We start from the raw sequence: 72,089 nt of genomic DNA on the forward strand, positions 1-72,089 counted from the left end.
TACAGCTATTCTTTTCTGCTTCACCTAAAACTCTGTCTCTGAGATTTAACTCCAGTGTCAGAGTACAGAGGCTGGATTTGGCTTCAGTTCCAATCCAACTTCTTCCCCTTGGCTTTGGACCATAAATTCTAGCTGCTTGGAACCCAGTACTATATATATCGCTGGTTGGTGAAGAATATACAACCAACAGTGGAGCAGAGGGCTCAACCCTGCTGGGGGTTGTTTTTAAATTGTCACTTCAGCTGAGCTTTTAACAAAGCATTCATTGTTCCATCAAGCAGGAGTAAGATAAATAGACCTCAGGGCAGGCACCGAATGTTATAACTCCTTTGTTTTAAAATGAGTTCCTTAATCTGAGGCAATATGGTGGAAAATACAATGATAATAAATCAGATATTCTGTAAACACTCAGATGAGGATACTGGTGGGGGCATTAGGGGAAGAAAAGACAAACCGTAATTAGATTGATTTCTACTGTGGATAAATAGCCACCCCATACAGAGTGAAGTGTTCTGAAATAATCTACATGCCATAATGTGACTCTGGACTTCTTCAGGAGTTCATCTTTCTGAGGGCTCACAATCAGTCTTTGCTACTAGCAGACTGGACTTCAGTAGTGGCAGGTGAGAAGGAGCACAGTTGTTGGGTCCATAAGTTGATTCTTATTCCTATGCCTTCTCCATCTTTTGGCTATTGCATCAGCTCTGGGATGACTGAAGAGAAAGACTGGCTGTATTCCTGTCCATCTCATTGTTCAGTAATGTTTTTGTGTGTGATGGATGCTCTCTGATGAGTGTTAACATGGTAAAAAAATATCTGTATGCTCTGTGTCCACTCCCATGCATCCATCCTCATATCTCTTCCCAAGATTTCCTTGTGACCTGTCTTCTTGGAAATGTGGGCCACCTTTTCAGGTAATCAATTTGTGCCTTCTGGGTAGGTTGAGGTCCAATCCCAAATGTACCTTTTCTTCTACAAAATGGATGCCTTCTGTGACTACTTTTATGATTTTATGGTTCATGTTGGGAAGCTCTAATCATGTAGTTTGTGGTATCTTGTAGATCAGATGCTTAGTAACATTCCAGGAAATGTCTTGCATATGGAAAGTAATTAAGGTCTTGTTCCAGAATCTCAGGAGTCTGTCCTGTGACTCAGAGGTTTATTTCCAAGTACAATATATGCAGTCACCAATATCAGAAGAGGCCCCCAAAGTGCAACAACACTTTATTAGTTGTAGGGGATGCAAGTTGAAGCAATTTGTCCTTTCCTTTGTGTGTATGCCCTGGCATTCTCCAGATCACTGAACACCTACAACCTCCACAGATGTGGCATTACTCTGAATTGTCAGGGAGTTTATCTCCAACCTTCTGGAACATATGTATCTCATTGTCTGTTCTTTAAGAGCCCTTCTAACTTGAGAAACAGGATGGCATTTTGAATTTTCTGTTATTAATATCACTTTAGGCCCCATATCTAACAGGCTTCAACAAATCCTGAGTATTCTCCTTTCTCCAGTGCACGACTGTGGAAGAAAATGGATTTAGGTCTCTTGGAGAAATGATCACAATTTTATTTGTTGTATATATGTATACACATTGTATGTACAATATATACATCAGCCAAGGGGACCAGGTCTCTCTTTCAATCATTAGTTTTTGGTGAATGACTGACATCAGAAACTGAGTGATGAACTCTAATTTTTCAATGGGGCAGCTAATATCTGCCTTCTGCTCACCAACTTTCCACTTCTAAGTCCAGGATTTGAGCCACAGTTTAGGCATATGTCCAATGAGCTCATCATAGGGGCAAACTAGGAATGTATTACACCTTGTGGTAATTATATTCTGTGATATTATAAAACATAAATATTTGGTGTTTGTCCCTGGTTCCTGGCAAACAGCTCCTAAAACCTCTGGGAATTGCTGAAGTGACAAGAATGTCTTTGTATGTTAGGAAAATGACTGGGGCTCCCTAGGTAGTTCAGGTTGGGGGCTGGATACAAGAAAGACTGAGGAGTGATTAGAAAGTTGGAACTTTCACTCCCACCCCCTGACCTGTGGTGAGGGGAGAGGCTAGAGATTGAGTCAGTCACCAATGGCCAATAATTTAATCAATTATGCCTACCTAATGAAACTTCCATAAAAAGCCCTAAAGAAAGGGACTCAGGGTGCTTCTGGGTTGGTAATCACAGTGAGGTACAGGGAAGGGGTGCACCCAGAGAGGGCTGGAATGTGTGTACATGCCCCATACTTTCCCTGTGCATCTCTTCCATTTGGCTGCTCCCGAGTTATGTCCTTTATAATGAACCAGTAAGAGCAAGTAAGTGCTTTTCTTGGTTCCATGAGACATTCTAGCAAATTATTGAGCCTGACCGGTTGTGGGACAGGAGGGTGGGTACCTTGGGTACCCAGTACTTGTGACTGATGTTTAAGTAAGGACAGTCCTATGGGTCTGAGCCTTAAAACTGTGGAGTCTGAAGCTAACTCTCTGGGTAGTTAGTGTCAGAATTCAGTTTAGGACACCAAGTTGGTGTCCAGAGAGTTAGAAAATTTGTTGTTGGTGTGGGAAAATGCCTACATACAGGACTGTTGTGAATAAAAATAGCTCATATTCACACTGTCTTTGAAGGTAAGGGACTGCCATGTGACTCCAGCCCTTGCAGAATTCCGTGATTCCTCTTAATACTGGGGAGCATATTCTGTGGTGATATTTCCCTCAGTCAACCTGGTTTATGAAGGGTAGTCACAAAAAAGGATAGCTTCCTAAAGATACTGGGGCTCCTTTCATTAGTGTATTCCATATAGCATTAGTTAAGGAATTGTCCTATTAGATTTTTTCTGGGAAACATACATGGTGAGTGTCTCTGATCTCATGTGATAATCAGTGCTAATTTCCCACTTACTGGAGCCTCCAGTTTTCATCAATAACAGGCTAATGAAGTTCCAATATAAACCCATAATTTATTGCAGGCTGTGTCTTAGGAAGCCATGTAACCCTTGTACTGGTCTACTTGTACTGCTCTAACAGACTGGGTGGCTTAAACAGCAGAAGCTTTATTCCCCTCACACTTCTGGGGGCTGTAAGTCCAAGCTCAAGGAGTTGGAAGGGGCTGGGTTCTGATGAGAGCTCACTTACTGGCTTGTGGAAGTGAGAAGCTGCCTTCTCACTGTGCCCTCTTATGGCTTTCCTCTGTGTGTGTATAGAAGAGAGAGGGTGGGGGGTAGGTGCGGAGAGAGGGAGAGAGGAAGAGCAAGAGAGAGATAGAGAAATAGAGACAGAGAGAGGGAAAAAGAGAGCTCTGGTGTCTCATTTCTCTTCTTAAAATGACAGGACTTCTACTGGGTTAGGGCCCCACATTTATGACCTCATTGAACCTTAATTGCCTCCCTAAAGGGAGGCAATCTCCAAACAGCATCACATCGGGAGTTAGGGCTTCAATAGATGAATTTTGGGGGACACAATTCAATCCATAAAAACCTCAAATAGGGACTAGATCTAGATGTCCTTCTCAGAACTTTGAATTGTAAATCAGGGGTGAGTGCCTTCATGTCAATAAATTCTCCTCCACGTAGCTCTTTGTACCAAAACCAATACTCACTCCCTGTCCAACACACAAAATATTCACTCTTGCCTTCCTCCTCCCCCTGCCAGTAAGTATACAGTGATGAACAGAGATAGAATAAATAGAAAATAATACTGAATAATCAGAGGAACATCTACCCCCCAAATCAATAAAACAACAAAATCTTATAAAATGATGTATATATTGTGAGTGGCTTCAAGATGATCAATCGTTCTGAGCTGCCATAAAGCATGGTACCAAAGAAGACTAAGTCCTAGAAAATATGAATGGAAAATGAACATGAATGGAATCAAAGTGGAAATGAAGACCCAAAGGGTGCAACATTTGAATTTATTAGTCCTTTACTCTTTTTAACTTAAAAAATCAAAATACTGGCTTATTGCAACAAATTGATCAATATGAAGGACAGTTAATTAAGACAGTGAATAGTTTCACCTCATTTGCCCATCCATCTTCTCCTTTGAATGATTATATTAACATGTTGATGTAATATTACCTTTCACTAATTCCATGATACATTTGTATATAAACATATATATTTATAGTTGTGTATATTTATTCACAATCCCCCTCACTTTTTAACAAAATAGAATCAATGCACAGTAACTTACATTTTAAATATTTTACTTAGAGTTCATGCTTTTAAAATAGTTTCATGATATTTCATATTTTGGAATACGATGTACTGGATTACTTTTGGGTTGTTATTTTTTTAATAACCATATCTCCAGTGAACTCCTTTGTTTAAACAATTTGCTTTGTTTAAAAAAAATGTACTACACATACTTGGTTATGGTAAATTGTATATTATAACTTCATGATAATTTAAGGTAATTGAAATTAAACCTATAATATATGACATCATCTATCTGCAAAAACAATAACCAACAATTCCATGCTAAGACACAGTTCATAGCCATGGGAAAATACTTCCCTAAGTGAAATCAAAATGAGAAAGGCATTGTTGGACTTTAGTCAAGGAATTTAGGTATAAACTTCAGAAGACATTACTGAAATGCAATTGATATACAAAGAAGGCAATCTAATCTGGGTTATTGGAACATTTTGAAAGAGAATATGTTAAGTGAAGGTAGTTCTGTATGGAGTCCACAAAAAAAGATAATAAAAGAGCAAGAATACATCAGAGTGATTTCAGGACCGTCCAAGGAGAGGGACATGTATCTGATGGCTGCCTCAGACAATCACAGCCTGATGGCCCTGACCATTATGATCATCTTCCTAATTGCCCTGCTCACCAGCAGTATTCTGATGATACCTGCTCTCCATAAAGGCTTTATTACTGTGATCAGGATGTACTGACCAGCTGACAAGAATATTCTTGACCTTTGAAAGTTCTATTTCACTTGAATGAATACATCAGCAATCTGTTTTATAGATTAGTCTTTCACGAGCTTGATTAAATTGAGCTTGTCACTGAGGCTGATACATTGTGGAGGTCCTGAAAAAATCAGTTTTCTCTTTGATTTGGACCTGAACATAGACTCTTTTCACAGTGCTTCCAGCTTTGGGAGTCTTCACTTTTGTAGCCAGACAGCGATCTACTTAGGCTTCTCTCTTCTCTTAAATGTAATAGTCTCTAGACTAAAATTATGTCTCACTCTAACGTTCATCATGGGAAATAAAAAATTGGGGGGTAAATGGATAATTCATGCATTCATCAAGAAAAAAAAATTATTGAGCTTCTACAATAAGTCTGACACTATATTAGGTATTGAAGTATGGTAGAAAAAAAGAAACAAGAGTTACTCTTTTGTCATTGGGTTTTGAAACATGATCAAAGTTCCAGACTGAAGCTTTGTTATTAAATTTGAAACTGTTGATTGATTGATTCTGTTGGTTAAATGAAACATCGAATAAGGACCTAGCATGGTCCCTCGCAGATAATGAGTGCTCAATATTGGTTAATTTTCTTCCTTCTCATCTTTACATTTCTTCTTATTTTGCAAATAATTAAATATTGAGGCTTTTTGTATAATTTTTTGAAATTCAGTCATTTGTTTACCTGAAAGAGAATAGTATAATATATTGCATGTCTATTGGGTAATTTTTAAGAAAAAATATTGAATACACTAGTATATTTTGGTTAATATTTTAATTATCTGTGGATTTTCTCTCACCTCAACTGAGGTAAAATTGACATATAACAAACTGCATATAATACCATCTTATTTAACTTACCTTCACCTAAATATATAATTATCATTTTTTTCATATATTTTTGTGAAACTGTATGAAGGCTGATGTCTACTAAAATGTTAATCCTTTACTTCAGGATTCTGTGTTTAATTTGCTAATTATTCTAAATAAGTCAGGAGATCTAAGAAATAAACCAAGAACATTTGTCACTAAAGCATTTGGAAATTATTTTCGATATTAGTACTATTTTATACTTCAGTAGTTTATTAGCAACTTACAGAAAAAATCACAAAACTCAAGGGTGTATAGGAAATAATCTTCGTAAAAATTAGGCCTAAGATGTCAGTTCAGTTGCTGATTGAGAATATACAGCAAAGAATAACAGAAAATTGAGAGTTAATATAGCATTAAAGATGTGTCAATTTGGGGCTTCCCTGGCGGTGCAGTGGTTGAGAGTCCGCCTGCCGATGCAGGGGACACGGGTTCGTGCCCTGGTCCGGGAAGATCCCACATGTCGTGGAGCGGCTAGGCCCGTGAGCCATGGCCGCTGAGCCTGCGCGTCCGGAGCCTGTGCTCCGCAACAGGAGAGGCCACAAAAAAAAAAAAAAAGATGTGTCAATTTATGAGACAAAATTAATTTCTCTCTGTTTGTCTGTCTCTCTCTGGTTAGTATCACCTTAACTGAGGTGAAATTGACATACAACAAACTGCAAATAAAGTGTAAACTTTGATAAGTCTCGGCATATGTGTACACACCTATGAGAGAATCACCACAATCAAGATAAATATATCCTTCACTCCCAAAAGTTTCCTGGGGCACCTTTGAAACCTTTCTCATTCCCTTCACTGCAACCACCTCTATCTCCAGGCAACCACTGACCTGCTTTATGTCACTATACATTAGCTTGCATATTATAGAATTTAATATAAATAAAATAATGTATTATGTAATATTTTCCCTGGTTTCTTTCACTCAGCATAATTGTTTTAAGCTGTATCTTTGTTGTTGGGTATATCAATAATTTATTATTTTTATGGCTAAGTAGTATTCCATTCCATACCATGGTTCCTTTACCATTCACATATTCATGTATATTGGGTTGTTTTTAGTTTGGGGCTATTGCAAATAAAAATGCTATGAATATTCAGAAAAAAATCTGTGCAAATATATGCCTTTTTTTTCTATTGGGTAATACCCTGTTGTGAAATGGCTGGGTCATATGATGTATATCTGGTCAACTTTTTTTTTTTTTTTAACATCTTTATTGTAGTATAATTGCTTTACAGTTAACTTTCAAGAAACAATCAAACTTTTTCTAAAGAGGATATACCATTTTACATTCTCATTTGCCATCCATGTGGGTTTCAATCTTATAAAGCCAATATTTGATATGATTGACTTTTTAAATTTTAGACTTTGTGGATTTAATTTTCACTTCCCCAATGACTAATGATGTTGATCATCTTTTCATATGCTTACATGCTATCCATATAATATTACTGGTGAAATGTCTGTTCAAAGTTTTTGGCTGTTTTCTTACCTTTTTGGTTTTTTTTTTGGAAGGGTGTTCATATTCTTGTTATTGAAGTTGCTTGTTCTAGATACAAATCTTTTGATAGACAAATGATTATTAGATATGTTCTCAAGGTTCTGGCTTGTGTTTTTCTTTTTTTTTAACATCTTTATTGGAGTATAATTGCTTTACAATGGTGTGTTAGTTTCTGCTTTGTAACAAAGGGAATCAGTTATACATATACATATGTTCCCATATCTCTTCCCTCTTGCATCTCCCTCCCTCCTACCCTCCCTATCCCACCCCTCTAGGTGGTCACAAACCACCGAGCTGATCTCCCTGTGCTATGCAGCTGCCCCCCACTAGCTATCTATTTTACGTTTGGTAGTGTATATATGTCCATGCCACTCTCTCTCACTTTGTCACAGCTTACCCTTCCCCCTCCACATGTCCTCAAGTCCATTTTCTAGCAGGTCTGTGTCTTTATTCCCATCTTATCCCTAGGTTCTTCATGACTTTTTTTTTTCCTTAGATTTTATTGAGGAATAATTGCCACACAGTAAACTATACATATTTAAAGTGTCAAATTTGGAAAGATTTGAAGCTTGTCTTTTCATTCTTTTAACAATGTCTTTCAAAGAGCTTAATGCTTAACTTTGAAAAAGTCAAATTTATCAATTTTTTTAAATGAATGCACTTTTTATATTGCAGCTAAGAAATTTTGGCAAATCAAGGGATCCTGAGCATTTCCCCTTTGTTTCCTTTAAGAAGTCATAATTCTGGGTTTTACATTTAGAACTGGATATATTTTGACTTAATTTTTTAAATGTGGTATAAAGTCATGGTCAAGCTTTATATTTTCTTTTTCATATAGCTATCCAATTTTTCTAGCACCATTTTAAATCAGTTGTCCATATATGTGTGGGTTTAATAAGATAAAAATATCTTATTTTGTATATTTACAGAATACACCACTGTCTTAATTATTGGTTTATAGTAATCCTTGAAATGAGGTAGTTTCAGTCTTCCAACTTTGTTATTCTTTTAAAGAGCTGTTTTGGCTATTCTAGGTTCTTTGTATTTCCATACAATTGTCAATTGCTACCGAAAGTCTACTGAGATTTTCACAGGATTGTGTGGAGTTTATTGATCAGCCTGGGAAGAGTTGACCCCATGACCACAGTATATCTATACATTTAGTTAATTTTTAAATTTATCTCAGCAATTGTTTTTAGTTTTCAGTTTACAAAACTTGCATATACTTTTGTAAAATGTATAACTTTGTAAAATGTACAACTGCACATTTTATATACTTAAATCCTCTTATTAATATCATTGTTTTTAAATTTCAATCTCCATTTGTCACAATTAATACATGGAAATATAATTAAATTTTGATATTAAGTTTGTTTATTACAAATTTGCTAAACTCATTTATGAATTCTAGGACCATTTTTGCAGATTCCATAGTGTTTTTTTTTGTTTTTGTTTTTGTTTGCGGTATGCAGGCCTCTCACTGTTGTGGTCTCTCCCATTGCGGAGCACAGGCTCCGGACGCGCAGGCTCAGCGGCCATGGCTCACGGGCCCAGCTGCTCCGCGGCACGTGGGATCCTCCCGGACCGGGGCACGAACCCGCGTCCCCTACATCGGCAGGTGGACTCTCAACCACTGCGCCACCAGGGAAGCCCCATAGTGGTTTTTTTTTTAATTGATGATCATGAATCTTTGAACAAAGGCAATTTTGTTTTCTTTCTGATCTGGGTTCATTTTATTATTTTCTATTGTTTTTTCCCCTTTTTCCATGGCTAGAACTTCCAGTATAATGTTGAATAATAGTGCTGAGAGCAGGCATCTTAAACTTGATCCTGATCCTGATGTCAGAGTATTCAGTCTTTCATTATTAATATGATATTAAATGTAAGCTGCCTTTCAAGATGCCTTTTATAAAGCTGAGAATATTCAGTTCTATTTCTCATTTGCTAAGTGTGTTTATCAGGAATGGATGTTGAATTTTGTGAAATGCTTTTTCTGCCTATTGAGATGATGATTTGTTGTTCTTGAATCTGTTAAATGGTGCTACATTGTTTTTCAAATGTTAAATCAATGTTGATAATCCCCCTCTTGGTCATGATGTATTGCCCATTGAATTGGTTTGCTAAAAATTTGTTAAATATGTTTATAAGGGATATTGGTCTATAGTTTTCTTTTTTTTTTTTTTGTAATGTCTGTATGGTTTTGCTATTAGTTTAATAATAGCCTCATAAAATCATCTGAGGAGTGTCTTCTTCAATTTTTCTGTAAGAGTTTATGAAAATTTGGTATTATTTCTTCCATAAATATTGGATAAATTTTGCCATCAAAGCTATCCATGCCAGAAGTTTTTATTTATTTATCTTTTGGTAAACTTCAAATTTACTTCCTTTAATAGAATAGAATTATTTAGATTATCTATTTTAGGAGGTTTTTTAATAGTTTACTCTTTCAAAAAGATTATCTATATAATCTAAGTTGAATATATTATCATAAAGTTATTAATATTCCTTTATTATTCTTTTAATATTTGTAGAATCTGTAGTAATGTTACTGCTCTCATTTCTAATATTGGTAATTTGTTTCTTCTCTTATTCTTAAGCAGTTTGTCTTAGAGCTTGTGATTTTTAAAAATTTCTTGGAAATATGGCTTTTTATTTCATTGCTTTACATATTATTTTTGGCTTTCTATTTCATTAATAACTGCCTTCATAATTATTATTTCCCATCTTCTGCTAACTATGGGTTTTGTTTGCGCCTTATTTTCTAGTTTTCTGTGTTGGAAGCTGAGCTTTTTAAATTGAGACATTTTCTGTTCTAAAATCAGCTTGTAATACTAACACTTTCCCTCTAAATACTGCTTTGGCTTCATCTCACCAAATTTGCTAGTGTGTGTTTAATTTTGTTCAATGCAGTTTCTAATTTCTCTTTTGTTTGTTCTTCGAAACATAAGCTACTTAATTTCCAAATATTTAGGATTTTCCAGATATAGTTCTCTTATTGACTTTTTTTTCTAATTTAATTCCACTGTCATGAGAAAAATTTATTAATTTAATCCTGGTAAATATATTAAGTCATGTTTTATAGCCCAGAATATGGTTGATCTTGGTAAATGTTCTATGTGCATTTGAAAACAATATGTATTCTGCCATGGTGTGAAATGTTTTATAAATGTTAATTGTCATTTGGGTTATAGCATTTTTCAAGTTTTCTATATTCTTATGGATATGTTCTCTACCTGTCCTATCAATTATTGAGAGAGAGGTGTTGAAATTTTCAACTAAAGTTTTTGGATTTGTCTGTTTCTTCTTGCTGTTCTATAAATTTTCCCTTCTCATATTTTGAAGCTCTGTAATCAGAGGTAGAACTTAAGATTGTGATGTCTTCTTGATAAATCAGCACTTTATCATCAATGTAGTGATTCTGTTTATATCTGATAATATTTGTTGCTCTGAAATCTACTTTTTCTGGTCATACATACCACCTTTTTTTTTTTTTTTTTTTTGCTGTATGCAGGCCTCTCATTGTTGTGGCCACTCCCATTGTGGAGCACAGGCTCCGGATGCGCAGGCTCAGCGGCCATGGCTCACAGACCTAGCTGCCCCACAGCACGTGGGATCTTCCCGGACTGGGGCACAAACCTGTGTCCCCTGCATCGGCAGGTGGACTCTCAACCACTGCGCCACCAGGGAAGCCCTTTTTTTCTTTTTTTTTTAATTTAGTTTGGCTGCATTGGGTCTTTGTTGCTGTGTGCAGGCTTCCTCTAGCTGCAGCGAGTGGGGGCTACTCTTCATTGCAGTGCACAGGCTTCTCATTGTGGTGGCTTCTCTTGTTGCAGAGCACGGGCTCTAGGTGCACAAGCTTCAGTAGTTGTGGCTCATGAATTCTAGAGCGCAGGCTCAGTAGTTGTGGTGCACAGGCTTAGTTGCTCCTTGGCATGTAGGATCTTCCCGAACCAGGGCTCGAACCTGCGTCCCCTGCATTGGCAGATGGATTTTTTTTTTTTTTTTTTTGCAGTATGTGGACCTCTCACCGTTGTAGCCTCTCCTGTTGCAGAGCACAGGCTCCGGACATGCAGGCTCAATGGCCATGGCTCACAGGCCCAGCCACTCCACGGCATGTGGGATCTTCCCAGACCGGGGAATGAACCCGTGTCCCCTGCATCGGCAGGCAGACTCTCAACCACTGCACCACCAGGGAAGCCCTGGCAGGTGGATTCTTAACCACTGCACCACCAGGGAAGTCCCTTCCTGTTCTTTTCTGAGTTTAGATCAGCTTCCAACATTTTACCCTTTCGGTGTCTAAAGTTGTGAAATATCTCCAAGAGTTTCTTCAACGTGAAACTTTTTGTGGATGTCACTTCCTCAAGGAAGACTTTGTCCCTCCTTTCACACCACTCTCCTTGTCTATGCTGTAACTTAGCCTTCACTGAGGTCCTCTGGCTTCACCTCTAGAGTCTGTGCAATAGCAGCAGAGACCATGTTCCCACTGTCAGCTATTTCTTTTAAAATTCTTTTATATTTAACTTGCATTTCACTTGCAACATTATCACTTTTCCTTTCTTTGCTTCCCTTTAGCTTTGTTGGCCAATTTCCTTTTTTGATAATCCATTTTTATAATACCACGTGGGTATATCACTGAGAGACGCATTTACTCTGTGTGAGAACTGAATAATGGACATGCCGTGAACAATCTCAGACGTGCTTTAGAAAAAGTGCGGTCACCAATCCTAATGCACATTTGTTGTTCACACAGGGATTTGTGGGCTGAAGAAGCAGCAGTGAAATTTGCCTCTTATGCGATTACTGGCAGCTAATGTGCCATTGCAACCGAAATTTCAGCCATGTCGTTGGGCACTGGTGTTATTTGACTAAACTGTGCAACTGAAATCTGCATACAAAGCAAAGACTGCCTGGTCCCTGCTTCAGACCAACGAAATTAGAATCTCTGAGATGGGACTCAGGCCATGATATTATTTTAAATTCTCTCCCAGGTGATATTTACATACAACCAGATTTGAAACCACTACTCTGGAACAGTGCTTCTCAAAATTTAGTGTTTATTAAAATCATTTGGAGGTTTTGTTAAGACAGATTTTGGGGCCCAATCCCAGAAATTCTTACTCAGAGATCTGATAAATTGTAAAGTTTCCTGTTCTAATTACCTGACAAATGACCTAGAATTTAAATTTTTCACAAGTTAGTGGGTGATGCTGATGATGCTGGTTGTGGGCCGCAATTGGAGCCATTATCTCAAGGTAAAGACTATGTGTCATCTGAAAACAAAGCCTGTAACAGAGGCATCTATTTTGTTATAATGTAGAGAGACATAAGGGGATGTATTTGGCACGTGAAGGAAAACAGGGCTGAGAGAATTACTGTGAACTTGAGATAGAAATCTGGCAATTTAGGGACCCTCAGAATCAAACCATGCTTAAGTTCCTTCCCTAGACTTTTTAGTTATATAAACCAATAAATCCTCATGAATTTAAAGCAATTATCAGTTAGATGTTGATATGTTCAACACCAAAAATTCAATCTCATAAAAGGCTTGATTCACTGTTTTGTAAAATTTCCCCTCATTTTACTAGTTCTGTGTTATTTTTCATTACATATTTAAGAAATCTTTTAAGTATAAAAGATCTTTGGGTTTTTCAGGTGAGGTTCAAGTAGGAAGTGAGATCCATCAGTTCTTCAATATGGTAAAGACCTCTCTCAAGACAGGCTGTTATGTCTTTAAGGGTGATTTTCAAAATCAGGACTGAAAACATTGTCCATAAATTTGCTCAGTGATGTCACTTGATTGATTGATTTTTGAATGGAGGCTGTATTTTGGGTTTTTTTTTTTGTCTATGAAGTTGATATCAACACTTTCATTAATGAAAAATTATAATGAATATTTTAATCTAATGTATTGCAATAACCTAACAGTTGACTTAACAAAATGATGGAAAAGTCCAATTATTTGCCCTGTTCCTTTCACCTAATTATGTATCCAATACATTTAATGAAAACTATCCATTAAGTGAATCTTCTAATTAAACACATATATTAAATTGATACACAGTATTCTTTCCATCACCCACTGTTTCAGTTTGGTGGGCTGCTACAACAATGTATCTGAGACTGAGTGTGACTTAAACAACAAAAATGTATTTTCTCACAGATTTGGAGGCTAGAAGTCTGAGATCAAGGTGTGGGCAAGGTTGGTTTCTCCTGAGGCCTCTCTCCTTGGCTTACATACAGCCATCTTCTCCCTGTGTCTTCACATGGTCTTCCCTCCCTGTGTGTCTGTGTCCTAACCTCCTTTTTATAAAGACATGTTATATTTGATTAGCGCCTGCCCTAATGACCTAATTTAATTTAATTACCTTTTAAAGACCAAATCTACAAAAAAAGTTACATTCTAAGGTACTAGGGGTTAGAATCTCAATATACGAATCTTGGGGGCACACACATCTCCTGATCTACCATTTTAGGTTCTATTTTTATAACTCCTTCCCTTCCTCCCTCCTTCCTTCCTTCTTTTCTTCCTTTCATTGTACTGAAGTTGTCTTCAGTTTCTATGCTTCCTTCTTAAAATGTGGAAGCAGAGGTGGGGTCATCATCTGATGCTCACCAGTGATGGTTGTGCTATGCAAACTACAGAAACATTTACTTCTTCACAAATGACTCTGTGCTTGGTGAGGTCTCAGTAAAGATTAAAAATTTATGGTAGCAAGGAATCAACCTCCAAAAGCCATTTTCTTTTTTCTAAGAGGAATGAAAAACTACCTGCTCATAAAATAAAGGTGAATTTATAGCAAACCTTACTACAAAGTTTCCAAAGGTGATGTGGGAATGTGTGCTTTGACCTTGGCTGAATGTGAAACTTGTGAGTAATAGAGCAAGCTGTGCTTGTGGTGGACATAAAGTAACTTATTTCTGTACTTGGAAAACAAGCATTTCCTGTGCTTGGGCTTTATTCCACCTTTAAAATACAGTTCTTAAAAATATTTCTGTATTATACTGCTAACTGATAACTTGGGAAAAGTTTGCAAAAAATAAACCAAGTTATAATTTATTTTGATTAACAGATATTTCCCTTAAAACATTACTGACTTTAAGTTTACCAGATAGTACAGCACCCATATCTTTTGTTAAAATCTCCCCCATTTCAGTGTTTTGAGCTATATTCAACTAAGTAATGCAACAGAATCTTTTAAGAAAAGATAGGCAGCCCCTACTCTGATGAACATAGAGGATATCTTACTCTTCCATAAATTAATTCTCATATTAAGTGATTTTTCCATATAGTTTAGGCTGTAAGTGTTTGGTCAGTTCCCAGCTGAGTTGATATAAGAGATTATGCTATTCAGATGTAAAAATCTATATAGAGCTGATAGCTAGGAATAGAACTAATCTTATAGAGCATTTATTTACAAATACACTGAGAGCTAGTGCTTGAAAATCTTTGTGTGAGGGGAATAAAAGATTGTAAAACTAAATTCTAGCAACTTAGAAGTAAATCATTAAAGAATAGTAGTTGCATATTTGGAAAAAGAAACTATTTTATTTTATTTTTAAATCTAATATCTTGAAAGGTAATTTTATTTTTTCTCTTCTTTTTTTTTAAACTGAAATATGGTTGCCAAACACTATTATATTAGTTTCAGGTGTATTACATGGTGATTTGACCTTTGCATACATTATGAAACAAGTCTAGCAACCATCTGTCCCCATACAAAGTTATTAAAATATTATTGACCATATTACTTATATTGTATATTACATCACTTGTGGCTTATTTATTTTAAAACTGTAGGTTTGCCCCCCTTTACCTATTTCATCCTGACCCCAGCCCCCTTTCCTCTGGCAACCACCATTTTGTTCTCTGTATCTATGAATCTGTTTTCTTTTTGTTTGGTCTGTTTGTTCTGCTTTCAGATTCCACATATGAGTGAGATCATAGGGTATTTATGTTTCTCTGTCTGACTTATTTCACTTAACAAAACACCCTCTAGGTCCATCCATGTTGATGTAAATGGCAAGATTTCTTTTTATATGGTTGAATAATATTCTATCATATATACACCACAACTTTATCCATTCATCTGTTGATGGACATTTAGGTTGCTTCCATACATTGGCTATTGTAATAATTCTGCAGTGAACACAGGGTACATATATCTTTTCAAATTCATATTTTTATTTTCTTCATATAAATACCTTGAAGTGAAATTTCCAGATCACATGGTAGTTCTATTTTTAAGGTTTTGAAGAACCTCCATACTGTTCTCCATAGTGGTTGTACCAATTTACTTTCCCACCAACAGTGCAGGAGGGTTCCCTTTTCTCCACACCCTCTCCAACATTTGTTATTTGCTGTCTTTTGATTATAGCCAGTCTGACACATGTGAGGCAGTATCTCATTGTGGTGTTGATTTGCTATTTCATTTTAACAATGAGACCCAGAGAGAAGAAGTGACCTATTTAAGGTTAAATGGCCAGTTCACGGCAAAACCAGGATGGAAGTTTTGTCTTTATGTACTACAGCAGTGCTCTTTGCACACATAAATAATCAAATATCTAATTAACATAAAATACTCACAAGTGGTAAATATGACAGATCGCATATGTATTAGGTGTTTGGCCTGCCCACAGAGTTGTCATTGAATCTGTGTCAATGTCAAGGAATCTGAGCCTTGGTGACATTCAGGTTGTTCCAGGTCGCCAAGTGGAAAGGGACTTTGCAGGGTTTTGGACACTGTCTCTGTGCTCTTTACAATGCAGTATTGTTTTTGTTTTTGTGGGGGTTTTTGCATTTGTTGTTGTTGTTTTTAACCCTGTTGTTTATTTATTATATATATAGTAGTTTTTATCTGCTAATCCCAAACCCCTAATTTATCCCTCCCTCACCCCCTTTCCCATTTGGTAACCATAAATTTGTTTTCTATGTCTACAATGCAGTATTGTTTTTAATCTCTGAGATAAAAGAAATACTGATCACTGAGTTTACATTCTAAACAGACTAATGGACAATCAGGATAAGCTGGATTTATTCAAGGTCTACAACCACAACTTGTTCAGGTAAATCAATCCTTAGCTGTGGACCACCGTGCAAGCTCTGTGACTAGGATCCTAGGGACCATGTCAGGCCACTGGACTACTTGCTCAATTGCTTTATATGAACTTTTGTTCTGTGTTTCCCTACCAATAAAATATTGGATTGGGGAAAAATAGAGTTCAAATTCAGCAGCTATTTCTAAAATGTGGTCCCTCATAAAAGCTGCAAACAATTCAGATTAGCTACACTTCTTGGGTCAAATATCTGATTGCCCCTCACTATAGTCCAACTATGTCTACAGTGTTGTATTTACTTCATATCTTTATATGTTTACTAAAGTTACAACTAGGAGTTAAACAGATTGGACTGTACTGTTCCCAGTTATCACCTAGAGGTGGTACAGTGGTACCAACCAGAGGCTGGTACAAGGCAGAGACCAGTGAATCTGAGTGAGAAGGCCTGGGTTCTCTTAGGTTCTGGGTCTACCACTCAGTACCCATATGATCTTGTGTTAATCCATTTTTAACCTTTTAAATTTCGTTTGTGTGTAAAACAGGGACAATAATTTTGTCTGCCTCTCAACTCTGCAAAAATAAATGGAATGAGGTACTTTATAAAATGCTTTTAAATAGAAAGTGTTATTATTAAACAGTATATTTTACTAATGGGCCTATAGTCCATTATGACTGAATTTAGACATTTGAAGCAGGAATTTACCAAATAGTATGTCATTTTAGTAAGCACAATTTTTTTTTTGTTGTTTTTTTTTGTTTTTTTTAACACCCTTATTGGAGTATAATTGCTTTACAATGGTGTGTTAGTTTCTGCTTTATAACAAAGTGAATCCCTCCTTCTCACCCTCCCTATCCCACCCCTCTAGGGTAGATCTAGCTGATCTCCCTGTGCTATGCGGCTACTTCCCACTAGCTATCTATTTTACGTTTGGTACTGTATATATGTCCATATATGTCCATGCCATTCTCTCACTTTGTCACAGCTTACCCTTCTCCCTCCCCATAACCTCAAGTCCATGCTCTAGTAGGTCTGTGTCTTTATTCCTGTCTTACCCCTAGGTTCTTCATGACTTTTTTTTTTTCTTAGATTCCATATATATGTGTTAGCATATGGTATTTGATTTTCTCTTTCTGACTTACTTCACTCTGTATGACAGACTCTAGGTCCATCTACCTCACTACAAATAACTCAATTTTGTTTCTTTTTATGGCTGAGTAATATTCCATTGTATATATGTGCCACATCTTCTTTATCCATGCATCTGTTGATGGACACTTAGATTGCTTCCATGTCCTGGCTATTATAAATAGAGCTGCAATGAACATTTTGGTAAATGACTCTTTTTGAATTATGGTTTTCTCAGGGTATATGCCCAGTAGTGGGATAGTAAGCACAGTTTTCAAAGAACCAAATAATAGTTTGCTATTAGGAAAATATGACACTTGACAGTGGCCTAGAGGAATAAAGGGAATGATCATCAATTTTTTGGATGATTTGAGAAAACTAACTCAGTGCTGAACTGCTGTGATTCAATTTGATCTTGATAAATATTATAATGAAACATTAAATAATTAATTTGGAAGAGAAAGTAGGGAAACCAGTTATCAAACTTGAGGGAAGGAAAATGCAATATAACGGGATTAAGAAAAATAAATTGAGTATTTTCATATATGCATTCTGTCCACATTTTAAAAAATCTAAAAATATGCCTGTTAACTTCCCTGAAGACAACTTTTCTCCGTTTGTGTCCCAGAGGATTTAAAATATAACTGATTTGCTAAACCTGAGATTGGTCTCACTTAGAATCATTTATGGAAAGCTTTGAATCTTTTTGGAGAGACAATACAATTTGTAAGCTTTGGATAAAGAAAATCAAGATTCTCTTTTCCTGCACCTCTGCGGTCTGGTGCATTTGTAAGGTGGACACTTGAGGATGAAGGGCACTGAAGAACATGGTTGGAAACTGAGTCAGTTTGATAGCAGGAATCTTAGGCTGTTAAGATGATGAAAAAGAAACTGACCTCTCACAGCACACAATGCAGTTATTGCATTGCTTAAGCTACACAGAAACCATGAAGCCTCTCCATTTAATATGCACTTTCAAGAATGTATTTTAGCCCCTTTCTTAAATTCTAAAGTCAGCCAGGTCCCACGTTTCACCTCCTTATCAGTCAGCATGCCCTATTTGTCCACCCAGTGTTATTTTCTACAATCAATCCTCATGTCCATTTTTAAAACTTTAAAAAAAATTTATTTTTCATGATTTTCTTCTATATAGAATTGAAGTGGACAATTTCAGTAGTCAACTGTTATGGAAAGTGTGGTTTAATTGCTCTCAAACATCAGATGCATCAATAGCACGTGGGAGCTTGTAAAAACATAGATTTCTGTCTCTTAGTCCTGAAGATACATCCAGAATTGGAACTCATGAATTCTTTTTCTTTTTACTAGCACAGTCATTCTGAAGCAGGTGATCTCTGGATACATTGAGAAATTCTGAACTGGATATGTGTGAACACAGGTGAGAGGAATTTGGGATCTGCTGTTTCTGAGAAACTTAAAAATTTGTCTCAAGGGAAAGAGGAAAGAATGAGTATTAATTGAGCAGGGGCTAACTTGATGTGCTAGGAGGTTTACCCGTGATGTCTCAATATTCCCAACGCCTTCCAAGGGCTGGACACTATTATTACAATTTTAGAATCATAATTCATTAAGTAGCAAAGCTGGAAATTAAATGTAGGTTTTTGGCATTGATAAAAGAAAGGTACACATATTGAGATATAGGAAAGTCATTCTGGCTTACACAGGAGTTAACTTGAACTTTTTGCTAACTAAAATAGCCTGTCTGTGGCCTATCATACATACATTGTACATCTGCTTTAATTATTTAAGAAAAGGGTGCACTGACCAGAAATAAAGAATGTCTATGTTAAAAAGAAAGATTAAATGCCTCTCTTCCTGGTCCTCCTTTGATTATAACTCCCTTCCCAGGTGCCAAGGCCATGCTGACTTGCTGTGTACATGCTTGTCCATTCTTTTTTTAAAACGTTGAAGAAATGTAGACCTGACTTGTTTAATGTTCTTTGTTCTGACAAGATATGAAACTGTGATGAAAACCTTGCTTCTCTGGAGCAGCTTCGTAGAGTTATCCAAGAGGCTGTCTTCTGGGTAGTCCTCAGTTTGGCTTTTTTCTATTCTTATTATAGATTGTTTATTGATTATTTTCATTGACAGCATCAAAGTCTAATGAGATTCTGCTTTTCACTATAATCCATTAAACATATTATACCTTATAAAAACGTCACAAGTGGGACTTCCCTGGTGGTCCAGTGGTTAAGACTCCGGGCTTCCAGTGCAGGGGGCATGGGTTCCAACTAAGATCCTGCATGACATGTGGTGTGGCCGAAAAAAAAAACAAAAAAAACAAACAAAAAAAAACCTGACAAATACTACTAAATAAATCTGTGAATGTTCAATGTGATGAGGGCAAGGAAAAAAAGACTTTTACAGGAAATACTTTTTAACGATATCATGAACTAAATCCAAAGCACTAAAGCAAAGATAAAGAATTAGTGAAGGGAAAATTGTTTTAGTTATTATGCAGGGGATAGAGACAAATAAAGGACTGTAGTTTCTTTCAATAATTTCCTAATTTTGCACAAAAGTGTGCCCCATCCTCCAAAAGTAAGGTGGCTAAGGCATGTACAAAAAAGATGAAGTTAATTAGGATTATGGAAAGGAAACAGTTAAAGCATTATTAAAATTCAGACTGGGTCCTGAAAAATGAACCTGTACATTTATTTGACATTATTATCAATTAACATTATATTTGACATTACACTATCTCACACAATGGCATGTTCTTATTGTATGGTGTGTGTGTGTGTGTATTTATGTAGTGGGAAAATTTTGATGTTTATTCCCAGCCTCAAGCTGCAACTTTACTTCTCTCACTGATCTTTACTTTGCCCAGTGTTTTCTTTTTCACCTTTTACTTTGATCTTTACATCTTGTAAGAAAAATCTTCAATAATTTCTCAATGCTCCATGAGTCCCATCCTGACTTTGCACCCCCCTTGCCTTCCTGAGTTTCTGGACCGTTCCTCTTGCTTGTCCATATTTTCCAGCTCAATGTCCTTGTGAGTCTGAGGTCCAACACCTGCATGTTACTTACTCCCCCAGCTCAGGCCTTCAGGTCTTCTCAGATTTCTGATCTCTGATTGACAAGTTTTCCCTCAAGTGTAGGAATAATTCTGAGTTCAACACCTACAAGTAACCTTTCAAAATGAGCCCAAACTAGTGGCTTCCTCCCATTGATTGCACGTTTGGACAGGCTGTTCCCATATCTCAGTTATATACTTGGCTTTACCCTTCTTCCTATATTCAGACTGAAAGCAAAACTCACAAATGAAATAAAACTTCAAATGGAAAACAGTACTTTGAATATAATCTGACAGGTTTAATTTTTCAGACGTTAAAAATGGGAGTAGAAAACTAGTGACAGATGATTTTACTCATGTTCCAGTTTTATTAATGGAAGAGTTCAAAAGTAGCCAGTGTTTCACTTTTTAAGAGTAATCAGCAAATATATATAAAATTTGCTTCTCGAACCAGTGTATCAAGTGCATGAGTTTTAAAAGGATAACATTTTTTGGAAACAGTATATGACATCATATTTGTCCTTGAGTCAAATAAATAAATATATGAAAGAGAAACTAACTTCTTATTCCACCAATTATTTTATTTACAGTTACATATGTATCTCACAGTGTGCTTTGTGGAACTCAGGTGATGTAGCGCCCATTCAATCGTGGATTAGGGGGGAAATGCAGGCCATTCTAGGAATTCTGAGTAAGAAGAGGCTTAGTCCAGGGAATACGACTGGAAAGCATCTTTTGCACAGAGTGAGGATTCTCCAGAGGACACTTAGATCATCCGATAACAGCAGGAAGGGGCTACCAGTGATCTCAGCCACCTGCAGTGAGAGCACAGGAAAAACTCCACGTCGTTAGAGACTAACCCATCCTCCCCTCTCTCTTTCCAAATCCAGCATGAATAACTCAGTGCCACCATCTAACCAGAAACTGGCCAGAGAGGAGATCTTGGAAGGATGGGGATTACATTGAACGTAAATAAAATACACCTGAAACAATGAAACGATGATGGGTCCTCCTTCACAATTTTGTGAAAATGTCCAGTAATCACCAATTCACAAACTGTCAAAGGCAGCTTTTGCTTTTTTTTCTTTTCTGATAGCTAAAGTTGCTAAGAACATTTACCTTAGTTTGAACAAAACTGCACTTTCCTTAACTTGCATCCTCTGTCCTGAGGCTATATAGCTCTGTTCCTTTGTAATTTTTTCTCATACAGTGGATTTAAACTGCAGTGTATTTCAGTATTGTGAGGGCACTTTGCAGATTGTACTTTAGTTTTTTGATGTTGATATGAATGTACTGAAGTGGCCTGACCCATGTAGTTTGCAGAGAAAATCGTAACTCTTTCTCAATTTAACCTAATATTGTGATGCTTATGCTTCTGATACCCACATTAATCTTGCATATATAAAAAATGTAGAGTTTCTTATAAACAATTGTACCTTACTCATAATTTTAAATGGTATTTTGAATCTAAGTGTAGAATGTTTTATGAATCTCTATTAAATTTTATCTTGGTCATTTTTGACTGTTCTAATCCATCAAGATTTTCTTAAATACAACTTTTATTAAAGACTCTGAATTAACTTTGAATGAGTAAATTAGATGAATAAAAATAAGTACATTTTGTAAGATTCGGGATATATTTTAACTCTATGTACACATATTTATGTGTATTTTGTTCTTCTTTTTTGCTGTGGTCAGAATGTGTCCCCCTAAATTCATATGTTGAACTTAACTCCCAAGGTGATTGTATTAGGAGGTGGGGCCTTTGGGAGGTGGTTAGGTCATGAGGGTGATGCCCTCATGAATGGGATTAATACCCTTATTAGAGAGGCTCTAGAGAGATGCTTAGCCCCTTCAGCCAGGTGAAGACACTGAGAAGTGGGCAGTCTGCAACCTGGAAGAGGGGCTTCGCCAGAACCAGACCATGTTGGCACCTGATCTAAGACTCCCCAGCCTCCAGAACTATGAGCAATAAATTCCAGCTGTTTGTAAACATTTTCTTATAGTAGACTCAACTAAGTCATTCCTAGAAACCTGTCCTCTTGGGAAAATTCTTCCATCTTGTGCCTTTCCTTGTACTTCTTTTCCTTTTCCTTCCTTCGATCTGTTCCTCTCACTGCCTCCACCCACTTTTGAATCTTGGTCTTTCAAACACTTGAGCTCCAAACCCTTCACTGACATGATAAAAGATAGAGATTCTGAGGGATATCTCTTACTTATAAGGAAGGAGTTGAAGGTTAAAATTCTGTGAAAATATGTTCCTTCTTTTTAAATGATAAAGCATGAAAAGAGAAAAAATAAAGGACAAATATGCATAACTTGTTTTCTTCACTATCTAATAAAAAGTATGTGTCCTTTGTCCTTAGGAACTGATACTCCTTAGATTTGATTGATATGAACCTAGGGAGAAAAACACAGTTTTCTGAAAGGTAGCAATTTACTACGTAATGGCATCATTTTATTATCTTCCTTAATTGCAGGGAAAATATCCCTTTTTCTTATCTAAGTATTAAAATAGTTTTGAAATCACTGAGACCAACAAACTATTCATTTCTCTTTATGGGACATTCTATTATTGCAATAATGATTGAAAGGTCACATTTGTACATTGTATATTGTTGGTGTGGAGAACATGCAGAGAAGTCAATTGAAAAAAATTTTCCTGTTTCTTGCCCTATTGCATTTCTAAGTACAAGTGATATTTGCAACAAAAGCATAACTAGAACAAACATCTTATATACTATGCAGCTTACATGATTAAAATTTGGTTCAGTTATTGGAGCTGGGAGATAAAATCTTAAGGTTGAGTTTTGAAAACTAGCAAACAACGAACTAATGTTGTTGTTTCTCTGATCCTTGTGGATCTATTGATTAGAACTTGTTTTCCTGTGGCTTCAGTAATAAATTTATGGGTAGATTTATGTTTTCAGGCATGGCAGATTGGGAAATTTTGGCCAACTTGCCTGTTGAGAAAAATGAGAGAAGTTGAGAAATACTTACTTGAAGGCATGAAAAACCAATAAGGCAGTGAAGAATAAGAAGGATTACCCAGTCATTTAGGGCTGTTTCAGCCCCACGGGTTTCTGTAGATTTCAGGTGAGGTGGATGAGTGGCTGAGAAACTGAAAGGGGCCTTTGAAAATGTTAGGACTTCAGAGAAAGGAAAATCCAGGTCTAGGCTCTCCAAAAGAGGGTACTTTATATCTCCTATATTTCGTGGGGATCTTGAAGTCTTGCACTCTAGGAGTAAGGATGCAGTCAAAACAGGTCAGCCTTGTACAGGTTGAAGCTCAACTTTGAACCATTTTCAGCCCTAACTTTGGAGGAACGTTCTCCCAAAATGCTCCCAGTCTATCACAGGTAAATCCTCTCTTGGGGATTATATCATCTTCAACTAAAGCCTGTTATTATTTCTACAATTTTAGACTTGCAGTGTTTGACAGTCCTTTGAAAATAATAGGCACACAAATAAAGAAAATAAGGAAAAAAATAAAGGAAAAGCAATAGACGATAGAAACATACCCACAGTGCTCCTGATAGAGGACTAATTAGATGTAGACTTTACAACAACCATGGTTAATATGTTGAAGAGGATAACAGATGAGATTGGGGATTTTAGCAGAACATTGGAAGGTATAAAAATCAAATGACCGTTCTAGAACTGAAAAAATACAATATTTAAGGTTGAGGAATCAGTGGTTGGGTTTAACAGCAGATTGGACATAACTGAAAATGAGCTAGTAATGCAACTGATAATCAGTTAAATGGACGTTTGGGGAGAGTTAATAGATGCTAAAGCAAAGAAGAGAATACATTAAATGAAAATTAAATAATTTCAGTTAAAAAGATTTTTTTTTAATTTTTAATCTTTTCTAGATTAACCAATGCTTTGAAGATATTTCAAGCCAGAAACTCATTCATTTATTTAAGCATTTGGTTAGCACCTATTATGTTGCAGGGATTACATTAGACCCTTACACTATAAATCAGACAGAATGGACACAAATCTGTCAGAAATGATCACTGCCCTTCTTGAACCCCCATGTAAAGTATACTAGATATTTAAAACAATTGCTTATAGTTTTTCATATTAGGAACATATCATATATTGCTGACATTTAATTAGAATTCCAATGTTAAGTATACATTAACATTGGAAGTGATGTGTTGATAGGTGCCCATGAATCTATCAGAAAATATTACTGTATTCAGTGGTATATTGACTGGCTCATTTCTTTTATGATAAATGTTACAAAGAAGTATTTCTTTAATAATAATGGTACCCTCAAAGGGAAGATCATAAAGATTTTCTCTACATTTTATTGATTTTTAATCAACTTCAAAATCAACATGGAATATTTTATTAACATTAAAATCACTATAAGTAATGCACATTTGAGAGTATATTAAAATAGATACACTGAGATAGGTTCAATGAACCCTTGCAGGATTTTAGGTAGCAAATAATTATTTCTGAAATTACAATCATTCGAACACTTTGGTGCAAATTACTAAGAGTTTCATGATTATAACACACATAAGTAATAAGATTGACCTGACTTACTGAAAAATTCAGGGGTGACATCATTTTCTTAATGCCACATTACCTCCAAATGAAATAAAGACTAATGTGCTTTTATATTCTTATGCATTATTGCTTCAGGTCATGAGAAACACCTAGTGAAGAAAGGATGTTCTCCTTAAAGGTATATAGAATAGGAGGTTTTTCCTCCAGAAAAATTTCACAGCATGTAAAATTATTGATATGCTGAATTTTATCCTTATATTTATAATACACTGAAATTTATCCTTATATTTTTCATGGAATCATATATGAAAAAGTATAGAAACTCTTAGTCCATGATTCCAAAAACAGACTAATTTTATGTATTGACAGTATATGAGTCCATGTCTCAGAATCCTTTGAGATGGCTTAAATGGAGAGCCTTTAGTTAAAGTATATGTACAGATAGGAGAACAGGGCCAGATAAGGGAAGTTGTAGCATCCAGAGACTCGCAATAGTAGGGAAGCAACACCACCCAGGAGAGAGGTGGGCATTTTACCAGAGTCAGTAAAAGAGCTGGAAAGAGAGAGATGCAGTTGCTACCACAGGAGGAGTTCTGATGAAGGAAGGAAAGCAGACAGAAATATTCCAACCGAGAGAGATCTCTCCACCCTTCAATCTCCCACTGTTGCCTCTTGTTGGCCAAAATCACTCAAAGTCAGAGGACAAAGGTGTTCAGGTAATACCTCCTGTGATTTAGGAACGATTGATGTGGGAGCAAATGGAGAATAACCAGCAGAATAACTAAAGAGTTTCATCTTCATCACATCCATATCTATGAAAGTACTAATTAAATTTACAGGGATTTTTTTTCCTGTTTTGGTTGAAAATTCAAAATGTTATTTTCTTTGTTGTTTTTCTTATAGTTTTGCCATATGTAGGTGGTGAGGAAAACCATATCTGGAAATATGCAAAATGCACCTATCCATTTCTTTGGTATACAATTCTAATTTCAAAAATAAATCTCAGAGGGCTTCCCTGGTGGCGCGGTGGTTGAGAGTCCGCCTGCCGATGCAGGGGACACGGGTTCGTGTCCCGGTCCAAGAAGATCCCACATGCCGCAGAGCGGCTGGGCCCGGGAGCCATGGCCGCTGAGCCTGCGCGTCCGGAGCCTGTGCTCCGCAACGGAGAGGCCACAACAGTGGGAGACCCGCGTGCCACAAAACAAAAAAATATCTCAGAGTACTTCACCGGTATAAAGGCAAGAAAAATTTATTAATGACTTCAGTTTCAAGGTACTGTTGATTAACTAGCATCAAGTACATTGACAGGCAAACTACGTTTCATTAATGATTCTTTTTATTGTTTCTATTACAAAATGTCTCTAATTGACAGTACATATTTTCCAAACAGTCTGTGTTATTAGATTAGAAGCCTGATGCTATTCACATCTGGGTACAGGAGCAAAAAGTAATTAAATTTAATAATAATGAAAAGAACCCACAGTAATAAACCATGCCACTACTGTAAGTGTAAGTAGTGAAGTGGAATGGGGTCCAAATTAGAAAATGAATCCATAAAAATATGCCAATTACTGTAACCATAACAACATTTCTGTCCCAATTCAGGTGAATGTGAACCATGAGCATCACCTCAGATTAAAACCCTTAGGATGCAATTGATTCTAAGTGTTAGATGGTTTCCAAATACACATTTGATATAAAACTTTCAAGAAAGCTTAACGAGAAGATCCATTTTTAAAGCAACGATAACCCCATTAGGTTATATAACTCAGGTATTGAAACTTATTCCTATATCTGAATATTCATGACTAACACATCTGTGACTTACTTTGTATGTGACTTGGTGTGATCTCCTCTGAGCGGTACTTGGACAAATAGGGCAGTATCGCCACAGAAAGTTGAGAGGATCAAACCTAAGTCACTATATTTTTCACCACACTATCTTCTTATCCATATATAAGGTTATTACCATTTAATTAAGTAAAGGTTGAAAATAATCTTTAAGTTAAAAACTATTCTCATCATCTAGCTTATATTTTAGGTAAAGAAAGCTTCTCTTGCCTCCAATCCCTGAATTTCATGGATTTGTTGTTATCCAAAATTGAGAACTTCATTTAACTATATTTTCCTGTATCTTTGTAGTCTTGGCATGAAAATGAACTTGTCAACTTCTATTTATGGGCAGGACAGTGGAGCTTGGGAGAGAGAAGAGGTTCCAGTTGTGTACTGATGTCCAGAGGCCCCGATATCTGTAGCACATGTTTCTGGCTCTGTAAGCTGTAAGTTCTTTTTACTTGCTTGGAATTTCCCTCAAAGCAAAGTACTAAATTAATCTTGTAGAATTCTGTTTAATGTTTAGTAAAATATATTGGTGAGGGACTAAATTAAGACTCTTAAATATTTAATTTGTGGAGGGAGAAAAATCTACCAGAGAATTTCTCACTGGAAAAATTGCTGGTCTGAAATTGGAAATCCTCTGTGTTCCTTAGAAAAGAGGCACAGAGGTGGACCCTGATTGGAGGCTTGAGACTCCAGAAACATTTGCTCACCTCCAAATATAACTTGCTTGCTTACTGAGTTGTTTTCTAAGTGTGCTGTAAATGTGTTACGTCCTTTCCAGGGTAGGTTTCAGGAGGAAAGAATGGAAGAGAACATGAAGAAACCAGGCATATCACTCTTAAAAGTAGTGGAATGTCACAGGTTTGTTAAAAAAACCTACATATTTTGCAGTTTTTACCAGATCCAGCCTAAAGAGGTCCCAAATCTTTGGTAGCAATCGAATTATCAATTAAGATCATTCAGAAACAAGGCAGACTCAGTGAATCGTGTTTTTTCAAAAGGTAAGTTCTTGCATCTTTTTTCTTGCTAAATATAAGAATTCTTTCATAATTTAATACATATGTCTCTATATCTTGTAAATTTGAAAAATAATAGCTCGATTACTTATTCTCATGTTCTTTGACACAGAGGTGTTTTTCTCTTACACTTATACTTGGACTGGTGGGGTAATAGTTTAAGATATTACCTTTTATTTTCTTACTTGCACTCATCATATTTCTTTTTCTGCTCAAGACAGCATATTTTATGCCTCTGTTTCCTTCTGTTTCCAAAACGTGTAGCCAAGAGTGGGGGGAGGATGGAACGGGAACAGCAGAGTGAACTGTGTTAAATCACCAAGCCTGGCACAGGTTCCAGATCTGGGGAGAAAGATGACTCAGATTTATCAGTCTGCTTTCAGTTTGATTTACTACCAAACCAGAATCTAAATTTGGTGCACAGGACAAACACAAGATTAGGAGGAGGCCTGCTTCCACACAAAGGTGCTTCTGAGTCCACAGGTCTTAGGAGGCTGCGTGAAATGAAGAATTTACCAGATATGAGGAACCCAGAACTGTGGGGTCCCTCCCTCAACTGTGCTCCAGGCTGTAGGATGGTGGGAGGCTGGTGATCCCACCAGGCTCCAGATGACATTGTCATATAAGTAGATTTTGTCTTGGCCACAGTCATGCACTTCCAAGGTCTTTTCTTACTACAACGCCAGGCCTACCTGAAATTGTCATTCAGTAGCCCTTGCCACATAAGACTAAGAAGATATTTTTCTCAGGGAAGAGAAGAGATGAAAGAGGAGGAGGGGGAGAGGGGGAGAGAGAGAGGGAGAGAAATTGGTGGGTTCTAGGCTTACAGTCAGGTCAGCTCACCAGGACTGTAACATGACCCAGAGAAAATGCCTATGTGAAGATCTAAGTTGATGGAAACAAAGGGCCTTGGGTCTCAAGAGCAGCAGGGATTGTCTACATCTGCAGAGACCAAGCTGGCTTTGAAGTCTCGGTGCTGGGTGACATGGAGGTACCAGGAAACCCAGCCTGGGCACAGCATGGTTCAGATCCCAGGGTCAGTCACAGAAGCCAATGGTGGGAGGAGGAGCTGGTCATGAACAGTAGATGTTAATTTATTTTTTACCTGCCTAACAGAATAGAGGCTTGGACTCTAAAATTAAGTTATAGAAAATATACTTCTTTAATACTTGAATTTGTGAGCTGAGCTTCATATGTCTTATGCCTATTAATTATTTTCTGTATTGTATTTGTGGAGTAAATAGTTTTGACCTTGAAAATAAGCCTGCTCTTGAAGCTAATTCTCTTCCTTTTCCCCTCATTGCCTTTTCAAGGTGCTTTTCATTTGATCTCATGATCCAAAGTCCATGCTGTGACACATGGTGTGTTGTTGACAACCAGGTTATTTAAACAACTCCTCGTCTGCATTCAGACCCAGGTTACAAACATGCAACAGTGCACTCATTTCTTACAATTAATAAAGTTTACAGCATTGTATAATATTTACCTTTTTGTGTCTTTTTTAAAATCACATTTGATCTCCTTCTAAATTTCCTTAGATAAATACATATTTTAGTTCTATACATATTGGGTTATCTTAAAAATATTTCCATTAGGATAGGATTGATTTGTTCAGACAGTGAGTAGAAAAAGTGTAGAAATTGGAACATTAGACCTTTTCAGTCATATTGTACCACACTATAGAAAAACTCTCTTCTTTGAATTGTTACTTTTTAACAGGCAAGAGCAGTATTGTGTAAATGTCATCTTAAAAATACATGCATACATCAGTATTAAGGCTGTATTATTTTTTTCCATATTGAAGAGAATAAGTCTCCTAAGAATTACCTTCATTTTAGATTCTCCAAGATGACTTGCAGCTGTCTGTGTGGACCCTTAGAAACTCTGTACAACTGAATATAAATTATTTAAAATACTTTTATTGGCAATGATACTGTAAAATCCTTGCCTTAATTGCAGCAATTACTTTTTAAGCTACTTGGAAATATTTATTCCTTAAAAGCAGTATAAAACTCAAAAATTGATCTACAAATTTAAAGAGAAGTAAATAAATGTGTATATGTGTGGTATGTGTTTACAGAAAATATAATGTCAGGATGATGCCAGGGACTGATTATTACTTTAATATTTAATATGTTGTGAGACTGTTATATAACTTACATGATCAAAATAATATTTTCTTTCTTCTCTTATTGAACCAAATTCAATACTCTATATAGTTTGAGTGTTTGGAACTCAGGAAATAAATATGAAATCCCAATGGTTAAGGACTACAAATTTTTATTTACTATTAAATTAATAAGATGCTATATTTAAACATAAAATTAAAATATTTGGACTCACTGGATTAATAGGAAATATCTAATATTTAACTGCATTCTTGAGATGAATCCAAAAACCTGTGTAAATTAAACGGGTTAAAATGGAAGTTGCACACAATGTATAGATAGCTTCATAAAGAGTAAACTTGGAAAATTACTGTTGATAAGTTGTAATTTCTGATCAGCGGTAATTTCTGATTAGAAATTGATTGATCAGTGGTAATTTCTGTTGAGGGGAATGGGATGGCTATGCTTTTAACCAAGGATGTGTGTGTGTGTGTGTGTGTGCACGTGTGTGTTCTTGAGTTTGTTTGTGTGTCTAAACTTCCTGTTGTGGACTTTTCCAGGATGGTTCTATTTTAAAATAGTATCTCCCTCTTTGCCCCCAAGTTTATTCATACTTGTCAACCAATTTGTCTCAATTTTTGGTTTAGAAAAATGGTCACCACAGGCATCCAACCTCTAGGTAAACTTTGAGCCATCCTGTCTCCTAGTACTGGACATCTGGTTAACACCTAGCATACAAATTAGATGGCAGACACTCCCAAAGTGAGGACTGTCACAGCACAGACACAGAAGGTCAGATAAACACTTGATGGCTGGGTCAGGGACGCGTGCTGTGCACCCTAGAGCAGAGAATCAATCACGGTGTGGGGGGTGGGAGTCTGGATCTAATACAAACCAGGGTGAGCTCATAGGATGCCACAGGGAGATCTAATCATACAGCATTTAGAGTAAGCATACAATTTGTGTTTTGATTTGTAAACAGAACATTTTTAGCAACAGACTTCAAAGCATCACAATGGCAATGCAGTGCTTTTGTCACTTTGAAAAATAGTCTTATTTAACAATGAACATAAATTTCTAGGTAAACAAAGCCCACTTAAAATAAAGCTAATGAGGCATTTAGTGAAGAAGAAAACGTGAAAAATAGAAAGGTCAGAAAGAAAAGGTCTCATTCTTGGTGTTTAGTATACCAGAGCAACGTGGAATGCTATGAGGATTAGCTTTCTAAGTACCTTTCATTGTCATCCTCTCCTATTGTGTGTGTGTCCTCAGACATGTATAGTGAATCACAAAGGAAATTAGTGGTGGAAAAGTGGAGACAAAAAAATGGGATGTAATATTCTACCTTGGAAAATTATGTACAGAATCTGTACACAGCATCTCAGAAAAGAGAATTCATTCAAACATAAAATTTACTGTGTATCCTTACAAGAAATGCTCCTAGCCATTAAGAAACTTTTCAGTTTCTGTGAAGTATTATAGCACATCTACAGAAGGTAAATAATTGTCAATGGATCTTTAAAAATTACAGTGTTTTATTTTTCAAAACATCTCCCTGAGAAGCAGAGCAATGCCATCAAGGCAACTATAAGATCTTAAAAAAAAGTTAGAATCATCTTTAAGTAAGCACTGCAGGCAAGAAAAAAGCTACTAGGGCATATGTATGAAATACTACCAAACAAAAAGCTCTTAAAAACTGGAGATGGTAAAAATAAAGCTTTAAGCACATTGTGCCCTTTACTCCGCAGCCAAGCTCTAGAGCTGAGTTAGCAGCATAATTAGAAAAAACTGGCCTGAAATAATATAAAGTCACAATCCTTCTTCAGAGTCACAGTCACTGAAACTTAGCCTATTGTGCTCACTTTGGGATGGCTGCATGAAAACTGACTTTAAAAATTGCCCCAGATGGAGAAATATAACACATATCTCTTTAAATATCAATAAGACTAAACTGTTTCTTTAGATTTTAAACAAATGTACTGTGTACATCTAAAGACCAGATGTGTAGGGCTTCCCTGGTGGCACAGTGGTTGAGAGTCCGCCTGCTGATGAAGGAGACACGAGTTCATGCCCTGGTCTGGGAAGATCCCACGTGCCGCAGAGCGGCTAGGTGCGTGAGCCATGGCCGCTGAGCCTGCGCGTCCGAAGCCTGTGCTCTGCAACAGGAGAGGCCACAACAGTGAGAGGCCCACACACCACAAAAAAAAAGATACATGCATCCTTATGTTCATAGCAGCACTGTTCACAACAGCCAAGACATGGAAACAACCTAAATGTCCATCGACAGATGAATGGATAAAGAAGATGTGGTACATATATACAATGGAATACTACTCAGCCATAAAAAAGAATGAAATAATGCCATTTGAAGCAACATGGATGCAACTACAGATTATCATACTGAGTGAAGTAAGTCAGAAAGAGAAAGACAAATACCATATAATGTCACTTATATGGGGAATCTAAAATATGACACAAATGAACCTATCTGTGAAACAGAAATAGACTCACAGACATACAGAACAGGCTTGTGGTTGCCAAGGGGGAGATGGGTGGGGGAAGGATGGACTGGGAGTTTGGGATTAGCAGATGCAAACTTTTATATATAGGATGGACAAACAACAAGGTCCTACTGTATAGCACAAGGAACTCTATTCAATGCCCTGTGATAAACCATAATGGAAAAGAACATGAAAAAGAATGTATATATATGTATAACTGAATCACTTTGCTGTACTGCAGAAATGAACACAACATTGTAAATCAACTATACATAAATAAAAAAATAAATAAATTTCTTCACATTATGGGGAAGTTTTGCTTTTCCTGAGAGTGGATTAAGACTGCTCCGTGGTGGTTTAGGGAGGGTGCATTAGGCACTTTCACACTTTTAGGAAAACAAACTCCGCAGTAGTCAGAAATTGCCCTGCTTACTAGCTAAAAAGTTAATTTGCCAATCTCTTTGTATTTTTTGGATCTGCATATTTTCCAGACTACATATGATATAAAACAATAGTTTTGTTATTTAGACCAGTGATAAAACTATCTCATTCTTCAAACAGAAAAGAGGTTAAATGGACCAGTGACTGAAAAGTTAAGCATTGCTACCCATCCACAAAAGTGTAGCAATAAACTCATGTTCCCTGCCTGTAAAGTGAAAGGAGGGTAGAACCCTTGATCTACCTCAAAATGGTATTTTAAATATTACAAACATATGAAACAGTTTTTTTTTTGAGCAAAGAAATTGTCCCTTTTATTGAGTCTTTCAAGGTAGATGATTTTTTTTTATTGAAGTATAGTTGATTTACAATGTTGTGTTAATTTCTGCTGTACAGCAAAGTGATTCAGTTATACGTATAAATACATTCTTTTTTAATAAATTTTTTTTAAAAGTATTTATTTTTTTATTTATCTTTAGCTGCATTGGGTCTTCGTTGCTGTGCGCGGGCTTTCTCTAGTTGTGGCAAGCGGGGGCTACTCTTCTTTGTGGTGCGTGGGCTTCTCATTGCGGTGGCTTCTCTTGTCGCAGAGCATGGGCTCTAGGCGTGTGGGCTTCAGTAGCTGTGGCACGTGGGCTCAGTAGTTGTGGCTCATGGGCTCTAGAGCACAGGCTCAGCAGTTATGGCGCATGGGCATAGTTGTTCCACGGCATGTGGGATCTTCCTGGACTAGGGCTTGAACCCGTGTTCCCTGCATTGGCAGGTGGATTCTTAACCACTGTGCCACCAGGGAAACCCCAAAATACATTATTTTTTAATATTCTTTTCCATTATGGTTTATCATAGGATATTGAATATAGTTCCCTGTGCTATATAGTAAGAACTTGTTGTTTATCCATCATATATATAATAGTTTGCATCCACTAATCCCAAACTCCCAGTTCATGTTCCCCTACCCTTCTTGCCCTTGGCAACCACAAGTCTATTCTCTATGTCTATGATTCTTGAAACAGTTTGTTTTAATGAAGCTGTTTTGGCATAGTCTTGTCAAAATATCCTGGCTAATTACATTAATTCACTTTTTTGTTTTTTAAATTTTGGTCATTGAGTTAATATGGGCAACAGACATCTCTTTCACCCTAATTGTTCCATTGTCTAATTTTTTTCTTTGTTTTTTATAACAAGTATTATATTGTTTTAAGTCTGTTCGAGCTTCATAACTGGGGTAGGGAACATTCTTCCCTGAACAAACAAAATCAGTGGATGAATATCAATGTGCTCAACATCTCCCAGCCTTTACCTTTCACACCTTCTTTTCATCCTCTGCCCTATGCTCCCTAATGAGTCTTTGCGCTAGGTGAGTCCTACTATGAAATTTGTTTCCTGCCACAGCCCCTGACATTGGCCATCTCTCTTAACAGATCTCTTTATCAAATGAAGGAAGAAATCTGTTCATAAATTGGAATCACTTCTCTCTATATACTTCTTTTCCAATCACAAAGGTAATTCAAAGTCTGCCCCCAGAAAGACAAAAAAGTGACTATCCTATTTTCATTTCTCCATTGCCAATATATTTATCACATCTATCACTCAATAGATCTACACTGAAAGAACAAATGATTGAATGAATGGGTAAAAATGAGTGGTTCATTCTGTAACTTTGATGTTGCCTATGTATTGAACTGTATGATATGGTTTGATGTTATACTCACATGTGTTTAGAGAAAAACTCTTAACTGGAAAATGGGGGCTATAACAGCTTCCTAAACAATGGAGAATTTTATTACTGAATACATGACTTATTAGTGACTTTAGATTATACCATAGGGAGCATTTCACTGAATAGGCTATATGCTAGTTTTGCCCATGACAACTATAATACTCAAAGCTAGATTATTATTATGCTTCAAACCGCATCAACACACAAATATATATATATATATATATATATATATATATATATATATATATATATTGTGGCTCACGGGCCCAGCCGCTCTGTGTCATGTGGGATCTTCCCGGACTGGGGCACGAACCCGTGTCCCCTGAATCGGCAGTCAGACTCTCAACCACTGCGCCACCAGGGAAGCCCCACACAAATATATTTTTGAATACATTTCTTTTCAGATGACAGATTCCTTCTCCTTTCCAATTTACTATGCAAAAATATTAAGCAATCTTTATTAACATTTAATTTTTCCCCACTTGGGGGAAATAATGTAAGGTGGAAAATCCATATAATTCACCTGCAGAAAGTTAGTGGGATAAGAATCCAAAAGGAAGAAAATAGTGAGAACCAATTAAAGTATTACAAAGTAGTCAAGGTTTCTGTTTGTGTGTTTGTTTTGTTTACAGTGTTAAATTTAGGAGTTTCACATAATGGTCAAGGCCATAAGCTCTGCAATAGATGTCTGTCCATGTTCCACACTAGAGTCCTTTGAATTTGAGCAAGATATCTATCCTCAGCTTCTTCTCCTGTCATTGGGTTTATTCTAAGGGATAATTATTTTTGAGTATTCAGAATATCTACATGTAGCAATTTTAGTAGTATTAATAAAATAATGATTATTCATTAGAGTAGAAATCTCTAGGCTTTGGGTGGAAAAAACTACTTATTTCTAATGAAACAACCATGATTGATTGTTATGCTGTGACCAAGGGTAAAGGCAAAATCACATGAAAAGTAGAAAGTGCACTAACGGTGACTTTGATCTGTAGGATGGGGATATATTTAAAATGCTGGTTAGAAAGTGAAAATCTCAAATAAGGAGGGACCCACGGCAGTGATTTCCTGCAACGACAAACTTAGTGCAGTTTTGGTGAAGGTTCTTGACAATCATTTCCAACTTGTATGATTTTCCAATCCCACTGGCCCAAATCCATATGTCTTCAACCCTAGATTATAAATATATTCTTTTTTTATGTGTTAATGTAAGTTTGTTTTTATTTATTTTGTTTTGAATTTTATTTTTTTCTTTTTTTATACAGCAGGTTCTTATTAGTTATCTATTTTATACATATTAGTGTATATATGTCAATCCCAATCTCCCAATTCCTCCCCCCACCCCACTTTCCTCCCTTAGTGTCCATACATTTGTTCTCTACATCTGTGTCTCTATTTCTGCATGGCAAACCGGTTCATCTGTATCATTTTTCTAGATTCCACATATATGTGTTAATATATGATGTTTGTTTTTCTCATTCTGACTTACTTCACTCTATATGACAGCCTCTAGGTCCATCCACATCTCTACAAATGACCCAATTTCATTCCTTTTTATGGCTAAGTATATAAATATATTCTTTAACATAGTCTCCTATTCCAGACTTTGTCCATCAGATCTATTATTTGCACATCGATTTGCAGATTAATTTTCAGAAGGCACTGTTTTCATAGTGTCACTCTTGGGCTCCAAAACCATCATTGATTTCTCCATTGCTTATAGACTAAAGCTCAAGTTCTTTAACCTCACTGAAAAAGTCCTATATTAGCCCCAATTTCCATTTCTAAATCTTGCCTTTATTTACTATCCTGTATAAATTACATTACAGCTAATATAAACTTCTCTAGATATCTTGCCATTACATTCTATCACATATGATACTACACACTCTCTTATGTATCCAGCCTTTTAGATTATGTGTCCTCTACATTCCTTGAGTTGGAAAATACATTTAGTAAATATTTGAAATCCATGAAATACTTAATAGAGAACTTTGTATAAAATATATCCTCAATCAGTATTTTTTGACACAATGGTTAAGACCATTTGTCAATGTTCATACTCAGGTTGGGAGGCCCTGTGCCAGATATTATAACCAGTTTAGACAAAAATAAGTCACCACACACCCCTTCCTCTTTCCCATCTTCAATGCTCATGGTAATCATTTTCTTAAATATATTTTTATATATCATTTCTCTTCATCTCTTTGGTCTTATAAAAGTCCCCACCCTCCATTGTCTGGATTATTGCCAGGGTGTTCTAACTGGTCTCCCTTCTTCCAGATCAGTCTACTGTATTCCACCTTGCTCACTGCTTCCAGACTGATTGCATTGCATTGCATCACTCTACTCTGTGAATGTTCTGCAATAGTTTCTTACCACCTGTAGCACAAAATCCAAACTTTTTCACAAGATACTCAAAGCTCATAGGTTCTAGCTTTTACCCTCCTCTGTCTTTTTTTTTTTTTTTTTTTTGCAGTAGGCGGGCCTCTCCTGCTGCGGAGCACAGGCTCCGGACGTGCAAGCTCAGCGGCCATGGCCCATGGGCCCACGGACCAGAGCACGAACCCGTGTCCCCTGCATCGGCAGGTGGACTCTCAACCACTGCGCCACCAGGGAAGCTCCCTCCTCTGTCTTTTACATTTTATCTTTCTACCACATGGAACTACCTAGTACTTGCAGTTTTGCAATACTATATTATTTCATGAAGACTTATCTTTGCCCATATGGCAGTCAGACCCTAAGGTAAACCCCCAATAATTTCCAACCTCTGGTGGCCACACCTTTGCATAATTCCTGTCCCTGGAGTGTGGTTAGAAAGTTTTATTTGCTTCCAATCTTTTGGTGAGATATCACTTTTGTGATAAAATTATATTATATAGTAAAGGTAAAAGGATTCTGCAAATGTTGTTAAAGTCTCATGTTAGTTGATTTTGAGTTAGTTAAAAGAGAGACTTATCTAAGGTGGGTCTGGCCTAATCAGCTGAAAACCCTTAAAAGTTAGATACCCCCTTGCTGGCCTTGTAGCAGAAAACATCCATGTTTGAAGGGCCCATGGAGAGAGACACATGGAAGAGAGCTGGACATGACCTTGAGGATCATATGGACACCTCCCAGCCACCAGTGAGTGACAAGTCATGACATCAGCCATCCAGCCACAAGAATATTAATCCTGTAAACAAACTGAATGAGCTTCAAGCCAATTCTTCCCTAATTGAGCCTCCAGAGGAGAATACAGACCAGGACAACCCCTTGGCTGCAGCCACGGGAGACTCAGCTAAGCAAACCCAGAATCTGACATGGAAGCTATGAGATAATAAACGTGTGCTTTAAACCACTAAGAAGGTAGTACTTTGTAATGTGGCAGTAGTTGACTAATAAATCTCACTATCGTCTTTGCCTGCAATATGTTTCCACCCTACTCTCTACTTAGGTCTATAGCCCACTAAAATAGTCCTTTAAGAATCAACATAAATGTCACCTCTTCCATGAATCATTTTCTTATTTACTACCATGGGTGAATCATACCTGCTCTTGTCTTTTCAGAGTATTTTCTATGTATCATTGTTGATACTAATCATGCCATATTGGAATTTGTTTTTACACGTCTGTTTGTCATAAATGACTTCCTTGAGAGAAGACTTCATGTCTAAGCAAACACTCAATGTATGAATTTGAATACATGAAATAATAAATTAATATTCAAGCAGATGCTCTAATGTCATTTGGCATGTTTATCCACACAATTTTATGGATTCTTATTGTACTTGAACTATTCGTTAATATCTCAGAGTTACCTGCATTAAAAAGAAAGGTGGGGGAATAGAATTCTTACAAATGGGCAGATAACAGAAATTGGGAAAGCAGTAAAATTCAGGGAGAAGAGACAAGGTTTCATCTTAAAGGATAATTTTTTTTAATGATAGTTGGATGTGAACATGCTATTTTAAAGAAGTGCCTTGATCTTGATGAGAGTGACATCTAAATTTTACAGTTACTCCGAAAAGAAATAAGATGAATTAAAATGAAAAGAGGAAGAAAAATATTTACCTATTTCTTGAGTTCTGACACAATATGAATGATGATGGTTTCATGGTTTCTGATCTATTATGTGAAATAAACTTTAAAACCCACGTAACAGGTGGTTAGACTAAAGGAAGATAATCTATGCTAAAAGCCTAAACTAAGTACAAAGAGTTTGATACACACTTGCTGTGAAGAGGGACATGGCTGGATTAATACATATCCATTACTTCTCACTGAAAGAGGGCAAATATTTGGCCACTTCTACTGGTGACAAGGTTTTCAGAGATGGTGGCATGTTTTGATAACCCATGGAATGTAGTATATCATCATAACGCACAAGTCCCTCTAATTAAAGGAAGATATATGAGGTATCTAGAACTGGTAGAGCACTGGTAGAGTCATCCACCATAGTGATCTCATACAGTCTATGAAATGATTTATCCTCAAATGAAGGATTGATTTTTATTAATAGAGAATGCAGAAAGAGCTTTGGCAATGGCATGTTCTAGGGTTTCATGCTGCATCTCATCTCTGCTTATAGGAACTCTCTTCCACATAGATATTTTGATAGTCATAAAACTATAAATCAGATAAGATAGCAATACATGTATTTTTCAGAGTGATTTTGTTTTGCCCACAATTATATGGCCAGTAAATGGCAAAGCAGAACCCAGCTCTCCATTGAACTGACCACGTGCCAATCAGCCAATGCACAAACCTACCCCCACCCTTCCCATGAGGTGAGGAAGCACCTTTTGTTATTTCTGTATTGCTGGATGATTCTCTGAAACGAAGGTCACAGAATCTTCAGGAAAAATGTCAAGCCATTTGTTAGCCCTTAATGTCTAGGAAAGTGTCTTCTAAAAAGATCCAGGAAAAACCTCAGAAGGAGAGAAAATATTTGCAAATGAAGCAACTGACAAAGGACTAATCTCTAAAATTTACAAGCAGTTCATGCAGCTCAATATCAAAAAGACAAACAACCCAATCCAAAAATGGGCAGAAGACCTAAATAGACATTTCTCTAAAGAAGATATACAGATTGCCAACACACACATGAAAGAATGCTCAGCATCATTAATCATTAGAGAAATGAAAGTCAAAACTACAATGAGATATCATTTCACACCAGTCAGAATGGCCATCATCAAAAAATCTACAAACATTAAGTGCTGGAGAGGGTGTGGAGAAAAGAGAACCCTCTTGCACTGTTGGTGGGAATGTAAATTGATACAGCCACTATGGAGAACAGTATGGAGGTTCCTTAAAAAACTAAAAATAGAACTACCATATGACCCAGCAATCCCACTACTGGGCATATACCCTGAGAAAACCATACTTCAAAAAGAGTCATGTACCAAAATGTTCATTGCAGCTCTATTTACAATAGCCAGGCCATGGAAGCAACCTAAGTGTCCATCAACAGATGAATGGATATTAATGCGTGACACATATATACAGTGGAATATTACTCAGCCATCAAAAGAAACGAAATTGAGTTATTTGTAGTGAGGTGGATGGATCTAGAGTCTGTCAGACAGAATGAAGTAAGCCAGAAAGAGAAAAACAAATACCGTATGCTAACACATATGTATGGACTCTAAGAAAAAAAAAAAAAGGTCACGAAGAACCTAAGGGCAAGACAGGAATAAAGACCCAGACCTACTAGGGAATGGACTTGAGGATACGGGGAGGGGGAAGGGTAAGCTGTGACAAAGTGAGAGAATGGCATGGACATATATACACTACCAAACGTAAAATGGATAGCTAGTGGGAAGCAGCCGCATAGCACAGGGAGATCAGCTCGGTGCTTTGTGACCACCTAGAGGGGTGGGATAGGGAGGATGAGAGGGAGGGAGATGCAAGAGGGAAGAGATATGGGAACATATGTATATGTATAACTGATTCACTTTGTTATAAAGCAGAAACTAACACACCACTGTAAAGCAATTATACTCCAATAAAGATATTATAAAAAAAAAAGGGGGCGATCGGGAGGATGGGGGGGCGATTGGGAAGATGGCAGAAGAGTAAGACACAAAGATCACCCTTCTCCCCACAGATACACCAGAAATACATCTACACGAGGAACAACTCCTACAGAACACCTACTGAATGCTGGCAGAAGACCTCAGACCTCCAAAAAGGCAAGAAAGTCCCCACGTACCTGGGTAGGGCAAAAGAAAAAAGAATAAACAGAGACAAAAGAATAGGGAAGGGACCTGCACCAGTGGGAGGGAGCCATGAAGGAGGACAGGTTTCTACACACGAGGAAGCCCCTTCGCGGACGGAGACTGCAGGTGGCGGAGGGGGGAAGCTTCGAGCCGCGGAGGATAGCACAGCAACAGGGGTGCAGAGGGAAAAGCGGAGAGATTCCCGCACAGAGGATCGGTGTCGACCAGCACTCACCAGCCCGAGAGGCTTGTCTGCTCACCTGCCGGGACGGGAGGGGCTGGGAGCTGAGGCTCGGGCTTCGGTCGGAGCGCAGGCAGAGGACTGGGGTTGGTGGCGTTAACACAGCCTGTAAGGTGTTAGTGCACCACGGCTAGCTGGGAGGGAGTCCGGGGAAAAGTCTGGACCTGCCGAAGAGGCAAGAGACTTTTTCTTCCTTCTTTGTTTCCTGGTGCGCGAGGAGAGGGGATTAAGAGCACTGCTTAAAGGAACTCCAGAGACGGGAGCGAGCCACGGCTAACAGGGTGGACCACAGAGACGGGCATGAGATGCTAAGGCTGCTGCTGCTGCCACCAAGAAACCTGTGTGCAAGCACAGGTCACTATCCACACGCCCCTTACGGGGAGGCTATGCAGCCCGCCACTGCCAGGGTCCCGGGATCCAGGGACAACTTCCCCGGGAGAACGAACGGCACACCTCAGGCTGGTGCAACGTCCCGCCGGCCTCTGCCACTGCAGGCTCGCCCCACATCCGCACCCCTCCCTCCCCTCAGCCTGAGTGAGCCAGAGTCCCCGACGCAGCTGCTCCTTTAACCCCGTCCTGTCTGAGCGAAGAACAGATGCCCTCTGGCAACCTACACGCAGAGGCAGGGCCAAATCCAAAGCTGAGCCCAGGAGTGTGCGAACAAAGAAGAGAAAGGGAAATCTCTCCCAGCAGCCTCAGAAGCAGTGGATTAAAGCTCCACAATCAACTTGATGTACCCTGCGTCTGTGAAATACATGAATAGACAAAGAATCATCCCAAATTGAGGAGGTGGACTTTCAGAGCAAGATTTATTATTTTTTCCCCTTTTCCCCTTTTTGTGAGTGTGTATGCTTTTGTGTGTGATTTTGTCTGTATAGCTTTGCTTCCACCATTTGTCCTAGGGTTCTATCCATCCATTTTTTTTCTTTAAAAAAATTTGTTTTTCTTAATAATTATTTTTTATTTTAATAACTTTATTTTATCTTACCTTATTTTATTTTATCTTCTTTCCTTCTTTCTTTCTTTCCTTCCTTCCCTCCTTCCTTCCTTCTTTCTTTCTTTCTTTCCTTCTTTCTACTTTTTCTCCCTTTTATTCTGAGCCGTGTGGATGAAAGGCTCTTGGTGCTGCAGGCAGGAGTCAGTGCTGTGCCTCTGAGGTGGGAGAGGCAAATTCAGGACACTGGTCCACAAGAGACCTCCCAGCTCCACATAATATCAAATGGAAAAAATCTCCCAGAGATCTCCATCTCACCACCCGCACGCAGCTTCACTCAACGACCAGCAAGCTACAGTGCTGGACATCCTATGCCTAAGAAGTAGCAAGACAGAAACACAACCCCACCCATTAGCAGAGAGGCTGCCTAAAATCATAATAAGTCCACAGACACCCCAAAACACATCACCAGACGTGGACCTGCCCACCAGAAAGACAAGATCAAGCCTCATCCACCAGAACACAGGCACTAGTCCCCTCTACCAGGAAGCCTACACAACCCACTGAACCAACTTTAGCCACTGGGGACAGACACCAAGAACAATGGGAACTACGAACCTGCAGCCTGCAAAAAGGAGACCCCAAACACAGTAAGATAAGCAAACTGAGAACACAGAAAAACACACAGCAGATGAAGGAGCAAGATAAAAACCCACCAGACCTAACAAATGAAGAGGAAATAAGCAGTCTACCTGAAAAAGAACTCAAAGTAATGATAATAAAGATGATCCAAAATCTTAGAAATAGAATAGACAAAATGCAAGAAACATTTAACAAGGACCTATAAGAAATAAAGATGAAACAAGCAATGATGAACAACACAATAAATGAAATTTAAAATACTCTAGATAGGGTCAATAGCAGAATAACTGAGGCAGAAGAACGGCTAAGTGACCGGGAAGATAAAATAGTGGAAATAACTACTGCAAAGCAGAATAAAGAAAAAAGAATGCAAAGAACTGAGGACAGTCTCAGAGACCTGTGGGACAACATTAAACACACCAACGTTCGAATTATAGGGGTTCCAGAAGAAGAAGAGAAAAAGAAAGGGACTGAGAAAATATTTGAAGAGATTATAGTTTAAAGCATCCCTAATATGGGAAAGGAAATAGTTAATCAAGTCCAGGAATCACAGAGAGTGCCATACAGGATAAATCCAAGGAGAAATACGCCAAGACACATATTAATCAAACTGTCAAAAATTAAATACAAGAAAACATATTAAAAGCAGCAAGGGAAAAACAACAAATAACAAACAAGGGAATACCCATAAGGTAAACAGCTGATCTTTCAGCAGAAACTCTGCAAGCAGAAGGGACTGGCAGGACACATTTAAAGTGATGAAGGAGAAAAATCTACAACCAAGATTACTCTACCCAGCAAGGATCTCATTCAGGTTTGATGGAGAAATTAAAACCTTTACAGACAAACAAAAGCTGAGGGAGTTCAGCACCACCAAACCAGCTTTACTACAAATGCTAAAGGAACTTCTCTAGGAAAGAAACACAAGAGAAGGAAAACACCTACAATAACAAACCCAAAACAATTAAGAAAATGGGAATAGGAACATACATATCGATAATTAAGTTAAATGTAAATGGATTAAATGCTCCCACCAAAAGACACACATTGGCTGAATGGATACCAAAACAAGACCCATATATATGCTGTTTACAAGAGACCCACTTCACACCTAGAGACACATACAGAGTGAAAGTAAGGGGATGGAAAAAGGTATTCCATGAAAATGGAAACCAAAAGAAAGCTGGAGTAGCAATTCTCATATCAGACAAAATAGACTTTAAAATAAAGACTATTAGAAGAGACAAAGAAGGACACCACATAATGATCAAGGGATTGATCCAAGAAGAAGATATAACAATTGTAAATGGTTATGCACCCAACATAGGAGCACCTAAATACATAAGGCAAATAATAACAGCCATAAAAGGGGAAATCGACAGTAACACATTCATAGTAGGGGACTTTAACACCCCACTTTCACCCATGGAGAGATCATCCAGAATGAAAATCAATAAGGAAACACAAGCTTTAAATGACACATTAAACAAGATGGACTTAATTCATATTTATAGGACATGCCATCCAAAAACAACAGAATACACATTTTTCTCAAGTGCTCATGGAACATTCTCCAGGATAGATCATATCTTGGGTCACAAATCAAGCCTTGGTAAATTTAAGAAAATTGAAATTGTATCAAGTATCTTTTCCAACCACAACACTATGAGACTAGATATCAATTACAGGAAAAGATCTGTAAAAAATACAAACACATGGAGGCTAAACAATGCACTATTTAATAACGAAGTGATCACTGAAGAAATCAAAGAGTAAATAAAAAAATACTTAGAAACAAATGACAATGGAGACACGACGACCCAAACCCATGGGATGCAGCAAAAGCAGTTCTAAGAGGGAAGCGTATACCAATACAGTCCTACCTTACGAAACCGGAAACATCTCGAATAAACAACCTAACCTTGCACCTAAAGCAATTAGAGAAAGAAGAACAAAAAAAAAAAAAACCCAAAGTTCGCAGAAGGAAATAAATCATAAAAATCGGATCAGAAATAAATGAAAAAGAAATGAAGGAAATGATAGCAAAGATCAATAAAATTAAAAGCTGGTTCTTTGAGAAGATAAACAAAATTGGTAAACCATTAGCCAGACTCATCAAGAAAAAAAGGGAGGAGACTCAAAACAATAGAATTAGAAATGAAAAAGGAGAAGTCACAACTGACACTGCAGAAATACAAAAGATCATGATTGGCAACTGTATGCCAATACAATTGACAACCTGGAAGAAATGGACAAATTCTTAGAAATGCACAACCTGCCAAGACTGAATCAGGAAGAAATAGAAAATATGAACAGACCAATCATAAACACTGAAATTGAAACTGTGATATAAAATCTTCCAACAAACAAAAGCCCAGGACCAGATGGTTTCACAGGCGAATTCTATCAAACATTTAGAGAAGAACTAACACTTATTCTTCTCAAACTCCTCCAAAATATAGCAGAAGGAGGAATACTCCCAAACTCACTCTACGAGGCCACCATCACCCTGATACCAAAACCAGAGAAGGATGTCACAAAGAAAGAAAACTACAGGCCAATATTACTGATGAATATAGATGCAAAAATCCTCAACAAAATACTAGCAAACAGAATCCAACAGCACATTAAAAGGATCATACACCATGATCAAGTTCAGTTTATCCAGGAATGCAAGGATTCTTCAATATACACAAATCAATCAACATGATACACCATATTAACAAATTGAAGGAGAAAAAACGTATGGTCATCGCAATAGATGCAGAGAAAGCTTTTGACAAAATTCAACACCCATTTATGATAAAAACCCTGCAGAGTGTAGGCATAGAGGGAACTTTCCTCAACATAATAAAGGCCATATATTAGAAACCCACAGCCAACATCGTCCTCAATGGTGAAAAACTGAAACTATCTCCACTAAGATCAGGAAGAAGACAAGGTTGCCCACTCTCACCCGTCTTATTCAACATAGTTTTGGAAGTTTAGCCACAGCAATCAGAGAAGAAAAGGAAATAAAAGGAATCCAAATCGGAAAAAAAGAAGTAAAGCTGTCACTATTTGCAGATGACATGATACTATACATAGAGAATCCTAAAGATGCTACCAGAAAACTACTAGAGCTAATCAATGAATTTGGTAATGTAACAGGATACAAAATTAATGCACAGAAATCTCTGGCATTCCTATACACTAATGATGAAAAATCTGAAAGTGAAATCAAGAAAACACTCCCATTTACCACTGCAACAAAAAGAATAAAATATCTAGGAATAAACCTACCTAAGGAGACGAAAGACCTGTATGCAGAAAATTATAAGACACTGATGAAAGAAATTAAAGATGATACAAATAGATGGAGAGATATACCATGTTCTTGGATTGGAAGAATCAATATTGTGAAAATGACTCTACTACCCAAAGCAATCTACAGACTCAATGCAATCCCTATCCAACTACCACTGGCACTTTTCACAGAACTAGAACAAAAAAATTCACAATTTGTATGGAAACACAAAAGACCCCGAAAGGCCAAAGCAATCTTCAGAAAGAAAAACAGAGCCGGAGGAATCAGGCTTCCTGACTTCAGACTATACTTCAAAGCTACAGTAATCAAGACAGTATGATACTGGCACAAAAACAGAAAGATAGATCAATGGAACAGGATAGAAAGCCCAGAGATAAACCTACGCACATATGGTCACCTTATCTTCGATAAAGGAGGCAGGAATATACCGTGGAGAAAGGACAGCCTCTTCAATAAGTGGTGCTGGGAAAACTGGACAGGTACATGTAAAATTATGAGATTAGTTCACTCCCTAACACCATACACAAAAATAAGCTCAAATGGATTAATGACCTAAATGTGAGACAAGAAACTATCAAACTCTTAGAGGAAAACAGGCAGAACACTCTATGACCTAAATAACAGCAAGATCCTTTTTGACCCACCTCCTAGAGAAATGGAAATAAAAACAAAAATAAACAAATGGAACCTAATGAAACTTCAACGCTTTTGCACAACAAAGGAAACCATAAACAAGACCAAAAGACAACCCTCAGAATGGCAGAAAATATTCGCAAATGAAGCGACTGACAAAGGATTAATCTCCAAAATTTACAAGCAGCTCATGCAACTCAATAACAAAAAAACAAAAAACCCAATCCAAAAATGGGCAGAAGACCTAAATAGACATTTCTCCAAAGAAGATATACAGATTGCCAACAAACACATGAAAGAATGCTCAACATCATTAATCATTAGAGAAATGCAAATCAAAACTACAATGAGATATCATCTCACACCAGTCAGAATGGCCATCATAAAAAATCTAGAAACAATAAATGCTGGAGAGGGTGTGGAGAAAAGGGAACACTCTTGCACTGCTGGTGGGAATGTGAATTGGTACAGCCAGTATGGAGAACAGTATGGAGGTTCCTTAAAAAACTACAAATAGAATTACCATATGACCCAGCAATCCCACTACTGGGCATATACCCTGAGAAAACCATAATTCAAAGAGTCATGTACCAAAATGTTCATTGCAGCTCTATTTATAACAGCCAAGAAGTGGAAACTAACTAAGTGTCCACCATCAGATGAATGGATAAAGAAGATGTGGCGCATATATACAATGTAATATTACTCAGCCATAAAAAGAAATGAAATTGAGCTATTTGTAATGAGGTGGATGGACCTTGAGTCTGTCATACAGAGTGAAGTAAGTCAGAAAGAGAAAGACAAATACTGTATGCTAACACATATATATGTAATTAAAAAAAAATGTCATGAAGAACCTAGGGGTAAGACAGGAATAAAGACACAGACCTACTAGAGAAACGACTTGAGGATATGGGGAGGGGGAAGGGTAAGCTCTGACAAAGCGAGAGAGTGGCATGGACATATATACACTACCAAACTTAAAATAGATAGCTAGTGGGAAGCAGCCGCATAGCACAGGGAGATCAGCTCGGTGCTTTGTGACCACGTAGAGGGGTGGGATAGGGAGGGTGGGAGGGAGAGAGATGCAAGAGGGAAGAGATATGGGAACATATGTGTATGTATAACTGATTCACTTTGTTATAAAGCAGAAACTAACATACCATTGTAAAGCAATTATACTCTAATAAAGATGTAAAAAAAAAATTAAAAGAAAAAACAAAACAAAGGAAGTAGAAGGAGACCTATATTAAGGGATTTCTCACTTTCCCACAACTCACTCTACACTGTGGGTATGTCACTTACTCCCAAGTCTCAGCTTCCTCATTTGTTAAATTGGTTTAATTATTCCTGCCCTGCCTATATCACAGAGCAATTGTGAAAATGTGATGGGGTAATATGGATGATACCTATGTGAAAACCACTTATGCCTTAGAAGTATGTCCACTATTTTCACCATGTATAGAAGTTGTTCCTCAATATTTGAGTTGATTATTCAGCAAAACTCCTTGAATCATGTAAAAAAGTAGATTGTTGAAAGCTTTTCATTCATTAACATAGACTATTCTATTTTATGCTTCATAACATATTAATTTAATTTATCCTTTAAAGGATCAGGATTAATCAGTTACAAAGAAAAAGAATGAAGTCGTTTATGGTTATACTTCTCCGTATATAGGACCAGATGGCCCTCACTTAGCTAATCGAGATTGATAAAGCACAAATAACATTTTAAAAAAATCTATTTCAGTATTTTTAAATTAAAATTTATATACATAATATATATGAGAGAGAAAGAGAGAGAGAGAGAGAGAGACTCTACCACCTTTGCTGGCCTTGAAGATGAAGAAAGGGGCCATGGCCAAAGACTGAGGCAGCCTCCAGCAGTTGACAGTGGCCCTCAGTTTACAGCCAGCAACAAACCAGAGATCTCCATCTTAGAACCACAAAGAACTTACTTTTGCCAGCTCAAATAACCAAGACTTGGGTCCCCCTTCATGGTTCCAGAGAGGAGCACAGCCTGCTGACACCCTGATTTTAACACCATTCTGAATTTCCCCCTACAGAGCTGTCAAACCATCAATTTGTGTTGTCTTAAGCCATTAAGTTGGTGGAAATTTTTTATGTCAGCAATACAAAACTAATACAACTATGTTAGAGACTACAAAAACATTTAAGAGCAGAATAGTTTCTCCACTCTTGAGAATTTGTCTTCCAGTTACTAGGAAATGGTGGCCATTGGTCACTTAAAAAACTGGTTGTGTTAGCCATTAGTGCTGTTCAGAGATAGTCTGTTTCTCCTTCTACATAATATGATTTAATGTCTCTGCCTCCTTGAAGTCAGGCCTAGCTATGCCACTTGAATGATCGCATGTGAGAAGAGACGTGTTATATCCAGAGCTTTATTTGCTATGACTTTTTCTGTCTTTCACTGTGATGAGAGATGTTTCAGATCTGTCTGGATCTCTGATGAAATCAAGCAAAAGCAGAGCCCGCCACTAACCAGAGACACATGAAATGTAACTGAGAAGAAAATAAATCTTGTTTGCTTGAAGTCACTAAGTTTGGAATTTGTTCATTTCCATAGTGCAGCCAACCTTGTCTATCCTGACTGATTCACTGATCAAAACAAAAGAGACAGGGCTTCCGTGGTGGCGCAGTGGTTGAGAGTCCACCTGCCGACGCAGGAGACATGGGTTAGTGCCCCGGTCCGGGAAGATCCCACATGCCGCAGAGCGGCTGGGCCCGTGAGCCATGGCCGCTGAGCCTGCGCGTCCGGAGCCTGTGCTCTGCAACGGGAGAGGCCACAGCAGTGAGAGGCCCGTGTACCGCAAAAAAAAAAAAAAAAAAAGACAAAAGCTCTCCCAGTGTTCTGGCCTTAATAATAACCCAGCAGCCAGTTTCATTGTATAAACTTAGATTTAGTCACATGCAGAGGGAGCAGATACAATTCTTTTGTTCTGTTTTGCAAAATTACATATAAATATGACAGACAAGTTAGATGGAATTATAAGAAAATACAACAACAAAAAAAGAATTCCGCTTCCAGCAATAGTGGACTAAAGACCAGCTTTACTACTGAGAACAACTAGAAAAGCTGAACATTAAAAAATCAGTGCTGGGCTTCCCTGGTGGTGCAGTGGTTGAGAATCCGCCTGCCGATGCAGGGGACATGGGTTCGTGTCCCGGTCCGGGAAGATCCCACATGCTGCAGAGCGGCTGAGCCTGCGCGTCCGGAGCCTGTGCTCTGCAATGGGAGAGACCACAACAGTGACAGGCCCGCGTACCGCAAAAAAAAAATCAGTGTTAAGGTACCATGTAGGCCCCCAGGCAGTGAGGACGTGCAGGGCTTTAACACATGAGCTTGGAGGGGGACATCATTCAGTACCAACAAATCACTGACCCAGCTGTGCACTTGGAATATTCACCAAGCTTGACAGCTAAGGGCAATAAAACTAGCCTCTACAAATTAAAAGAATTAGGAACACAAGTCAATTAAGCTAGAAATTTCTTTAAGAAAAAGAAACAAATTAATTCTTATTTTCAATAGTTATGTTCTTTAGAGTGAACACTGACTAAGTGAACATGAAACATTGCTTCTAGAGAAGTATGTTCATATTTATACATATCTCACATAAATTATACTCTTAAATATTAAAAATACTTATCCTGGTAGAGTCTATTTTCTTTATTTTGCAAAAGAGAAAAAGGAGGTTCAGATGTGTTTAGTGACTTCCCTGGTGCTGCCCCACTAACAGGTGTCAGATTTGGAATTCAGACCTCATCCAACATGTTCCAGAACCAGAGCTTCTTGTGCTGTACTTCATCATTCCTTTCCCTGTCCATCCTCTGGTTGCTTCTATGTGAAAGCTGAAACAAGAAGCAGTGTGCTCCCCTGTTCTGCCTTAGCTGGGTAGAACTATGCATCAGGTGACTCAAATTTTTCAGCACTTGGTGCAAGTCTGCTGATGAACAGTAAAGTGACAGGGTATTGAGTTTGGGGTTACAAATAAATTTTAGTGAATAGGCAAATTCTCAAATACAGAATTCATAAATAATGAGGATAGACTGTAACTAGAACATATTCATAAATATGGTAATTAAGCTATGTACTCCTGAAAACACAATGGGTTAAAAAGAACTCACAATGGAAATCAAATAATAATTTTAACATCATAATAGTAGGCAAAAAGCACATCAAAACTTGTAGGATGAAGCTAAATCAGAACTTAGAGGAAAATCAAGTGCATTTCAAGGCATAGATTAGAAAGGAAGAATAAAGAAAAGATGTGGTAAAGATAATAGCTAAAGTAAATAATTGATCAAATACACGATAAATTAATTAAAAGAGAATCATTTGTTTTTCTTGAAAGGACCAATCAAACTGATAGAGTTTTGATGACTTTCACTGATTTGGTGAGAAAAAAAGTGGAAGGAAGACAGAATTAATTAATATCAGGAATGAAAAAGTGGTATCACTTTAGACCCTATAGACATTACATTGTTCATAAGTTTTGAAAAACTTTTTAATAGCAGTGAATAATTTTATAGCAATAATTAGGAAATAGTAGATGAAATAAAAATATCCTAGAGAAATACAATTTATCAAGAAGAAAAATGGAATATTTAAACAATTATTCTATGTTTAGTAAAGAAATTTACTAAATCTATAATTTAAAGCCTTTCTATGAAGAACACTCTTGTTCTAGTTGCCTTCACTGCTGAATTCTTCCAAACACTGTAGGAAAAAATAACAGATATACACACACACCACACACACAAACAAATACACACACATATTCTTCTGGATATTATTAGATAAGACAGGATACTTCCTAACTCATTTTATGACCCTAACAACAAAAAAGAAATACAGGTCAATGTTTTTCATGAAAATGGAATGGAGTCTATAAACTGACTCACAATGATATGAGCACTTGATTTATGAAAATAGTGTCAGTACAGAGGAGTTGAGAAAGATGACAACTTCAATAACTTGTGTTAGGTGAATAGATATACATATGGAAATAAAGCTGACTCCTGCCTTAAAACCATCAATGCCATGTGGATAAAACTTCTAGATAATATAGAAGAATTCTTACATTACCTTGGGGTAGGCAAATATTTCTTAAACAAAATATGAAGAGCTGTAACCATAATTTAAGGAAAAGATTGGTATGCTGAACTATTTTAAAGGAAGAACTTCATTTCACTATAGACACCATTATGAAAGTGAAAAGGCAACACAAGGAGTTACAGAAGATTTTGAGAATTTGAAAATGAACACATCCAGAATATATTAAGAAATCTTTCTATAAAATAGATAACTAATAAGAACCTGCTGTATAGAAAAATAAATAAAATAAAAAGAAATCTTTCAAATACCGAGAACAATAGAAAAAATTCAGTAGCAAAATTGGCAAGAATTTTGAACAGGCACTTCATAGGCGAAGATAATAGAAGCTCAATAAGAACATGAAAAGATTCTTAGCTTCATTAGTCATTAGGGCAAGGCTAAAGAAAACCATCATAAGCCACCATTATATACCCTCCACAAGATGTAAGATGACCAAGACTGTACTGCTAATAACATGTATTAACAATATTGTAGTAATGGAGAATTTACTAGGTGCTCTTGGGAGTGTAAATTATGTTCACTCCCTTTGGGAAGCTGTCTGGCTGCATCTTGTAGACTGTAATGTATTTGTGCAATTCAGCCTCTAGGTACACACAACTAGGAGACATAAAATAGAATCCCACTCTCAGTTTTGTTTATAAAAACTCCAATATACATCAAAAGATAAATAAGTGGATAAATAGATAGATGGATAAAGTAGAGACCATTCGGGCTTCCCTGGTAGTGCAGTGGTTGAGAGTCCGTCTGCCAATGCAGGGGACACGGGTTTGTGCCCTGGTCCGGGAGGATCCCACATGCCGCGGAGCGGCTGGGCCCGTGAGCCATGGCCGCTGAGTCTGCGTGTCCGGAACCTGTGCTCCGCAATGGGAGAGGCCACAACAGTGAGAGGCCCGTGAACCGAAAAAAAAAAAAAAATAGTAGAGACCATTCATGATGGCATATGATACAAAACAATGAGAAAGAACGAACTGTTACTATAAACCATACACAGTAATCTCACAAAAATAATGATGAGTGAAAGAAGCTTGAAAAAAAAAGCATACTTATTGCATAAGTATTAAAAAACTGAGAAACAGTAAAACCATGCTAAGGTATTTGAAATTTGGAGATAAGTTACAGTTGAATTGCGAGGGAACACAAAGGCTGGCACCGTGGCTCACACTGTCCTATTTCTTGACCTGTGAGTTTGCTCCATTGGGGACTTGGCTTTGTGACAACTGATTGAACTCTTTTGTTTACTCTTCTGTAACTATGTTATAATTCAATGAAAAATTTTAAATAACTTTTAAATACTAAAGCATGATTTAAATTATTCAAAAACAATGACACAATCTGAGACTATACAGCAATTTTAGAAAAGAAACTTTAGAAATCACCCTTCTGGGGCTCTGCTTTGCTGTTAGAATACCTAAAATTCATTATTTGGACTTACAAAATGGCAAAAGGTTAGTTATTTAGATAAGTAATCCAGAAGAAAAGTCAACATAAATATTATAATATCTAATTACAGCCTGCTAGTCTGGAAAATTAATTTTATAATTAAAAATTTAAACATTATTATAGAAATGGACTGTTAGAGTTGATTTTGGTTTGGGAATCAGACTATGTTTTAATAAAGTAGAATGAATTTTCTGTCACTTTTCAAAACTAGCTGACCCTAATTTTGCATATTGTTAATTATAACTGTGAATTACCTGAAAAAGTCTTCTCTTATCTAGTCATTTCCATATACTCTCAGTAATGAAATCCATATTAATGTAAAAGCATTTTAAATAATTACTTTCTGAAATAGCTCTGAGGTTAGAAGTTTGTTTACTATGGACAAAAAGAAAATAAAATATTGAAGTTGCCTTTGTAGAATAAAATTAGTGATAATACTTCTCTGTTTTGGACACTATCCCATGGTTTGGATGCTGAAGACTCAAATGAATCCAATTATGAGACTTCAAAATATTGCTACCCTGTGAGTAAGACATAGAAATTTCACACCAAAATATTATAGTGCTTAAAATTGTCACTTACTAACCAAAGGATCAAAGGAATACTCAACTTTATAATGTTCATTGTATTGGGCTACTTCACCACGGTTAGTTTACCAACAATTTATCACAGAAAAATACAATTAATAATTATATTTTACACATTTGATTGTAATAATGAGCTCCATTTGGATACTCGCTAGCTAACACTGAAAAGACGTACAATGAAGATGTCAAAAGTTAATAATCTTATCGCCTCTTCTTATCCCTAATCGCCTTATACACACACACACACACACACACACACACACACATCTTCTATTTCTTCTTTGTGTCTCAGCAGATCTTATAGACAGGAGTAAAGTGCAGACACAGGCAAAGGATATGCAATAAATATTGTGTTCATAAAGGCAAAACAGACAAGTAATGAACAGGCTTTAATCTAGTCATTTTTTTTACATCTTTATTGGAATATAATTGCTTTACAATGGTGTGTTAGTTTCTGCTTTATAACAAAGTGAATCAGTTATACATATACATATGTTCCCATATCTCTTCCCTCTTGCGTCTCCCTCTCTCCCACACTCCCTATCCCACCCCTCAAGGTGGTCACAAAGCACCGAGCTGATCTCCCTGTGCTATGCAGCTGCTTCCTACTAGCTATCTATTTTACATTTGGTAGTGTACATAAGTCCATGCCTCTCTCTCACTTTGTCACAGCTTACCCTTCCCCCTCCCCATATCCTCAAGTCCATTCTCTAGTAGGTCTGTGTCTTTATTCTTGTCTTACCCCTAGGTTCTTCATGACATTTATTTTTTTTCTTAAATTCCATATATATGTGTTAGCATATGGTATTTGTCTTTCTCTTTCTGACTTACTTCACTCTGTATGACAGACTCTAGGTCCATCCACCTCATTACAAATAGCTCAATTTCATTTCTTTTTATGGCTGAGTAATATTCCATTGTATATATGTGCCACATCTTCTTTAGCCATTCATCCGATGATGGACATTTAGCTTGCTTCCATCTCCGGGCTATTGTAAATAGAGCTGCAATGAACATTTTGGTACATGACACTTTTTGAATTCTCAATTACAAAAAAATAAACAACCCAATCCAAAAATGGGCAGAAGACCTAAATAGACATTTCTCCAAAGAAGATATACAGACTGCTAACAAACACATGAAATAATGCTCAACATCATTAATCATTAGAGAAATGCAAATCAAAACTACAATGAGATATCATCTCACAACAGTCAGAATGGCCATCATCAAAAAATCTAGAAACAATAAATGCTGGAGAGGGTGTGGAGAAAAGGGAACACTCTTGCACTGCTGGTGGGAATGTGAATTGGTACAACCACTATGGAGAACATTATGGAAGTTCCTTGAAAAAAACTACAAATAGAATTACCATATGACCCAGCAATCCCACTACTGGGCTATACCCTGAGAAAACCATAATTCAAAAAGAGTAATCTAGCTATTTTTTATTGATAAGACAAGTAATCTGGGCTACACATGATTTTAGTCTTTGCAGATTTAACAACAGATATTCAAAAGGCAAACCAGTAATAACAGAACTTTATTTTTATCAAAATTTATAGTGTGTAAAGCTCTTTCATATATCTGGTCTGGTTGTATCCTTATAACAATCTCATGCATTTGTCAGGGCAGTTCTATAGATGAGTAAATGACACTGAGAAATTAAAGGAACAGCTCAAAGTCATACAAACTGGTAAGTGTAAATTGTAGCTAGAACATTTTCATAACCAAATCAATGTTTTCTCAATATTCTGGATACTTTCTGAATTTACCTTGGCATATATACCATGAAAAATTATGATTATAAACAGATTCTTTCTGCTCACAAGCATAAAATATACTCCCAATGTCTTCAGTGAACAATGGCTCAGTTCTCCTTGGTTCTAATCTTTATGTCACTTTCAAAACTCCTTCAGTACCTTCTTCAGGTTCTCAGCTTCACAGATACAGAGATATTGAAAGCTGGACCTTGGAAAACTTCTAAATTAATTGGTACTTAATATTGAATAATTGAGGAACAACTTGGAAGTAGTTTTTACAAGGTTTAAAAAATATAACCAGTTGAGAAAAATGAGAAATCCAATTCTTCTAGAGATTGGCTGTTGAGAAATATCAATACATAAAATTGCAAATAACAAACCAGATGAACCACAAATTATTGCTTTCATGAGAAAAAGGATTCTTCATTTTAGAAAATATATGTATACAGAGATTCAATCAATGACATACATTTTAAACATATAAAATAATTGTGGACCCAGAAAAGCAGTTCATAAGTTGCTCTTCAGTGGAGTATCTGTGTAAAAGATGGTGAACTATGTAACAGTCACTGGATCTTGGTTATAAAAGCACATTAGTAATCTTACCCAAGGTAAAATGGACACTTGAAACTAAATTGGAACCAGAGCTGAGGTGTAACTCTTCCTCAGTTGTTGATTTTCCCCCCATTACTCCAAGGACTGTGACCACAACTGTCTCACTGTCTGGAACAGTCTAGAGTAAGGTGTTAGGCATGTAAGTTCTGGAGATAGAAAGTCCTAGTTTCAGGGAATTTCCTGGTGGGGCAGTGGTTGAGAGTCCGCCTGCCGATGCAGGGGACTCGGGTTCGTGCCCCGGTCCGAGAAGATCCCACATGCCGCGGAGCGACTGGGCCCGTGAGCCATGGCCGCTGAGCTTGCGCGGCCGGAGCCTGTGCTCCGCAACGGGAGAGGCCAAAACAGTGAGAGGCCTGCGTACCACACACACACAAAAAAAAGTCCTATTTTCAAAATCTATTAGCTATGTGACCTTGGGCAAGTTTATTAAGACCTCTGAGTTTCAGTTTCCCCATCCATAAAGTAGGAATAATAATAAAACCTATCTCTTAAAGGCATGTGGGAAAACTAAATGCAAGAAAAGCCTTTCTCACAGTACTTGTCACATAGTAAGTACTCAATATGTAATAGTTATTATTACTACCATTGCTATTGATGTTATTTCTGTTTCTTCTAGCCCTTTAATATGACAAGTGTACAGCCACAATCTCACATCCTCAGAGTCATGCTGACCTTGTATTTTAGGTTCTTTGATAAGTGGAGTGATCTATGAGAAACTGAGCTGGTTTGTCCATTCTTAACCTTTCTTAAACTTCTCATTAATAAGAATGGATAAACCAGCTAGTCTTTTCAAACCTGAAACACAACTGTCTCATGACAAGGGCTGGACAGTTTTTCAAATTAGTTTTCAACAGGTTACTACCTGCATTGTAATCTACTTAATAAACTCTATGGAAATAAAAGTTCTCAATCAGACCTCACATTATTTTATTTTACTTGTTGCAAAAAGTGTGGAGGGTGTTCTAGTTTGAGGAAAGGTTATTCTTTTGGGGAGTTGTAGGAAGTGAAAATTAAAAGAGTGAGACCAGATTTTAGGGAGTGTTTATTTAGGACATCAAGCTGAAGAATTTAGACCAATGATAGCAAATTTATTATATCTTTCTGGTTTACTCTGATGGATTACTATAGGCTTTCAAAATTTCTGAGTTAAAAATGATTGTAAGAGCATGTCTTGCCTCTTCAAGAAAACTTACTGCCATCAATTATCAATGTCTGCCTTGAAATATGGAAGGACATGTGAGCTGTGTCTGCAATACTGAGCTAGACTGTGTGGTCAGAAACAGGGAGAATTTCTAGAGAAATTTCATTCTAGAGTCTTGAAGGAAGATTGGTTTGGGTAAGCTGTGTAGGGCAGACTGAAATGGCAAGGGTGAATCAGAGACTAAGTGGTTGTTAAAATAAATCAGACAGATTCCTCACAACATCTTTTTTGTTTTTCTAGGGTATTTATTTTTTGAAGCACCCCTAGAAGACTTATACTTCCACCAAAGTGTCTAAAAGCAGGGTGCAGTCTTGAAGGTTAGCACTGCAAAGCAGATGTGTCTGTAGTCAAGATCTACTTCTTCACAGTGTATTAACAACCCACTCCAAAATCTCAGAGACTTAAAGCAGGAAATGTTTATTTCTGATTCATGATCTGTGTTCACCAAATGCCAACAGCAGGTCCCTCCAACATCTCCCCCACTCAGGGACTCAGATTGATGGAAACTCCGCCATCTAAAAGGGTCACTCTGAAGAGAGAAGAGACCCTTGCAGAGTCTTACACTGATAAATAAAGTTTCTTACCTAAAAGTGTCACTGTGGCCCAGGACCACTGGCCAGACTGGTCACATGGCTCTGACCAACAGAAGACATTGAGGGCAGTGAAGTAAAATCCCTTCACATGCCTGGTAGCGAAGGCAGAGCAGATATAGATGAGATGATGAGCATTAGAAGAAAAATTCACTATGCTGCTATAGACAAAAACACATTTAAATTGCAAGGTATTGGAAAATGTCAATATTCCTGAACTGGTGAAAGGGGAGCTCCCTATTAGAAAAATTAATAATGATAACCATGATTGATAACCTTATCTGAGGTTGTCAGACATGTGACTGTGTCATGACTTGCTCTGATAACAAGTCCACTCTGGTGTCAGCACTGATGAGGTGTTAAGGGTAATTGACATGGAATGCGAGGCTCAGAGGTGTTAAGGATGAGCACTGGGTGTGTGGCTGATGAGTGAAGTAGCCATCGGTTTCCTATACTCAAATAAAGTAGAGCAATATTTAAAATGAGTGCTCTTCCAACTTTAATGCTCATGTGATTCACTTGGTGGGTCTTATTAAAAGAAGATTCTGAATCAGTTGTCTTGGGGTGGGCCTGAGAGTCTCCATTCCTAACTAGCTCTCAGGTAATGGCCAGGCCCTGATCCGTGGAGCCACAAGACTTATGATAAACCACACGTCTTTTCCTGCACCTTCTCCATCACCACAGTCTACACTGCCCCCTGCTACTCTTCCACATGCAGAGGCCCTTAGATGCAGAGCAGGATGCACCTGTGAAATCACACAAATGTCCTTGAACTTGTTAAAACTTCCCAACGTGTACAGATGACAAGGAGAAAAAGCACACTAATTTTGAGACTATATCATCTGATTCACCTTTGAATTGCAGTGACAGTCAGCTGACATGTGTATCAGATGAGGACATCGCTGCCTCAGCGGCACGTCCACACCCAGGGACGTGCGAGTTAAGGAGCGAGGGTGACTGGGTGCTGACTCAGTGCAATTGTACATTTCATTGTGTTTATACTGATAGCTATTAACACTGGTGTTCTGTGCAAATTACATTTATTACTTTCTTACCAAAGTCTCCACAGAGAATTCAGTGTTTGCCACCTGACTACACACTTGACATTTTGAAGGGTAAGTGCAACTCTATTATAAATTACATCTGGAGGTCACTATGTGCAGTTCAATTCAAAGCAGAGGAGCTGAACAACAGCAACAACAAAAGATCACGGTGCTTCAAGGACAAGATAGAAGACAATTGACTGGAGGCTGGTTAGTCAGAGGGTCTTTGGGAAAAATTTGTCTGAGACTTTGGTGGTCAAGTTTGCCTGCCAGACTCTGAAGGGACCCATCAGTCAGGTGTGGCTCACTGCTGATTGCATCATTAAATCACCATCACAGGCTTGATTTGTCTCATCAGGTCAAGTGAAAAAAAAAAATTGATGGTAAGCTGTTTTCAAATGTTCTTACTGAGGCTTCACCAAATAAATCTATATTTTACGTTGAGCCAAGCTAATCTACCATAAAGTTCCACCCTTAATAACAAGAGTAGGTACCATGCTTCCTTAAACAAGGTCAAATTACTATTTTTAACAAGCTGGAGATACATTCATTATGTTAACTCTCCAGAAATGTATTCGATAGACTGCAGGTCATTTTGACTTTAGGAAAAGGGGAAAAGGTAAAGGTTATTATAGACTATTGGACAAATGACTAATCTCCATAAAATCTACAACTGAATTCAGTTAATATTATAACAGCTTTCATGGAGGATAAGTCGATTTTTGGTTTACATTATATTCTAAATGAAATAATTTAAAATGAGGAATATCGATGACTTAACTAGAAGCATAGGTGTGCAAATATAATTTTCCAATATGTGAAATGCTGGTATACTTTAGGGATTCAGATATAATTATACAGTTATTAGGGAATAACAACTCTGAGATCCTACTCTATTCCAAAACACTAGAATAGATGTTACGGGAATAACAAAGACAATATTGATGCTAATAATCTAGCTTCATTACAGTGATAATTATCTTTCCTCTAAGATCTTAGATATTCAAAAATTTATCAATAACTATGATAAATAGGCTGGTACCAATTTATATTGCTCCCAGTTGTATACAAAAAGTGATTATTTGACTTCACGTTCCTTAACTCTATGACTTTTCCTCAGAGGGAGAGAGAAATCTCAATTTAGAGAGGTTTTTTTCACACGTGTTTTTTTATGTGTATTTATTTTGTGAATTATTTGTTCATTTTACAGGTCTTCTTCTTTATTTTATTTATTTAGAAAATGTTTCAATATTAAGAATCTAACACTTCACCATATTCACAAAATGTTAGTTAACCATGTCAAGATATATAAGGATTCAAAAATCAGTCAGTAAGACTTTTTAAAAGCTGTATTAGGTTCAACTTGGCTATATCAGTATAATCAGTAAAAATAACAATGCCTGTTTTGTTGACAAGATAGTGAAGTTTATATAAATTACTAGATAATAATATACCAGATTTAGAGGCATGCTCCCTAAACATTTAAGATTCAGATAGTTCCAATCTTACAGAAACTCTTTCAGAGTTAGAAAAAGAGGTAAAAAATCTCCTAACTATTTTTATGTAGTTGGAATAACCATTGAACTTAAATCAGACAAGGACAGGATAAGAATAAAAAGTTGTGGACCAATTACACTTATAAATACAGATGCAGAAGCTCTAATGCAGGGCTTCCCTGGTGGTGCAGTGGTTGAGAGTCCACTTGCCAAAGTGGGGGACACGGGTTCGTGCCCTGGTCCGGGAAGATCCCACATGCCGCGGAGCGGCTGAGCCTGTGAGCCATGGCCGCTGAGCCTGCGCGTCCGGAGCCTGTGCTCCACAACGGGAGAAACCACGACAGTGGTTTTTTGCCCGCGAACGGCAAAAAAAAAAGAAAGCTCTAATGCAGAAAAACTGTGGTGGTATAATAAAAGCTAGGATAATCTCAGAAACAAAAGGATTAAATTAGATGAAAGAAGAATAAAAAGAAAATCTATCTGGTCACATAAATAGAGACAAAAAATACCATTTGATAAAATCAATATCTACTTATGATAAAAGCCATTGCTAATTAAAAATAAAAGCAAAGGAAAACACTCAACATATTGAAGGGTATTAACTCAGTTGAAGGCTAGCTACTAAACGTTTATGAAATGTTACAATTAATAGGAAAATATTAGAGGCACTCTGTTTAAAATGTGAAAATAGCTAAGGATGTTTTCTACCCTTGATTATATTCACTTTTATTCCAGAATTCCCTAGTAAGTATAGTAATACAAGAAAAATTAATAAATATGTAAAGAAGAAGTAAAACTATCATTATTTACAGGTGATATAACTCTCTATGTAGGAAACATAAGAGAAAATGCAAGGATAACACTGGAATTAATTTTATATACCAATATATACCAATACAATAATTAATCAATTGCATGTTTATACAAACACAAAATTATTAAAAATGTAATTTTTAAAAAAGTATAATTTATTATAGCAACAAAACTAAAGAAATGAAAGCTATCATGAATAAACCTAACAAAATATGTGTATTACTTTAATGGAGATGATTATATCATTTGTTACTAGAGAGTTAAAAATTTTCAATAAATGAAAAGATAAACTATATTTATTTTGACTTACTATTATAAAATGATCAATTTCCTCCCCAAATAACTTAAACATTTAAAGCAACTCCATTGAAAATCCTGACAGAGTTTTCATAGACATTGTTAAGGTGATTTGACATTTGTACAGAAGAGTAAAGGACCAAAAACTGCCAAAATTTTAAAAATTAAAGCAAAGTGAGGATACCTGTCCTAACAGATATCAATATTTACTCTAATGCTGTAGAGAGTTGTCTGGATGAACATACTGATCAACTAAGTAAATAGAGCATCAAGAAAAATACCTCAATGTGTGCAGAATCTTATATATATATGGGAAGAGTGACATTTAGATCAGAAAAAAAGAATGTATTATTCAGAAATTTGGAAAAATTGATTATCTATATTTAAAATTTTTATTTATTCCTTCAGGAATAACATAAGAAAGAATTACATGAGAATAAACTAAATTTGAAAATATTGCAATTTTAGAAGATAAATAATTTTTTTAAATTCTTGGGTAAGGATTGTTTATAAAACATACCAATTGTCACAAAACAAAAGGCTGATAATTTGATTGCATTAGAATTTTTTTCATCTATAAAAAATCATTTGCATCTACAAGAAAGAATTTTTATGCACCTTTAAGGCATGATAAAAATTAGAAAGATAATCCATAGATTTGGAGCCTATATTTGCCATTATATATAAAATCTTCAACAATAAGAAAAGACAAACAACTTAATTGAAAAATGAGCAAAGGATATGAATAGGAAATTAATAAAGATAAACTAAGTGGCTAAAAAACAAATAAAATCTTACCAGTAACCAGGCAGATATGAATTAAAATCACAATAAAATGATATGACTACCAATCAGATCACGGGGTAGGGGGTAGACTTATAGTACCTATTATTGGCAAATACTATAAGAAACAGGAACTCTTATTCTCTTGTGATGGGAGTACAGCAGAACTCTTTGAAAATGCAATTTGGTTATTGCTTATGAAAGCTGAAGAGGTGGTATTCCTCGAGGCCAGCATTTTCACTCCTAAGTTTTCTCTCACATGAATACAAGGGGACATCAGTAAGGTTTGCAATAGTGAAAACTAGAGAAAAGTGGTGGTAAGCATTATCCCAGCTCACAAACACCTCATTTCCTTTTGAGGTTTCTGGAAACTACTGCTCTGAGATGAACCACGTGGCTGGTTCTGGCCAGCAAACTCCCTCCCCACACCATGATGACTGTGACTTTACAGGTGGGAAGGCTTTATCATCTGGATCTCTGAGTACTCTGTGGAACTAAATATCTTGTTCCACTATAGCAGACTTCCTGAGCAAGAAATACATTTTTTTTCTGATATTTTCTGGTTGTTTCCTGTCACAGCATAAATTTAGCCTCTCCTAACTGATATACAACTTAAATGTCATCAGCAGGAGAACTAGTAAATAAATTGTAGAACACTAATATAATGGGATACTACACAGCTATGAGAAATTAATGAACTAGAATTATACATCTAAAATGAACAAATCTCTCCTCAATGATTATGAGTAATTGTAATAGAATATGTAGAGGATGATATAAAGAGAGCTGGTGCTCTATATTATTTAGTAAAGCTGTATTCCTATTTAATAAAACAAAGAAGTACCAGAAGTTGGGAAACTCAGCTTCAAAATAGTGGTTGACATCCCAGAAAGGAGTGGAAACAATCAGGTTGAAATACCTAGGTGCTTGTATTTGTACTTGTAATCCTTCTTTCTTATGCTTGGTGATAAATTTGTGCTGTTTCATTTTTTCTCTACATTCATAGTTGCCTGAATTTGTTCAGCCTACTTTTTTTAAAAAAGAAGACTTTTTCAAGGTTTCCAGAAACCTCTGAAGATATCAGTTTGGGGATAAAACAGTAAACTTTACCTATTTTTTCATATTCCTCTGCATTTTGCACTCCCTTTAGATTTGGAACCATTTCATAGTTGATAAGGTCCAATTTTGCCTTCCAGGGTTGCAGCTTGTCTAAATATTTTTAGCATCAACAATAATAGTGAATTATTAACCCTAAATTACAGGCTATTCCTCAGTTTATGACCAAAAATACTCACAAATTCAATCATGTTATGAATAACTTCTCTTTATCATACCAGTCTGGGAGTTGGGTTTGCTTTACTTTCCAGAAATGTGAAATCTCTGCTCAAATGGTCATCAAGAGCTTCCATTTTTATCCTCTTGAAGGCAAAAATAAAACTGTGGTGTTAAAAGGAATATTATATGTATCTGCCATTTATTGAAAACAATGGAAAAATAAGTCAAGTTGCCAGATATGATGTTTTTGACTTTTGAGGTGATGGACAAGAGTCCATGTAGATTATTAGCAGAATCTCTGATACTAAAGCAGTGAGGCAAAATATCAGATGGTGCTTTTCCTAAATCAAGTTAAACAAAACTGAATGTGTTTCCAAGCCCTGTCCTGCTTAGCTGTGCATAGAACATGGATATTTTCTTTCTGATCTAAATTTTGCTTGTTGAATTTCAACTTTTTCATCCATATTGCAGTTTATAAAATGATTCTGTCAAATAAGAATTTTTCTTTGATGGAATCAAAATTCTCAGAATGGATGAAAACCAGGAGCTGGCTATATTGGGAAAGTTAATATTTTTTATCAACTTATGTGCCAAACAAAAATGTTATACCTGCCAACTTATGCTTCAAAATATGAGAAAATATTATCTGCTTCAAAATATGAGAAAATATTATCATTGCACCCAGAGTAAATGTTGTTTCAAAAAGACATTGTTACAATTTAATTTCTTTGCTTTAAGTCACACTAACAAGAGTATATCCAGCACATAAGGTTCTACCAAGAACTCCAATTGTACATGACTCTTTTGCTTGGCAGTGCAGAAAAGTAAATATTTAGAGTACTTCAAGACAGCTCTTTTGTAACAGCAAATTGAGTTTGGCTAAAGCCCTATCCATTTCAAATGGATCATTCTCATAAACAAAATATCTACACAGTCAAAAATATATTTCAGGTCATTTTAAAAGTAAAAGTATATATAAGCCTCATTTTCCTTAATAATCTTTAATATGTTCTAAATTTATTTTGACCTCATGGAAAGAATTCAATGAAAGATTGTACTGCATGAGACACACACACACACACACACACACACAGAATGTATAGCACAGATAACTATATTCTCTAGTATTATTTTTCATCATCATAGAAATACGTTTTAATACGAAGAAGTTATTCCTAAGTTTGAAAAGTGATACACACTAATATACACCTTAAAAACCTGAGGGTTTATGACTATGTTTAATTTTTACTTTGTTTTTAAATATTCACTTTGGTATGATGGTATTCATTTTTCCATGCCTCTTAATTTACTCCAAGAATTTAGCCCTAAAATCACGGTATTATTTTCAATTGTTCACATTGTTTAATATGAAATAAACACTTAAAAATACAGTAGCTGAATTTATCATTGACTTTCAAGTGCTTATAAGTATAATCAAAATAGAAGACTGAAATTAAAGTCACACCGTATAAACATTTTCTTATACATACATATTCAAAGCTTTCCTTATGAAGAAGCAAAAATTTACTTATTAAATCCCTCTTTCTTGAATATAATCTGTGACTGATAGTATGACATAATGATTCCTCACAATAGATACTTCACATCTTCTGAAAATTTGTTTCTATCTCAAATATTTTATAGTCCAAGTCTAAGACCTTAGAGCATTCCTTTTTTATGTATGAAAAATGTCCATGGCTCTAGATATTTCAACAAAATATCTAAATTTTGATGCAGATATATCATGGGAAGAGTAGACAACATGATAAAAATAATGAACAATCCCAATATTCCATAGCAGCACTAAGTAATGGCAGATAAGCAAAAAACTTAACTCCTGAAGGTTTTCAGTTATTCCATAATTTAAAAGCAAAAATGATCATTGTAATTTAACATTAACAACCATGACTTCTCATTCTTTCATTCAGTGTGGTGACATTTCAAACTTTTAGTACATATTTTAAATTGTTTAGTGTTTGGTCACACATGCATTCCATAGCCATTGACAAGTATAAAGAAGCCTTTGAAGTAATGAAATATTTTGCTATAGAGTTAACTTGGTGCTACTGCTTCAGAATAATTTAACTCTCTTGAACCAGGTCAAACACTTTACTTTTAATCCTTTAAATTGAGTTTCATGTCACTTATTCATATTTTGACAGGGTTATAGTGCAAATTTCTACTTACTCTATGTGAATATTGACTATTTTTAGATGTTGCTGAAGACTACAGAATGTTCACTAGATTTTTTTTTTATTCCCAACACGGCATAATAGCAAATATCCCAATATTAGTGAGTCAATTCATATTTATTCAGTATTTAGTATATAGATTCCAGTTTGCAAGGCAGATTCTGCATGCAAAGTAGTGTAAGTCCTACCTTCATATCTTGATAAAATCTGTGAAGTGAGCCACAACAAACTTCTACTGAGCTGTTGCCATATGAACAAACTCACTGAGAATAAATCATTGGCATTCAAAATCTCTGCCTTCACAATGCTGAAATATACAGAATGTTCAAGGAATTTGAATATGACCAGGCGATAGTTAAAATATTGGATGGCTACTTTACAAATTTAACTTTAAAAAGTGTATAAAACAATGTAAATGAATCCAAACTGGTGGATTATTGAGAACTGGCTGCTTTTGCATAAATATTCTAAGGCATCACCTTGTACAGCTTATATAAAATACTAATTAGATTTAATAATTGACATAGGGTTTGTTGTTTCCATAATGCCAACTCAAACCTTTGAGTCTGATTTTTTAAAATTATGCAGCATTAACTATTAAAGTTTTAATTTATTTTGGCATATTTCCACCAGGGGGCACTACCCACATTTAATGTAAAAATTAAAACATTTTCTAAACTGTAAATGTGTCTGTCTGACAAATATTTGTCTCAAAATAATTTATTTTTAAGCCTAAAGGTTAAACATTTGAGTAAAAATACAATGTTAAATTTCCATCATATTTACCCCCATAATTTGGGCAGGACATTTGGTTAGAAAATGTCCTTTATGAAATCATGAAATATAGAATGCTTCACTTTATTTAAATCAACAACTAAAATCCACACTATTGTCCTAGCAAGAGTTAATGCATTATCTTCTGAATATTAAAGAAAATAATTTGCTTAATTAAAATTAATGGATTAGATTTAAGTAATTGTTACAGTAAAAGCACTAATTCAAATGGATAAAAATAACTTAGGGGTTTTTATTGAGATAAGACTGTATAAGAAAAATGAAATACATTTTTCCGCAGTCTATTCATGAAGCCCTAGATTCCTCTAGTCCCATTAGTACATTAAAATCCTGATTCTTTTTTTTAATATCATTGTATAATTACAGGAATTAAATACTCTCTCACCATAAAGACATACATTAAGTGTTAGTATTTATAACTCCTAGAGTTAAAAATATCCCCTATGTTTAAAAAGGTTGATTTTCAGCTTACATTTGTTTTTCTCTTTTTAAATCTATCAGAAAAAATATGTGTTTTTATGTTTTTTTGTAACAACCCAACTGAAATATTAGTTTATTTATTCATGTTATTTAAAATAGATGTTATTGTTTCTGTGGTTTTAATAAAAGATTGTCACAGTGTACTGCAAAAGTAACACAAATAGCAGCAGATATTCACAGTCTAAAGTGTAGATAATTGCATTGCTTGAAAGATCCATCTTAAGATAATAAGTAGAAAAACAGAAATCTACGGCTTAGATCAAGAGAAAGTACCCCTCACATTGCTAATCTCTTAAATACTTAAAAGCCTCTATTTCTTTCAAATGACAAATCGGTTATAAATTCCTCTGTAAATCACCAGGCTGATAACACTTTCGATTTCTTAATCTTTCCAATGTTGCTGTAACTGTAGGTATGGGATTAACATGGCCTTGCAAGTTTCAAATTTTAATCAATCAAAAATCAAGGACTTAGGGACTTCCTTGGTGGTGTGGTGGTTAAGAATCACCCTGCCAATGTAGGGGACACCAGGGTTCGAGCCCTGGTCTGGGAAGAACCCACATGCCATGGAGCAACTAAGCCTGTGAGCCACAACTACTGAGCCCACGTGCTGCAACTAAAGAAGCTCGCATGCCTGTAGCCCATGCTCCACAACAAGAAAAGCCACAGCAATGAGAAGCCCGTACACCACAATGAAAAGTAGCCCCCGCTCGCCACAACTAGAGAAAGCCAGTGTGCAGCAATGAAGACCCAATGAAGCCAAAAATAAATTATGAATAAATTAATTAATTTTTAAAAAGCAAGGACTTATTGAGCATCTGTAAGATACCCAGAAAATTCCACTATATAGAATTTGAAACTTAAACTCCTTCCATTCAAATCCTACTCTCTCATTCCTGTTCTGTATGAAACTATCGGCTTTCCTTTAAATAGGTGTAAGAAAAAGCCACTTGCTTATTCTAACAAGCAGTCATAATAATTTGAGGGGGTGTAAATGTATGTTCATCTCATATTGTAGATATAATAGAAAAGAAGATGCAGTGACTGTCTTTATTTCTTTTATTGAATTTTTATTCTATTTTGGAGTGTAGTTAATTTACAAGGTTGTGATTTTTTAGCTATACACCACTTGATTCCATTATACATCTACATATGTCTATTCTCTTTCAGATTCTGTTCCCATGTAGGTTATTCCAGAGTGCTGGGAACAGTTGCCTGAGTTCAAATTAGGTCCTAGCTGTTAATCTGTTTTATATATATTAGTGTGCATATGTTAATACCAACCTCCTAATTTATCCCTCCCCCCAACCTTCTCCCTTTGGTAACCATACTTTGGTTTCTATGTCTGTTACTGTTTCTGTTTTGTGAAGTATAGTTTATTTGTATCAAGTTTTAGACCCCACGCTTAAGTGATATCATATGATATGTGTCTTTCTTTGTCTGACTTACTACACTGAATATGATCATCTCCAGGTTGCTGTACTTGGCATTTTTTTCATGTGTGTAATACTCCATTGTATATATGTACCACATCTTCTTTTTTGATTCATCTGTTGATGGGCATTTTGGTTGCATCCTTGTCTCGGCTATCACACATAGCTCTGCGAGGAACGTAGGGTTGCATGTGTCTCTTCCAAGTATGGTGTTCTATGCATATACGTCCAGGACGGCCACTGTCAGATCATAGGGTAGTTCTCGGTGTATTTTTTTTTTAAACATTTTTATTGGAGTATAATTGTTTACAATGGTGTGTTAGTTTCTGCTTTATAACAAAGTGAATCAGCTATACATATACATATATCCCCATATCTCCTCCCTCTTGTGTCTCCCTCCCACACACCCTATCCCACCCCTCTACGTGGTCACAAAGCACTGAGCTGATCACCCTGTGCTATGTGGCTGCTTCCTACTAACTATCTATTTTACATTTGGTAGTATATATAAGTCCATGCCACTCTCTCACTTCTTCCCAGCTTACCCTTCCCCCACCCTGTGTCCTCAAGTCTATTCTTTATGTCAGTGTCTTTATTCCTGTCCCCTGCCCCTAGGTTCTTCAGAACCTTTTTTTTTTTTTTTTTTTAGATTCCATATGTATGTATTAGCATACAGTATTTGTTTTTCTCTTTCTGACTTACTTCACTCTGTATGACAGACTCTAGGTCCATCCACCACACTACAAATAACTCAATTTCATTTCTTTTTTTTTTTTTTTTTGTGGTACGCGGACCTCTCACTGTTGTGGCCTCTCCCGTTGTGGAGCACAGGCTCCGTATGCACAGGCTCAGCAGCCATGGCTCACGGGCCCAGCTGCTCCGCGGCAATGGGGATCTTCCCGGACCGGGGCACGAACCTGTGTCCCCTGCATCGGCAGGCAGACTCTCAACCACTGTGTCACCAGGGAAGCCCTCATTTCTTTTTATGGCTGAGTAATATTCCATTGTATATATGTGCCACATCTTCTTTATCCATTCATCTGTCAATGGACACTTAGCTTGCTTCCATGTCCTATTGTAAATAGAGCTGCAATGAACATTGTGGTACATGACTCTTTTTGAATTATGGTTTTCTCAGGGTATATGTCCCGTAGTGGGATTGCTGGGTCATATGGTAATTCTATTTTTAGTTTTTTAAGGAACGTCCATACTGTTCTCCATAGTGGCTCTATCAATTTACATTCCCACCAGCAGTGCAAGAGGGTTCCCTTTTCTCCACACCCTCTCCAGCATTTATTGTTTGTAGATTTTTTGATAATGGCCATTCTGACTGGTGTGATGTGATACCTCATTGTAGTTTTAATTTGCATTTCTCTAATGATTAGTGATATTGAGCATTATTTCATGTGCTTGTTGGCAATCTGTGTATCTTCTTTGGAGAAATGTCTATTTAGGTCTTCTGCCCGTTTTTGGATTGGGTTGTTTGTTTTTTGATATTGAGCTGCTTGTAAATTTTGAAGATTATTCCTTTGGCAGTGACTGTCTTTAAGGGATGTGTTGGCAAAGGATTCAAGAGAGAGAGAGGCAATGATGAGTTCACTTCTTCAAAAGCGGGTGTTGCAGTTGTAAAAAATCTGTCAGTGAGATGCTATGCATCATCTCCATTGAACACACCTTAAGTCATGGAATTCTAGCTCCATACACTGTCTTGAACTATCTGGGGATTCTAAGTTGTAAGTAACTGATTGACATGCAGATTCTGTCCTGTACAGTAAAGGTTCAAACGATTTCTGCTCCCAACTCCTCCCACCTCCATGGCAAAACTAGTTTTGCCTCTCTTTACACATTTTTCTCAACATATCTTTATGCTCTATCATTTTTTTAAAACTTTTGTGAAGTGGATAATATATATCATGCCTACCAGTTCTGGTTCCCTCATGAGTGAAATAAAATCTTTAACACAGGTTCATTTTTACATCTTTACAAGAGTCACCATTTTACCATTTTTTTGAAAATTATCTTTAACAATTATCTTTTACAGAGTTGGGTTGGATATGAGAGTTTGGACCTCAGCAGTTTGTTGGTAGACAGCACCTGAATTCACGGGAGTGGATGAGATCTCCCAGGGAAAGTGGGTATAGAGGGAAAGAGGGATGGATAAAGAATCTTGAAGAAAGCTATAATTTAAGAAGTGAATTTTTGGAAGTATTCCCTTATATCAAACATTTTTTTTCCCACTTTAATCCTACTAAAAGAAATGTAATTTTCACTTCTCAATTCAGATTAACATTTCTGGAGCAGAAACCCATAGAACACATTGTTATAGCAATTTGAATAATCACATTTTACAAGTAAAATTTGCAAACCAGAGCCCATCTAGAGCAGCAGTTTTCAATCTTGGCTGTGCCTTGGAATCACCTGTGAGATTTTAAAATGCTGATACCTTTATTCCATCCCCAGAGATTCTGATTTACCTGATTGGGGGTGGGGGGTCTGGGTCTGAGATTTTCAAAAAGTACCCCAGTAATTCTAATGTGCAACTGAGACTGAGAAACACTGGTCTAGAATGTATGGTGAGGTTGCAGAGGGCCATGGAAATGGTCATGAAGAAGTCTTCAGGCTGTCTTCAAACACTGGGAATGTTATAGGTGATGCTCCATTGTGCTCGATACATATAGAAACAGGACGTTAAATGGTGGCTGTTTAGGCTCACACTAAGCGGGAAACTTCAATTTAAAATGTATTAAAATATTATAGACTGCTAAGTCAACCCTTAAGCCTTTGGGGATATCTAGCATAGTTCTGTCTTTGATACAACATTGTAAATGTGTCCGAATCAGTCATCTTCTTCAAAAACAAAACTGAGTACACTTAATGGCACTGTGAAAGAAAACTGAAATGGCCCATTGAATATTTTCATTACCTGGAGCATTGAATACATACCTCATATTTTCCCTGATAAATCTACTGTCATCAGCTTTCTCTTTGTCAAGGTCAAGACAGGGCAGTTCCCATAATACACAAGTATCTCTATCAGACTCTCAGCACGAGTTTGAAGAAAAGCTGTAGGGAAGTGACTCACCAGATAACTTATGTATAAGTTCAACTTTTTCAGATTCCGTGTGTAAGCGATATCATGCAGTATTTGCCTTTCTATGTCTGGCTTATTTCACTTACTACATGTCTTATTGGTTCATCCATGTTATTGCAAATGGCAGGATTTCCTACTTTTTTAAGGTTGAATATCATTCAGTTGTGTATATATACCTCATTGTCTTTATTTCTTGGACATCAATGGACACTTAGGTTGTTAGGTTTTTTCCACATCTTGGCTGTTGTGAATAATGCTGCAATGAACATGGGGTGCAGATACCTCTTCAAGAAACTGATTTAATTTCCTTGTGAGATATATATATATATATATATATATATATATATATATATACACACCCAGAAGTGAGATTGCTGGATTTTATGGCTCTTTTCTAAAAAATAAAATAAAATAAACTTAGGTTTATGATTAAAAAAAAGTAATG

General features: G+C 36.6%; 1 long non-coding RNA gene across 1 annotated transcript; it reads right to left on the bottom strand.

Annotated features, from left to right (window-relative positions):
* Positions 1-1,786: 1,786 nt before the first annotated feature.
* Positions 1,787-42,166, bottom strand: LOC149748227 (uncharacterized). Its single transcript, XR_016394655.1, has 3 exons — positions 41,117-42,166; positions 28,057-28,228; positions 1,787-21,319 (listed from the first exon to the last, which is right to left on the bottom strand). It is a non-coding gene; the product is annotated as an uncharacterized LOC149748227 (long non-coding RNA).
* Positions 42,167-72,089: the final 29,923 nt, after the last annotated feature.

The sequence above is a fragment of the Delphinapterus leucas genome, chromosome 10, assembly GCF_059928025.1.
Source record: "Delphinapterus leucas isolate spDelLeu-1000000601 "Yukka" chromosome 10, BTC_Dleu_Yukka2, whole genome shotgun sequence".
NCBI lineage: Eukaryota > Metazoa > Chordata > Mammalia > Artiodactyla > Monodontidae > Delphinapterus > Delphinapterus leucas.